This window comes from Pteronotus mesoamericanus, unplaced genomic scaffold (genome assembly GCF_021234165.1).
Source record: "Pteronotus mesoamericanus isolate MK-2021 breed Mesoamerican mustached bat unplaced genomic scaffold, CSHL_Meso_final scaffold_533, whole genome shotgun sequence".
Taxonomy (NCBI): Eukaryota; Metazoa; Chordata; class Mammalia; order Chiroptera; family Mormoopidae; genus Pteronotus; species Pteronotus mesoamericanus.
In genome coordinates this window covers 2533415-2597718 of record NW_026555320.1, presented here as the reverse complement: position 1 = coordinate 2597718, position 64304 = coordinate 2533415, and the positions used below count along the sequence as shown (strand labels likewise).

Below are 64304 nucleotides of genomic sequence, written 5' to 3'. Positions count from 1 at the left end.
TTCAAAGACATGTAGTATACATTGTTGATTGATTCACATTGACTGCAGCTTATCTAATGTACCTATTTTCTCCGTAAGGGATGCTGCAGCCTTCTCGGGCCAAGCTGCCTGGAATCTGGGGACGGGTGGATACATTCCAGGAGAGCAAGTCCACTCCATTCCCAGTGCTTTCCATGTCCTGTGCCGAGGGTGGCCTGGCCCCTTCAGGTGGTCCCTCTGGATCACCTTTCCTGCAGGGCCCTTGAGTCTCTCCCAGACAGCAGAGGGCCTGCCACCTCCGTGTCCATCCCGCAATCGATAACCTGCAAGATGTCACAAGGTGCCAGCCGACACCACTAGGAGGGTCCATCATTTGCTCCCAATGTGATAGGGGAAGAGACTTCCACAGACACCATTAAGCTCTTTCGTTCATTCAAAAAAAAAAATTAGTGTCAGTTTCTAGGCACTAGGGATCCAGCAGTGAATAAAACAAAGAGCTACCCTCACAGAGTGCATGTTTTATTCCGAAAGGAGAGATAAAGTCCAATAAACAAGCAAATGTGCCATGTCACGTCAGTAATTAAGTCTCAGTTCGGTGCTGTGGGCTTAGTATAAAAGGCTCCATTTTGGGCCTGTTGACTTGTTTTTAACTGTATATATTTTTATCCCTTTCGTATCTGTCTTTGCTGGCTTTTAATATGTGACTTTTTTTTTCCCCCAAAAATGTTTTATGCAACATACAGACAGGATAATAATAAAGAAAATACTTGTAGAAATATCACCATGTTAAAAAAAATTAAATATTGCCATTATTCTAGAAGCCCCTGAAGTGTCCTGTCCCATCAAAGCTCTTTCCTTCCCTAGAAGGAGCCACTCTCCTTATTCTGCTGTTACAGTTACCACCTGTGTGTGCAACGCTAACTGACGTTTTACTTTTGCCTTTAAAAAATGTCTCAGAAATAAAATCAAACTGTATGTATTTTTTGAGTCCTGCTGCTGTTACAGTAATTAAACAAAGGTTATCAGGCTGAGGTGGCTGCAATGCCCTGGCAATCTAGTGGAGCAAACAAAGCTAAGCCAGAGTTCATGCACTGGGATCCGAGAATAGGAAGCTTAGGAACAACCAATCAGGAGCAGCCAACCGGGCTTTCCTAAATAAGGCAGCGGCTGCACTAGAGCCAATTAAATGATTTCCTTGCTCAGCGTCTGTGTCTTCTCTATGAAAACCTCTCCCCCAGCTCCTGTCTTTTGGAGCACACCTCGCTGCTTTTGGTTTGGTGCTGGCTGACTCAAATGAATGAATGCTCAAACAAACTCTTGAAAAACATTTTTTTATAGATCTTATTTATTTATTTTTAGAGAGAGGGCGAGGGAGGGAGAAAGAGAGGGAGAGAAACATCATTGTGAGAGAGAAACGTTGATCGGTTGCCTCTCACACACGCCCCAACCTGGGACCGAACCCGTAACCCAGGCATGTGCCCTCACCAGGTATCAAACTGGTGACCTTTTGTTTGTAGGGCGTCGCCTAACCAACTGAGCCACACCAGTCAGTGCAAGTCTTGGGGAAAAAAAAATTTAACATGCCTCAGTTTACCTTTTAACGCTTCTGTTACTTAATAGCACGTAGGTGAGATTCATTCACGTTGTTCCACGCTGCAGTGATTTCTTCGTCCTCAATCCTGAATATTCCACTGAATGGAAATTACAATGTATTTAGCCACAGTACTTTCGTGGCTCCTGTAGGTTGGTCCCAGTTTTGCTTATTATGAATAATGGGGCTATGCATGTTTAGACATGTGTTTCTGTTCACCTTTATATGCCTTTTTGTTGGGAACGTAACAGAGTACACGTGCTCGGTCACTGAGTGTGCGCATGTTAGATACACCAGGTTCTGGAAGTGATCATACTTCTACCAGTGTATGAGCGTTTCAGTTGCCCCAATCCTCACCAGCACTTGGTAGCGTTATTCTTTTAAAATTTAGCCTTTCTTTGGGCAGGTGGAGATATCTCTATGATTTAAATTTATCCTTCCCCAATGACTGTTGAGGTTGTGCACCATTTTATAATGTTGACTGACAATTTGGATATTCCCATTTGTGAAGTACTGAGTCAAAGCTTTCCTTCGTTTAAAAAACTGGGTTCTTTTCTTTATTTTATTTTTTTGAGTTTTAAAAATATATTTTCCATATTTGTTCTTTTTCAGTTCCATGTGTGACAAATGTATGTGTCTTGCTTTCTACTTTAGAGATCTTTATAACAATAAATTTAAATAACATAAATACCTTTTACATAACTAAAGTAAAACCTAGAGCAAATGAATCTCTTCTTGAAATTATAGAACATTAAAATGGACTTAATTCAATATTCCTATAATTTTTAAAGAAAACCGCAAAAACTGGGTCTAGGTTACGTGATCAAGGCTGTTCTAGGTAAGTTCTACAAAGCAGTCAAGGAAAGGTAATTCCAATCTTACACAGTTTTTTTTTCATGTCCTAGACAATGAAGCCACACCGAAAGAGGTTTGCCGACCTCTGAACGAGAGCTAGGTATGTCAGTGTGGACACAGCGCACAGTCATAGTTTTGAGCGAAGAACTCAAGTTTCTGAAGGGTATACACAATGTGGTCCCAGTTATGTGAAGAACGGAACCGAACACCATCCTCCGTCCCCCTGAGGGAGCCCCTCCCTTGCCCTAAAACAGGAGGAGATTCTCAACAAAAGGAGGGAGGATGAGATCAAGGAAGGGCCGCGTGGAGGCATCAACCACAGGGGCATTTCTTAAGCTGGAAGTTGAGCCCGATTGTCCAATCTTTCTGGATTCATGTATGTTTTAAGTATTTTACAATCAATTAAAAGCACAGGTTAGTACGATGAGGGGAGGATTAGAGGGTCTTCGAGGGCTCCAGACTCTGTGCTGTGGGCTGGTGCCGGCACCCAGCCAGGCCATTCCTCAGGGCCCCGAGAGAGCCCATGGCTGCATGGCGGCCGTGGCCTGATACAGTGTTTCTGGCTCGGGCTTGGTGGCGTGCGTGCTGCCCACTCTCCAGGCCACCGTGAGTGTCCCCTGGCAGAGGGGGCTCAGGGAGCGAAGAACACTGGCCTCCAGAGAGTGAAAGCTTGTAACTGGGCCCCCTTGGAGCCCAGCTTCCTTATAGGTCCTGCCCTCTTACGGCTGGGGTTGTGGCTTCCTGTCCTGGGACCGGCCTGCCACAGAGAAGCTCACCTGGTCCAGAGACGTTCGTTAGACGCACTCTCACTGACACACGGAAAAGCCGGGGAGAGCCACCAGGAGGGATCTCTGGTCAGCGCCCAAGTGAACACTCACCGGCTGGGATTTGGGAGGCTAACCAGCCCGCTGCTGCCGCCACCAGCCCAGGGGCCCAGAGCACCCGCCTGAGGCTGCGTTTCTCACCCCACTGGCCTTGGTCCCAAAGTGCCATCATTGAGCTGCTCTGTTAAATGAGGACACGTGCCTCTGGGGCGGAGGCCAACCTTCCCTGGCAGCCGGAGGGCTCCTGGGGGCGGGGGGAGTCAGTGAAGCACTGCTTACTGTGAGGAAAGAGTAACTGCAGGGTGTAAACAAACAACGTTGTACTGAGGACCAAGGAACAGTGCTTAAAGGAGGACACTCTTGGAAGGCGGTCAGGTCTCTTTGAGGAGGATGTGGTCAGCCCACCAGAGAGCAGAGCTGCTCACTGGGGACCAGGGGACAGCCTTCTGAGTGCCTGACCAGGGGGCGTCTGGACAAGTGGCAGCTGGTGAAGATGCGACTCTCCCAGCCGCAGGCCGCTATGCGCAGGCAACGTGGTCTTGGGGAGAGAATCTGGGTGCCAGCACACAGCAGGTGGCTGGAGCTCACAGGCTGAGCAGGGCTCCCGCCTCCGTGTTGAGGGCGCTGTAGGAGAGGTTACTTATCACCAGATCCCGCTCCCCACGCTAGACCACCCAGGGCGGGTCCTCAGGCCCACGCCTCCCTTCCCCTGCCCCCACTGGAAATGGCTGGAGGGCCCCTTCCCCCTGCAACGTTCCCACAGCGCCCTCTACGGGGGAAGTTTACCATCGCACTCCCTATAAGGAGAAGGAGTTGGATTCCAGCTCAGCGCTCCTGGGGAAGGATGCATTCGGCAGAGCTGGGAGGCAACAAGCTGGTAACAGACACAAACTTCATACAGATGCAAGGCCTAACCACACTGAAGGGGCTGCGAAAGGGGCTGATCTAAATAACTCTATAAAACGGTGTTTTTCCTGGAGGGTGTGAGGCTAAAGATGAAAGGAACTGTAAATATGCTCCAATTGGTACGTTTGTTTTCCAGAGGGGTACAGGTTACCAATTCTGAAATGCTTCACAGATGTGCTGGGGTTGAACAAACAAGTAACCGGAAGATAGAAGGTGGGCCAGGTTCTTCACACTGTAGGAGAGGGAAGTTACAGGTGCCCAAGAAAGGAAGGCTAGAACCAATGCTGAAGACTGCATTAGAATTGCAGACATCAGTATGAAGCTCAGTATACTCGTATACATGGCTGGACACAGAAACAAGAAAATACGTCTGTCGCCATGATTTACGTAGATCACCGATGCATTCACTGCCTAGCTCTGTCTGCTCAGAGGGCCTCGTGCCAACACGCACACCCAGTGCTCAAATCTTGGTTTCTAAATACCATTCTCCAATAAAAGGAATGAAGGCTCCTTGGGGAAATGGCTGATTCTAGGCCTGGGGCAGAAAAATACAAGATGAGCCTGGAGCATCTTATACTGTTGGAAAATCATGAAATGCTTTAAAAAAAAAAAGAAAAAAAGAATGGGGGCGAGTCAAAGGGACATAGGAACCAACCTGAAAGAGCTTCCAATGGCCAAAGTGGGAACAATTTGAGTCACAAAATAAATAACATGGTATTGGATTATAACCCAAAGTATAAAAGAAATATACATGAATTCATGCTGATATCAATACCTGATTGAGTAAATAAATAAATAAATAGGGGAGGAAGCCAAATCTTCTTACAGAAGAATTCCAGATAACATACGTAGATATCCCCTCTCTAGGAGGTAAGACTTCGTTTAGCTCCTGCCACTCTCCTTCCGGGGGGGCTGGACTCATGAAGAACAGAGATACCACTTAACCACCAGTGATGCTGTGGGATGTCACCCACCCCTGATAGGATGTGACAAGAAGGATGCACTACCTCTGAGTTGTTCTCACCAAAAACCCACATCCGCAGTCTAATCATGAGACGAATGTCAGTGACCCAGATCGGGGGACATTCTACAGGAGGCTTGACCAGTACTCCTCAAGTTTGTGAAGGTCATGAACAAGGTCAGAGATCAGAGGGGCTTGGGGAGACACGTTTACTAAATGCAGTGTGGCATCCTGGATGGGATCGCGGAAGAGAAAGAACATTAACAGACAATTTGGTGGGGCGCAAGTGGAGCCTGGGGTCCAGTTAATAGTAACACACCACAGTCTACTATTCAGCTTTGATGTGTGTTCCGTGGCAGTGAAGATGGGGACCGTGGGGGAAGCTGGCTGAGGCATGTATGGGAAATCTCTGAATGGTGTTGGTAACGCTACTGTAATCTAAAACTATGGCAAAATTAAAAGTTTCTTTTAAAAAAGTGGGTGTCTTGGGGCAGAAAGTTTTCCTGCCTCAGTTTCCCCTATAAGGTAGAGGAAGACTCTTTGAGATTCCCTCAGGCCATGAGGAAGACTGTCTCCACGGTCCCTCAAGGCTGGCCTATGCATGCTGGGGTGCGGGGTTTGGATGTGGTGGTGGGGGGGTGAGGAGTTCAAGCTCTGCACATCTCGAGGGTACCTTAGTCTCACTCTGGGGGCTGGGCTGGGCTTCCCTCAGGCCCACAGCTTTCTCCACTGCCCAAAGGGGCCTTGCAGGACAAGTGGCTGCTGGGTCAGCAACACCCAGGTCACCGAGTCCCCTCGGGCTGGCAGCTCAAACATCCTGGGACTCTGAAGGCAGGCGGGGTAGGTCCTCAGCCTGTGAGTGTGGAAGGAGGTACTGTGGTTGTAAAAGCTATGGACCTGGCTGCTGGAAGCCTGGGGGCAGTGTGTTGAATGAGTGAAGCAAGGAGGCCACTAGATGGAGGTGGCTCTAATGCTTTGGTGGCCTATGTAAGCAAACCCAAACGTAAGCTTGTAAACGTCTCCAGTTCACTGAATCCAGTTGCTAAGGCCAACCCATCACAAACAGCCTCCGAGCCTGTAGGCTACAGGCAATCAAGAACGTCCTTCTTTGCTTCTGCATCTTCTCTGCATCAGCCTATCCCCCAGCTCCTGTAGGGGGAGCACTCCTAACCACTTCCTGCTTAGTGTTGCCCGATGGCAATCGATTTTTGCTCAAATAAACTCTTAAAAATTGTAGTGTGCCTCAGTTTATCTTTTAACACTTCCAGTCATGTTTCTGAGTAGCCTAGGATGTTTACATTATCTCTCTGTCTGCCCCTCACTGTCCCCGGAAGTCAGTTCCCGGAAGGAAGGGACTTGTGTTCCCTGGTATATATTTTTTCAGATAAACTTCCAATTTCTTCCTTGGCTGAGCCCAGCCCTCAAACGTCGCCTGGGTGAACAGATTGCGGGAGCCCCTTGGGCCGTGTCTGAGCCTCAGGGAAGGCTGCTTTGCACCACCCCGCACCCCGCCCTGCCTTAAGGGCCTGGCTGAGCTGGAGAGGCCTCGCAGATTTTTACTTTCCGGAGTTAAAGTCTTCCTGAGCTTGCCCACCGGCTCTGAACCCTGGCTGCCTCGGCCCCCACCCCCACCCTGAGGAGGGCATTGGAAATAGGACCTCGGCTCGCTTGCCCTTCCCAGGGGCATCCAGCTTCCCCAGGTAACGGCTCTCTCTGCCTTTCGGGAAAGGCTCTGATTTCTATGAGAGAGACAGATGCGGGAGGTAGGGGACGGGGATGGGGGTGGGGTGGGGGGTGTGGGAGGGGTGCGGCGGGAGAACAACATAGTTATTGAACATTTCCATAAAACTTCCCAACACCAATTCACTCAAGCCCCAGTCCCTTCTGGGTTGTAGCAGGGCCATGACAGAGGAGACACGTGTGTCCCCGCAGAGGCATCTGGGAACTTCAAGCACTTTCCTGCCCTGTGGGTGAGGCAGCCCTGGCTCTCCCTGGAAACCTCCATGACCCCTTGGCAAGTTGGGCAAAGTTTGCCGTCCTCTGACGGAGGCCGCAGGGTGGGGTGGGGTGGGGTGGGGAGGGGTGGGGAGGGGTGGGGAGGGGTGCGGGGAAGTTGGGGAAGAGCCCTGCACCTGGAGTGCTAGGTCACTTGGAACCTCCCAGGGACGCTCTGAGGAATCATGGAGTGGTGGGATCTTATTGACCAGCATTTTTCCTTCTTACCTCCTCCTACCATGCACACCGCCCCCACCCCCAGCCTCCTTTTCCCCCTTCCTTCCTGGCCGGCCTCTCCCCGTTCCCTACGCCTCCTTTCTCCCACCATTCCTTCACTCAGTCACTTATCACGTATGGAGGGGCTGCATCACACCAGCCAGGTGCAGCTTTTGGGCGGCGGCAGGCGGAGCAGAAAGGAAGACTGGAAGCAACAATTCTTGGGGTCAGACTCTGTGGATTATCTGGGCCATTTTTTCTTTTTCTTTAACATAAATGATCTAATCCTCACTACAACCCTGAGAGATTATTGCTCTCATTTTATTTTTTAAAATTATATTTTATTGACTCTGCTATTACAGTTGTCCTGGTTTCCCCCCCTTTGACCCGTCCACCCAGGGCCCCCCCCCTCAGGCCATCCCCCCACCATTGTACGTGTCCATGAGTCATGAGTCTAAGTTCTTTGGCTCCTACGTTTCCTATCCTATACTTTACATCCCCTTGGCTATTCCGTAACTACCTATTTGTACTTCTTAATCCCCTCACCTCTTCACCCATTCTTCCCCTCTCCCCTCCCATCTGGCAACTTTCTGGTAACTAACTTCTTTTCTCTTGCTTTTAAGATTCTCTCTTTATCTTTAACCTTTGGCCTTTTAAGAATGATGTGTCTTGGAATGAGCCTCTTTGCATCCATCATAATTGGGATTCTCTGTGCTTCCTGGACTTGCACATCTATTTCCTTCACCACGTTAGGGAGGTTTCCTTTCACTATTTTTTCAGATAGATTTCCAATTTTTGCTCTTTTTCTTTTCCTTCTGGCACCCCTATGAGGTGAATGTTGGACCTCTTAAAGGTGTCCCAGACGCTGTGTATACTATCCTCATTTTTTAAAAATTCTTTTTTCTTCTTCTTGTTCTGCATGGTTGTGTTTTGTCTCCTTATGTTCCAAATCATTGATTTGAGTCTCAGCCTCATCCATTCTAGTGTTGTTTCCCTCTAAATTGTTATTTCAAAGAGTGTATCATTCGTTTATGACTGGGCCTTTTTTATGCTGTTGAGGTCCTCACTTAGTTTCTCGAGCATCCTTATAAACAGTGTTTTGAACAGTGGTCAATTGCTTATCTCCATTTAGTTTAGCTCTTTTTCTGGAGTTTTGATCTGTTCTTTCATTTGGGCCTTGTTTTTTTTGTCTCCTCATTTTGGCAGCCTCCCTGTGTTTGTTTCTATGTATCACTTAGAGGTGCTTTGACTCTGTGGCTTGGTAGTGTGGCCTAATGCAGTAGGTGTCTTGTAGGGGCCAGTGACACAGACATCCCTATCACCCAAGCTGGGTACTCAAGGTGTGCCCTTTGTGTGGGCTGGGTACCTCCTCCCCTTGTAGTTGAGCCTTGGTTGCTGTTGGCCAGGCCAGTCAGCTGTAAGGACTGGCTGTGACCACTTACACCGACCTCTGCTCTTCGTAGAGAGTCAGCTGTGCAGGGGCAGAATGGTGGTTCTCCAATGTGGTGTGTAGCTGCCCACTGGGTGCACTGGCCCTGGGGTTTCCCAGGTGGTGTAGACCAAGGTCAGCCCCAACTTGTGTTTTGCCCGGGGCCACCCTGCCTGAGCTATAAAGCAACGTGAGATGGCTGCTACTTGTGCTGGGCTTGGAGATTCCCAGGTGAGGCCAAACTGTGACTCTAATTTGGCTGCTGCTAGAGCTCACTGAAGTCAGCTGTTGCTTGTTTGACAGGATTTAGGAGCCAAAACCAGCCATTCTTATGGAAAAGCAGCTTGGGTGGGCCTATAAGTTGTGTGGGGTAGAGCCTCTGTGGATCTCCAAGGTGGGTCACACAGTGTTAGCCAGGTTAATGGAGTCTCAGGTAGGGCACCAGCCTCTTGGCTCTGTGTGTTGGGGGGAAGGCTCAGCAAAGGGACAATGGCCTCTGCTCGCCCTGATGCCAGACACTTCAGTCTCTCCTGTACACCACTGGTGTCCTTCAAGCTGCCGCCCCGGTACTAGAGCTCAGAGGGAGTGAGTCTGAGTAGGTGTGTTTGTGTGCGGGTTCCCCAAGGGGAATTCTCTAGGGCTCCAGCAGCCTCCTCCACCAACTCAATCCCTCTGGTTTTTACAGCCAGAAGTCATGGGGACTTATCTTCCTGGCGTTGGGACGCTGCGCTGGGGGGCCTGCTGTGGTTCTGGGACTCCGCTCCTAAGACATCCCTCCTGAATTTTTAGCCATGTGAGCGTGGGGCCAGCCCGTTTCACGTCCATGCCCCTCCTCCCAGTCCGGATGGATGTGGTTTCTTTAATCCTGTAGTTGTTAGACTTCCATTCAACTCAATTTCTGACATTCCTGAGTGACAGTTGTTCTATATTTTAGCTGTGATTTTGATGTGGTTGTGCGAAGAGGTGAGCCATGTCTGCCTATGCTACCATCTTGACTGGAAGCCTATTACCCCCATTTTAGAGATGAGAAAACCGAGGTTCAGAGTGAAGACTTAGAAATACTGCTCCTACAGCCCAGGTGCACTGTTGGAAGCTGGAGGCTGTCGTTCCTCTTGTGACTGGTTTATGTCATCCTCAAGCTCCAGGTGACGGTCCCTGTCTGAGGTAAACTCCCCCAGCCCTGGCATCACCTCTCCAGGCAGTCAGAAGGCAGGGAACCTGGGAGCTGCTTCCCTGTTCCCACCTGGGGGCGGGGGTCTGCCAGTGCGGCCTGCAGGAGAGCAGCTTCCTGGCACAGACAGGCCCTTCCTCCCTGGTTCACGGAACCCAGACACCTGGGTCCACTCCCTTCTTCTCCTCTTGCCTTTCTGGGCCTCTTCTGGGGCTGCGACAGGTCTCCAAAGATTCAGAGGGACATTCCCCATGACATTTTTTCTTCTAAGTCTCTTCCCGAGACCTTTGCACAGACGGTGGCAGCCCTGGTCTTTCTTACCAGAGTCCTCCAGCTTTGATGTGGTCCACTGCCTCTCTCCCTCCTCCTCCTCCCGGGGAGAGGGGAGCCCAGGACATGGATGGGAGCCTCCCTCACACACTGACACAGAGGGAAGCTCTTCACACAATGGCCAGAGCACACACCCGGACTCCATCGGGAGGCCTTGGTCCCAGTGGCAATGGGGGCGCTGCTGACCTGACCGAGCCTTGGTTTCTACACCTAGCAAACGGTAGCCGCAGTTTGTGTGACAGCTGATAGACGTGGGAAGCAGAGGAGCTGGTCAGCTCGATAGGGTTCTGTGAAGGGCTGAGGGCCTTCTAGGCGGCAGGGCCCTCCTGCAAACTCTTTCCTCCAAGGAGGTCCCAGGCTCTCTCGGGGAGTCAAGTTGGGCCCTCAGAACCCCAACCTCCACCAGCCTCCGCCTGTGACCTCGGCATCCCCAGGGTTGACATTAAGCAAGTAGATGGCCCTCCTTTGCCACCAGTAGCTGTCTCGGGACCTGTGGGTGGACATCCTGCCCTGCCGCTTGCTTCCTTGTCCCAGGACCTCCATTGTTGCTCACTCTTGCTCCCCAGTGGGGAGCTCTGCTTCCCCTCCCAGGGGACAGGGTCTCGTCACCCTCCTGGCTGGCCTGGGCCCCGAGACAGCCAGAACACAGGGGAACAAGGCCTGGAGCCCAGCCAGCAGGCTTATCACCTCCTTCCGGACACCTGCCTCTGGTTCAGCCATGCTACGCCCCGAGCTTTCTGATCCTGGCTCCCCTGGTCCCTATAACTCCAGCTGCATCCTGGACTGAAGTCTGACCTGACCCAGAATCTAATCAACAAAAGAAAAGTAAGAAGGCTCGCTCCCCAGGAGGGCAGGGTGGGGGGTTGGCAGGGGCTCGGGAGACCAGAAGGCTGGCCAGGAGGAAGCTGGCCTCAGCAGCCAGGTCCACAGGGCGTGGTGACTCTTTCCAGGCCGGAGCTCCCTCTGCAGACCCCAGGGGGTGCGAGAGTTGGCCTCTTTGCCCCAAGGTGGCAGGTTCTTGCCCTGCCCCACGGGAGGTGGATGGGGATGGGGGTATGATATGAGATGGAATTACTTTGCATATCAGCACTGGCAGAGAACATTGGACTCCATTTTTCATTTGTTTCCTTGTTCCTCTCGTGGGCCCCTTTGATATCCCTGCTTCATCAATCACAGCTAATTTTGATTGGCAGCAATGTGATGGGGCCTCTGGGCCATAAGAGCTTGCTGCCAGTATGGGAGGAGGAGGGACATTGGCAGAACATTCTGGGGAAGAACATTCCGGGCCCTTCTGGACATTGCCTTCTGAATAGGGACATGCACTCCCCAGCAGGGACACCGCTACTCCCCCCTTTTCTAGGGGACAGTGGTGGGGGAGAGCAGCCTGGAGTCTTCACCTCCTGCCCGAACCTCCCCGCCTGTGAGACGGGCTCTGGGGATGCTGCACGGCCGTTGTTGTAGGGGCGGCTGTGGGCCCGGTGAGTCGGGTACACACAGCATCCAGAACAGGGCCTGGCGCTGTGCTCAGGTGCCGGCCTGTCAGCCAAATGCGTCTGTTCCTCCTCCTCTCCCTCCTGCCTCCCTTCCCACCGCGCCAGCCCCATGCCAGGCCTTTCTTTTCCCCCAGCCTGGGCTCCAGCTCAAACACCCATCCCACTGTGACTTGGGTACCACAGCTTCCATTCATTTACAAATACCCGCCCCTCACCTCTCCCCGCTTCTCTCTTTAAGCCATTGACAAGGGTCAAGCTTGAGAGAGGAGGTCATTTTTTTCCCCCAGAAAAGCTTTGCTCTGCGGGCTGCAGGGGGCCTCCCAGAGGAGCACCCCTGACACCCCCAAGCAAGGGCAGCGCTTGGGGGGTCCCGAGGGGCCGGTGCAGAGAGCTGCGGTCCCAGGCCTGCCTTCATGCTGGGGCCTTTTCCAAAGAAGCTTTTTACCAGCAGAGGACGTACATTCGGAGAAGTGGGTTAAGGTTTGCAGGATTAGATGAGTCATGGCAAAATGAGCACCTTTTTGTAATCACCACCCGAGTTGAGGAAAAAAAACACCACCACATTAACAGCACCCTGTAGCCAGGGTCTCCCCCACCCCCTGTCAATCACCTTCCTGTCCCTCAGCCCCAAAGTTACCACTCTCCCATCTTATGACATCCCAGGCCGATTTGGCCTGTTCTGGAGCTTTCTATGAATGCATTGAGGTGGGAGGTGTTCCTTTGTGTCTGTCCTCTTTTACTCAGGATTATACCTGTGAGATGATGCAGCCGTGGCGTAACAGGTGGTAGCACTTGGTTTGTTCTCATTGGTCAGTTTAGCACTTGGTTCATTCTCATTGGTTAGTTTGCTTCCTTATCACAGCACCCACCTACCACAAAGAGACATTTGGGCTGTTTATGGGTAATGCTCCTATGAACACTCCTGTTTATGCTTCTGGTGCACACGTGCTTCTGTAGGGTATATACTGAATGAGGCGTTGCTTGGTCCTGGGCAGGGCTGTGTGGGAGCCAGCTCATCTTGACTCATGAGAACCGGCTGTTAGATGGCCTAGAATTTGAACGATTTTGCCCCACTCTGACCTTCTTCCCTTTGCATTCCTGTGGCTCTTGAGGTGACTTACACCTACCTATTGCATGTGTATGGTAGGGATACTCTATAATGTGATATTGCTCCTCTCTTCCTAAACCCAAGTTTAGTGATGTGTATTCATGCTGGTAACATGGAAACGACCATGGGAGAGGTTTCCGGTTTGCAGGCTGGCACGCAATCCGCTGAGCCACACCAGCCATGGCTAATCAGGGGGAGGTTTTTATACCATGGGAATTGGCTGGGGTGGGGAGCTGGGGGCATTTCCACTGGCAGATGTGTCCATGCTTTCCAGGTCTCCTGTCCTTTAAGTTTCAGCCCCATGGCCACCTGGAAGGAAGCCTGGGCCTGGCTGTCCCTGGAGCAGGTGCCTAGTTTGAGGAAGCTCTTGAGCCTTCTCTTATAGGACTAATTGTCACATAGTTTGCGTCACTCCTCAGGTCAAATTTCAATATTCTTTGGTGACTGACATTCGTGGGCAACACAGTGGCCTGTAAAATAATAAATACTGTCCAAAATGCACACAAACCCTACTGTGGCTTGTGAACCTGCCCATTGTTCTCTATGCAACCATTTCCTGCTCTTTCTCTCATGGAGAGACCATGGTGAATGTGGTCAATAGTCAACTATGAATGAGGCTGAGTTGTGAAATTCGAGGAGGCAGGCTCTGCAGAAGACATGGACTTTACAGAGAAAAGCTTCAGCCTCCTTCTGAGTTCATGAACCAAGGAAGGAACAACAGTGCAGATGAGCTGAGGGCTTGCACGGGGCATGGTCTACACTCTGCCACTGCAGGCCTGGGGTGGGAGTGGGGGCAGAAAGGTCATGGTGGGGCTTCAAGAGGTTGTTAGGGGAGCTGTGGAGTCCCAGACTCCCCGAATGTGAGAACATTCATGGACACGATATGGAATATTTCACGAGCCAGTGGAGTTAGACACGATGTTTTTTTGTAACTAGGCATCAGCCTTATCCCAGGGAGAAAATGGACCCATGGTACAAAAATAATTTTAAACAAAGTTCCAGACCTCTATCTTTGATGTCTTCAGTACCGGTGACATTCTGGGTGGCAGCAAATCAGGGAGCTTCGTTGCTCACTGTTCACCTAGAAGTCTAAGGCTCTCTCAGTCTGACGGTCTCCATAAAGAGACATCTGGTCTACCTACTTCTAGCTTGTTTCATCCAGTCTTCCCCATCTCAGTCAATGCAAATCCATCCTTCTAGCTTTTCAGGCCAAGTGTGTTGGTGACATCCTCTACTCCTGACCATTACATCCTGTATCCATTGGTACTGTAAACAAATCCCCAGGGCTCCACCTGTAAGACACGTCTAGACTCCAACCCGTCTCCCACTTCCCCTCTGCCACACCCCAGACTAAGCTGTTTCATCTCTCTCCTGGATCATTGCTGAACCTCTACAATGGTCTCTCTTCTCCTCCCTTGCCCCTTTCTCTCAATCTATTAGCTCCCTCCAATGGCTCCTACTCCCCCAGAATAAAGTCAGAAGTTCTTCCAGTTACCCACAAGGCCCACAACTCCTAGTTCCTGTATCTCCCCCTCAGACGTTTGGTTCCAGCCAAGCCCACCTTGTACAGGTTGCGGGAAGAGGCCAAGGTGAAGGAGTAGGGGGGCTTTTCCTTCCTTCTCCAGAGTCACCACAGGTGGGAGGCAGACTCCCTCCCCCATTACAAGGTCTTGGGTACAGGTCTTCCATGCCTTTTCCTGGTCACCTTCCTCTCCCCTGTGGTGGTAACGCCCTGCTGCCTTGCCTGTTGTCCTTGGGGGAGGGACCAAGTCTGACTCCTGTTGATGACCCCAGCACTGGACAAGGGCCTGGCCCAGAGTAAATGCTCCATGAGGGTGTTTTCAACTGAAACGACTCCCCTCCATGGCAAGGAGTCAGAGACCTGACTCTGTGTAGCCCCACCAGGGCAGGTCTGGGTAGGCTACATGCCCCCTTTGGGTTTGGAGGCACCATTTGTAAAATGGCATCAAAGGAAGCATTCAGCTTTGAGACTGATTTTTTTTGGTCAAATTATTTCATAGGAGTGACCTCAAGCCAGAATATTTCCAAATATCCTCGAAATTGCTCACTTCCCTGATACTTTCCTTCATTTCCAAATAGCCACCAGGTTCTGTTTCATCTGCCAGGCAACGGGCTTTGCTCACTAGTTCCTCATTCTCTGAGTCATCTTCTGCTTTTAAACCCCCTCTCGGCCCTCTGGCAGCCATGTTGCCTCCTGCCACTGCTTCCTCATCAAGCTGCACCTTCCCTGGTGACCAGGGATGATGGCTAAGAACCAGCTGGGCCTGGACTCATCCTTTGGTCCCTGGCATTCTGTGTGGTCCCTGTCATTGCCTACTGATGGGCAAAGTCCATCACCTGTCCTTAGTCACCAACACAGTAACCTTCAGCTCTTGGGGAAGTGACCAAGTGGCCATGTGGGCTCTGGGAAGGTTCCCCCTGCAGCCCAGAGAACGTTAGAGGTGGGAGAGAGAACAGCTGTGGAGCAGGGGAAGGACTGAGAGTCGGTGGCAGCAGACTGGGAGACAGATTAGGAGGTGCCGAGAGGAGCTGCTGAGGATGCTGGGAGGGGAAGTTTGAGGGACTGTGGGGCTGAGGGAAGAGGGCAGGAGTAGTGAGGGAGACAGGGGACAGGGGACGGGAGACGGGAGACATAGAGACAGGTTGGGGCAGAGAGAGACACACATGGGGAAAAGGGAGCTGACAGGTGAAATGATTTCCCCAGATCTGGGAGGTGGGTAAGTGACAGAGCTGGCTTCAAGCTCCCACGTCTGCGATTTTATTTACTCCCATCCCTGCCACTGCCTTTGGGGGCCCTGGCCTATCTAGTGACTAAAGGAAAGGACAAAGGGTTCCCCTGGAATGGGGGCGTGGCCTTGGGGTGGGCAGAACTGAGACAAGGGAAGAGGAGCCCAGTGCAGGTGGAGGAAACTGGAGGGAAATGGCCACTGGAAGATTACGTAAAGGACTCCTTTAAGCCAAGAAGAAAAACACTGACCAAGCACTTAAAAAAAGGGCAAATGACACTAGCAGCTCCATGAACAAAGAGGATATCCAAATGCCCTCCCTAGTCCCCCAAATGAGAGGGTGCTCAACTCCATTAGTCATCAGGGAAAGCTCAAATTAAAACCATAACGCCATAGCACTACCCCCTCACAGGATGGCTGAAACAAGGCGCAGAATTTCCAGCATTGGCACGGGCGTGGAGGAGTCGGACCTTCCACTCGTGCTGATGGGGGGCTGGGTTGTTACAGTTAACTTTGGAAAACTGTTTGGCAGGGTTTCTACAGCAGCACCTACGAGCTGTGCGTGTGCCCAACAGGAATGAGCACGTATGCTTACGACAGCACTATTGTGACAGTTGCCCATTAGAGATCGCCCACATGCCTACTGCTAATAGGAGAAGATAATATTTGGTATATTCACATAAACAAAGACCATATAGCAATGAAAACATAAGAGCTATTTTTTTTATGGACCAACATGGGAGAATCTCCTAAACAAAATGTGAACCACAGAAATCAGATACATTCTATATCATTCTGTTTATGAAAACCTTAAACACTCAAAACGTAAGTTGTGTTAGATGTTAGGATAGTGGTTACCTTTTGTGGTAGTGACCGGAAGGAGACATGGGAAGGGCTTCGGGAGGCTGGTGATAGTCTGTTTCTTGAATTGGGAGCTGTTTTCTAGAGAGGTGTTCAGGTTTTTGAAATCCATCACACTGTATGTACACTTAGGATTTGTACATCTGTTATATTATGTAAGTTTCATTTCAATAAAAAGTTTACTTTTAAAAGCTGAGTATTACCGAACTGGGACAAAAACACGCACATATATACACAGGTTTTTTTAAAAAAAGAAATATAAGGTTGATTTGGCATTCAAAAATAAATCTGCAATTCCTCACAAAAGAGAAAAATCAAGTGATTAGCTCAATATAGATGCCGAAATTAATTGATGTTAAAAACTAGAATCAAGGGAAATGTCTTAATTTACAAATATTTAGTGGGGGAAAGGTCGAAAGCTTCCCCCCTGGATTCCGTTACCTCCATATCTAGTCACCGTTGTACCCAAAGTCTCTTCCAGGGCAACATGATGGGACAAGAAGCGACCGAGCCCTCCTTACTGTGTTCGTGGACATGCCCCTGTAATTAGAATGACTTAAAATTAATAAGTGAGTTGAACAAGGCTGCCAGATATAAAGATACTACACAAAACAGCGTATTTCCAATACTGGAAATTATTAGAAAATGAAAAAAAAAGAATGATCTGAAAAACATGTTGAATGAAAGAAATCAGATAAAAAAAGTATAGTATAATTGCATAAAGTTCAAATACAGGCAAAATAGAGTGTTAGACATCAGGAGAGCAGTTCATTTGGGGGATGGGGAGCGGGTCCTGGTTTGAGCGGAGGTACGAGGGGGGCTTCTGGGCATTGACAGTGTTTTCTTTTTTGGCCTGGGTGGTAGTTACCTGAGTGTTTGGAATAATTTGTTACATTATACATTTGTCATTTTACACTGCTCTGTAGGAGTCATTTAAACGATTTTGGGAAAGAGGTTATTTGGAGTTAGGCGATCCATAATGGTCTGTTGTCTGTGGCAGATCAAAAGAGCCATGTGGTCAGCCCTTGGCAGGGCAGCAGGGCTGAGGGGCGGAAGAGAAGGTGCGGGAGGGAGAACAAGAAGAAAGTGATCTCTTCTCGCAGGAGTTCACCCAAACAACGCGGGGCACCCCCGCCCCGGCCCCCGCACACTCATACACACACTCTCATCTGCGTTCTCAAATATGTTGCCTTGGCCGACCAGGACGCTTACTCAGACTCATGATTCAGAGCCTTGGGAGAAACTTGGGCTCTTTTATCTTTCCCTCCCTTTCTTCTCTTCCTTTCTTTTGTTTTTTAAAATAGACACTATCTTAACGGAATAGTAATTCCCCTCACTAAACACAGCCTTTAATAAAATAAAACAGTAACCAGGCTAGATAGAGTGTAGGGTGGTTGGTCTGTAGGCCTGGCTTGCTGGGAGAGCCTTAGTTTATTCCAGAGGAGGAAGGAGGAGGAGATGCGACAGGGACAGAGCGTAGGGACAAGGGAGGAGGGGCGAGGAGAGGGGCCTTGGAACCACTGTTAGCTCTGTGGTCTTGAAAAGAGTCCCTGAGAGACGGACCTCCGGGGGGCAGACAGGCGGCGAGGAGAGTGGTCAGGGCCCAGGGCCACCTCATGGCCATGGGTTAGAAAGGAATGAGTGGGCACAAGAGGCAGGATGGAGGAAGACAGGACGGTCGGGCACCAGGTAGCACATCATGAGCGAAGGAGAAGGGCAACTGGAAAGGACACACAGGTATTGACCTGTATACAGAGCAACTGAGAGCCCGAGCCCACCCCTGCCCCACGGGGGTGAGGAGAGGGCCCTGCGGAGGGGCAGGTGTTCAGAGAGGGAAGAAGAGCACATGAAGGAGGGGCAGGAGGGACAAGCAGAGAGAAGCTCTTTGATTGCTGAGTTTCCTTTGCAAATGGGGCAACATTGGGCAACGGCACTATTGGGTTCAGAGCCATTGCCCCCACGCCCTCGGCTTCCTCCTCATCCCACACCAACACCACCCGCTCCGGGGACTTCAAGTCTCTCTTCTAGAGGGTCGGCCAACCTTTTGGAGTCTCATCCCAAATGGATTTCTCTGGAAATTAATACCCCCTGGAGAAAGATTTTCCTCAGGGTCAAGATCTGCTCGGTGGATCAAGAAGAGGGGCATCTGCTCCCCATCTCTGCCCTGCCCTCCCCTTGAACAGGAACACACGGTGGGGGGTGGTTAGGGATGAGCAGGACACTCTGGAGAGAACCCTGGGCCTTCGCCCTCTGTTCCTCGCCTGCTGTGCGGCCCTGGGAGGGTGTAATTTCAGCAATAGGACACACTTCAGGGGTAAAGGGCTCAGCGCACGTGCAAGCCCCTCCCAGAGGCACCTGAGCTCATGCTGCCTTTACTTTTGATTTTGGCTGAAGGAGAGCAGAAGGAGGAAAGGGCAGGAGAGAAGCCAGAACCGGGAGGGAGAGGGAAGGGAGGAAGTGGAAGCGGAGCGGTTGTGTCCCTGGAGAAGACTCGCACCTGGAAGGTGCTAGAGACAGAGGTCTTGGGCTGCTAAGAACCCCTCTGGAGTCACCTACAAGCCTTTGACTGAAAGCTAGTCCACTAAGATGAGTATGTCCCTGGCCTTAAAAGAGGGGTGTGTTAGGGTTTGGGGGGGCTGACCCTTCGCCTCTAGAGTTCTCGCAGCTCGTCACTGGAATTTCCCTGTGTGTGCTCTCCTTGTCTTTGGAGGGTGACGTGGCTGTAGGGAGAAAAGGGGCTTTTTGGTAGGAGCAGGTCCTAGTGTCCCTGCCAGAGAGGGCTGGGGGCTGGGGGCTGGGGGCGCTGGAGGATCTCCAGCCTCTCCCATCAGCTCCCTGCTGCTGTCCTCACACTGACCCTTCCCAGGCCACCAGACAGGGCAGGGCACGGGCCACTCCTCAGCTGTCCCTGTGCTTTCATGCCGGCTCACCCTTCTCTGTTCTGTTAGCTGAGGGCTTGGATTCTGTTCAGCTCTGATGAGCCTGCTTCTCCCTAAGGTCGGGATAGGAGCAGACTGTCTGGCCTATTGAGAGGTCTCTGCAAGGCACAGACACATGCCCCCACCGTCCCCCAGACACTGTGCTTGAGCCCAGAGCTTCAGCCACCCTCGTGTGCCAGCCCTGGGAGGACGAGAAGGGAGCCATCAATTACAGTTGTAACCAAAGTATTTTGAGGGGTCTTGGCCTCTCACCCCCCAAGCCCTCAGTGAGGCTGCTCCCTGGGCCTGGCTCTCGACTGGGCCTGGAGGGTCCCGAGATGGGCCAGCTGTGGTCTGTTTCCTCCTGCAGCTCAGAGTCAGGGGTAGGGTGTGGGCAGAGGGGTCAGCGATCACAAAGGCTGTGCCAGGGTCTGAGCAGGCTCCCGTGGAGGGGGGGATCCATGACAATTGTAGGCACATGCAAGTAAGAGGGAGGGAGGGAGCTCTGGATGGTGTGGCTCAGTGGATTGAGCACTGGCCTGTGAACCAAAAGTCACTGGTTTGATTCCCAGTCAGGGCACATGCCTGGGTTGCAGGCCAGGTCCCCATTGCAGGGTGAGCAAGAGGCAACCACACATGGATGTTTCTCCCCCTCTCTTTCTCCCTCCCTTCCCTTATTGTCTAAAAATAAAGAAATAAAATCTTTTTTTTTTTTTTTTTTAAAAAGAGGGTGGGAGGGAGAGACAGAGAGAAGGAGAAAGAAGCCACAGGGGAAGAAAGAGAGAGACAGATGAGAGAAGGAGTTGGCAGGAAGCAGGGATTAGAGACAGAGACATGGAGAGGGGGTGAGAGAGCAGGACAGGGTAGGACGGAAGACTCTAGAAAATGTGGGCAGATGGGGGCAGCCATTGCTGTGTGAGAGGGAGGTGCCGGTGGGAAAAATAGCTCTGCCGTAGTCTCTAGTCTCTGCTCCAGGGTGGGCGGCAACGGCTGGCATTGCTGCCTCTGTCGGGGTGGTGGGGACTCAGCGCAGCGGATGCTCCCGCTGCACCCAGAGCCCTCGGATGCCGCCTCCTGCTCCCTGTCATACTCCCATGCCCCCTGAGCACCCCTGCCGCGGGGCTCAGGAACATCGGAAAACAAGGACAAAGTCTGAGCTGAGCACCGAGCCAGCATCTCAAATGTCAGGTTTTAACTCCATCCCCTGCATGAGGGGGGCTTTATTTGTGTCCTTGTTCACACACAAGGAAACTGAGGCTTAAACAGGCAGAGAGACTGTCAGGGGTCCCAGTGGCTGTTTAACGTGGAGCAGGTTCAAATCCAACTGTCCAACCACATAGCTCCCCTGTGCCCTCCAGCCTGCCAAGTTGTCCAGAGAATACATGAATAGAAGGACAGAGAGGGAAAGCCCATCCAGATCACAGGCTGGGGGCCGGGCGCTCCTGGCCCGGGGAGAGCGGCGGGGGCAGGGGCCGCGGCTCTGGGGAGGTGGCGCACAGGCATTGTCCTGGCCGTGGAGGAAGACGGTGGCTTCTTGCCCCTCTGAGGGCCCAGCTCAAGTGCCTTCTCTGCAAAGACCACCTGACCTCCCCCCGCATGGAGCAGGGAGCAGACGGGGAGGCCTCCAGGCAGGTCCTGAAGGCCGCAGAGCAGGCCCCTCCCTGCCAAAGTGCAGCCCCCTGGTAGGGGCAGCCAAAGGGGGCCAGGGTCAAGCGTCTCTGCCTGGAGACTTCCCTGGACAGGGACCTCATTCCTTCTGGGAAGATATTTGCATAGCTGGCCCTGTGCCAGATGCTGCCGCCCTTCGGCTGCCCTTGGCTGGCACCTTCCTGGAAGTCTCCCTGAGCCATGCCTGCTGCACATTGTTATCTCAGTGGATGTGGGGATTCGATGCCCATGGGGATCAGATTTCTGCCTGGGGGATGGGGTGCTACCCTGGCAGGAGAAGGGAAGTCTCACAGACGGGGACGCCTGGGTTGTGATTAGGAGGGGTAGGTGAGGAGGAGGAAGGGATGTCCAAGGAGACAGAAGCTCTTTGTCTCTGTGGATTCTTTGTATATTGGGCAACATTTGGCAACAAGCTCTGTTAATAAAGCCACCGTTTTCCTGCCTGTCATCCTTCAGCTGAGCTATATCCGGTTGGCACCCGCCCACAGGAACACCCAAAGGCTCTCCAGGACCTTTGGCTCTGGGTGAGGGAGCCCATTCAGCGCGAACGTGAGGGCCCTGCTCTGGAAATCATGGCCACCACACGCTGAGGAGCAGGGCGCTCTCTGCCCCTCTTTTCCTCGTTCTTGTTCGCTCTCTGCTCTGTCTTCAGGGTGGCCAGCAAAGGAATGATCAGGAACAATAGGGGATCTCCCGTTGGGGTTGGGGGTCAGTGGCAGGTCTAGAAATCTGTGCATCCACCACGGACCCCACTGTGTGACTGTGGACAAGCTGCTTTGTCTTGGTCCCCTTCCCTGGAAGGCAGGTCTAATGAGGCACTCAGTGGTGAGTCCGTGAGAACCAACGCTGGGCCGATGTGGGAGAGGCCTGGAGAGAGCCTGGTCCACGGAGGGGCTCAGTGCTTGTCGAGACCAAGAGCGAAGGCCACCCCTGGGCCTCAGCCTGCCCTGAGCGCTCGGCGAGTCCAGGGCCCTGTGGAAAGGGGGCCCAGGGTAGGGCTCATGGGAGACTCAGGCCTCTTTGTCTCTGCGTCTGACTCACTGTGTGACCACAGGAAGCCCTCAGTTTACCCGTTTTTAGAGCAGAAACAGCGACTTTCTCAATGCACAGAGCTGTTAGAGTCACAGGAGACAAGAGCCCTGACAGCTCTCTCTGGAGTTAAAAGTGCCATCCCAGTGTTAGGGATTATTACCTTGTCTCTCTCCTGGGACGTCCCCACCCATCACCCCACACTAATACAGACACTGCTTCCAAACCATGACAAACGCAGGCAGTGGTGTGCCGTCAGCGGGCTCTCCGGAGGCAAAAACACCCCGATTCATAGCGTCTGCTAATTTCCGTGGTGTAAATACTCCCGCCATGACTGATTTCGGGTTATCAATGGCTTAACGATCCACCACTTAAATGGTGAACAGGTGGCTCTCTAGCCAGCCAGTCGCCTCACACCACTGGCAGGGGCAGGAAGCAAGGCCCGGGGTCCCCCATCGGCCATGCCAGAGCCCTGCCTGAGTGGCTGTCTTGGGAGCTCCTTTCCTCCATCATTCCATCTGGAGCCGGTTCTACCCAGATGCCGCACTTCCTTCCCAATTGTCCTTCTGGGGTTGGAAGCGAGAGGCCCCCATAGAGGGCAGGGGGTGGGGTTTACTGCCCGTCACTTGGGAGGGCTCAGCTTGGGACAGTCCTTGAGGTGATACAGGTGATGCAGGAATTTCAGGGGTAGAGAGGGACCAGGGGAAGAGAGTTAGCGCCCCTCACCTGCCTGTTAACCAGCTCCTGCCAATGACACGGTTGTTGGTACCAGAGCTGCCTTCTCTGTACTCCCTACAGTCACGCCATGCCGCTGTCTCAGCATTTGGAAACCTGTATCCTACCTCCCTGCAGGTGGCTCAAGATCTGGTCCGGGCCCTGTGCGCACCCAGGCTCTGCGCGGCCCGGCGCAGCCTGCCTGGCCTCACCGACTTCTCAGACCTGACACGCTGTGTGCAGGACTCTCTGCCCGCCTCCTGTCCCTGCTCTGCCTCGCTTACTCATTCATTCAACCAATATTGATTATCAAGTGCCCACCACATGCACAGGGCTAGCTGGCCAGAGGACTTGAGGATGACTCTGAGGCTCTTCATTGGAGGGTTTGGTGGAAAGGGGCGGGAGTATGAGAGAAGGGGCAGGGACAGAGGAAGTGGATGAGTTCCTCCGCTTTAGATGCAGTGGATTCAGGCGCCGCAGGATCCGCGGGAGGGGCTGTCCAGAGGCAGGCAGGCAGACACCTGGTGTGGCGCTCAGGTCAGGGGAGGTGGCGTCGGTCCTTCCAAGGGTTCCAGGCTGGAAGGCTCAGAGTGACCTATCGTTGTCCCTCACGCCCAGGCCGGTAGTCACTGGTCACTGAGTCCATGCTCCCAGGCCTTTGCTTGGTGGCTTCCTTTACCTGAATGTTCTCCCTGTACCACCCTTACCCCTTCCTTCAGGTACCCAGGTCAGAGGCTCTCCTTCAAACTCCTCTGGAGCCTTCCTGATGAGAACTGGTTGCTCTTTCCTCCTCTGGGTCCCACCTGCCTTGCTTTTCCCAGGTGGCCTGTGTGATAAAAGTGCTTGACTGTGCCCCTGCCCCTCGTCCCCATTGTTCCATGAGCTCCTGATGGCAAGGATGGTCCCCTCTTCTCTGTGTCCCTCATGGCATGTACCAGTTCTGGCATGAATGAATGAATGAATGAATGAATGAGTATCAATAACAGATTGATTGAACTTCATTTTCTGGGCAGACCTACATCAGCTTCCTCTGCAGATGGCCTTGGAGGGTTGTCCTGCGTGTGTCCAGCTGAGCACAGCCCCGGCCTGGAGTCTGGTTGTTCCGTGCAGACACAACGGGAAACAGTCTGCCCTGCTGCCAGGCCATCCTGCCTCCAGGGCACACCTGGAGTTCAGCCCCAGGTCTCTGCGTTCCTGCCAGTGCTGTGCCAGATATAAGAAAGTCTAGAAATCTCTGACTTCCCAACCCATCCTTTTCCTACTTTGCCCCTGGAGATAGAGACATGGGTTGTGATATTTCTTAATTCTTTTACAATCATGGAATGACAATGCTGAGCTGCTAATTTAGGACCAAAGGTGCTTCAGCGCCCTTGAGCGTTAGTCAATTTTGTATTTCCTCACTGTTTTTGAAAGAGCTTATTGCAGTGATGGATGAAAGCCTCTTTTAATGTTGCGATACCACATTTCTAAACAGTGAGGGACCCTGGCCCGGTGACCTGGACCCCAGCTGGTGATTCCAGCACCAAGCCCCGGGCCCTGCCCTGTGCCCAGCGAGTGAGCAGGATCCCTGGCCAGACCCCGTCCCATGCTGGGGCATGCTCCCTGCCCAGGGCGGGGGCCCGGGAGCTTCCGGGAGAGCCCCAAAGACTTGGGTGGGGTCTGCGTCTCCACGGCCGAGGGCCTGCTGAGTGCCCCCCCGCCCCCAGCAGTGCTGCTTCCTGAGGTGCTGTTGCCCAGCTGCCCCAGGAACTGCAGAGGCAGGACCAGATCTCAGGATCGCATACTGGCCAGGCTGACCGGTCAAGCGGGCGTGTTCGGGCGGCCCACGATTTCCCTCACTGTTAGGACCTTACATCCTGACTTCACATTTCTTGGAGCTAAGTCCGTGTCAGTACATACAGGGTGGCCTGTCCTCGCTGAGGCCCCCGGCGTGTCCCACTGCATGCACGGCACCACACGCCATGTGGCACCTCCTGGAGATGGGCGTTTCCTTTGCTTCCAGTTGGTTAATGAAACGCTGCTTTGCCCTAGAGACCCTGGTATGTGAGCTGTTGTGCATCATGGGAGTGCGTTTACAAGACATATTCTTGGAAGCAGAATTCTAACTTAGAATTTAAAAACAGCTTCCCAAAATAGGGGAAGGGCTGGTCTGCTTGTGTATTGAGGACTAAATAGGACATTTATCAAAATGAAGCTCCCATTTCCCACCTCATTCTGCCAGAAAACAAAACAAAGGAGTGGAACATCCTTTTTGACAGAAAGGGAGAGGGAGACAGCCATCGGGCCTGGGGGCCGTTCCCTCTGAGACTGTGTCTCTGTTTTCTGGGAGCTGCACTGTGGTCTCAGTGGGGCCGGGAAGGACCCCAAGGCCTCCCGGGGCAGCCTCGGGGCAGCCGCTGGCAGCTGCCTACCACAGGGCAGGCGAGGGGGGTGGTCTTCTCTGGAGCTCGGGGCTGCCCTGGGAGCCGAGGGGGAGGCGGCCCCACCTGCCCTGGCCAGCTCCCCGCCACTGGACTCACCACCTGCTAAAGGGCAGGTCAGAGCCACAGTCAAGATGATTCACAAACCTTCGCCTGGGACCCCTGCTCCGTGTCCCACCCCCCAGAAGGCTCTGAGACCAGGGGGAGGACAATGCCCAGGGGCTGCGACTCTCCAGGGGCTTCCAGGCTGATGGGAGGGAAAGATCGTCTTAATGGGAGGCAGCTGCGGGCTGGGTTTCCTCTCTCTCCAGGTGCCAAGCCCCACCCAGTCACCATTCCTTCCCCTTTCCCTCTCTGTCGCCACTGCCCTCCACTCCGATGCCCATCCAGGGTTCTTTGGCCTCCAGGAACTAGTTGGTGGGGGGTGGGGGTGGCCACAGGGGCGCCTATTGGGCCACAGGGCGGGGCAAACCCGGTGAGGTCAGCAAGCTCTGGATAAAGGGGAGAGGAGCAGGCGCAGGTGGCAGAGCCTTCGTTGGCTGGAGTCGCCTGGGGACCTCAGACATGAAGCTCCTCTTCCCTGCCCTGCTGTTCCTCCTGGCCCTTGGTGAGTGCAGGTACCTGGGGGTGCACCCCACAGAGAGGGCGTCCTGGTGCCTGCGCCCCCGGGGCAGGGCGTCACCACGCCCCCGGCGCCGGAGGGTGATGCAGCCCCTGCACTCTGCCGGTTGGCACAGAGCGCCTGCAGTCAGTCGCCTGCCACTGCCGGTCCCGCCCACCCGCCTTGGGAGGAGTTGGGGGGCTGCGCTTCTAAGCTGGTCCCGCGAGCCTAGAGCTGCTCCGTGCTTCCCAAGTGGCCTTCGCAGACTCTGTCCCATGTTGTCCTGCCGGGACCTTTGGCACCCGTGGTACCGTTACAAGCAGTTTGTTACAAGCAGTTTACGTGGGAGGCAGTGAGACTCCCCGAGCGGGAGGGAGACTTGCCAAGACACAAGGCGACCTGGAGCTCAAGATCCCAGCTGCTGCCAGGGCTGTGCCGACGACGTGGGCAAGACAGAGCCTTTCTGAGCCTCAGTTTCCTCATTTAAAAGAATCGTCCAAACACACCTCCCACCGGGGAGGGGAGGGTGGTGGCGCAGACCTCCTGATGAGCCTTTTTCCCGGAGGAGGGGAGAGGAATCGATTTCTGGTTTCAAATGTGCCCAGAGTAGAAGGGACTCAACAATGGTTAGTTTTGTACCCAAATATCTGAAGTAATTTCTGGGGTGCCCCGTGGGCACTCACCAGTGGTGGACACTGGTGATGTAAGTGCAGGAGCGCAGGGCGTCCTCGGAGAAGGGCAGGGTCCCGGGGGGCAGCAGGAAGGGCTGTCACAGGCAGCACTGAGGCAGTGAGGCTGGGGGTCCCCTCGGCGCAGTGGCACCCCAGCCCAGGGCAGCCCCTCCTGTCTGCAGGAAGGGGGAGGTTAGAGAGCAGCACTGAGCTAACGCCCCCAAACCTAGGGAGCAGGGGGCCGTCCCTGTCTGTCCCTGCCTTCTGGTGTCCTTCCCCATGTTCCTCTCCGTGGGTGCTGGTCATCCCTCTCTCCTCTAAGGCAGGAGCGGGCCTGGCCAGGACCGACTCCCCTCTGCTCCCTGACGTGTGGCCTGCTGGGTGCACAGCACAGGGTGGGAGCCACCTGGGAGGGGCCGAGGACAAGGAGGTGGCCATGGGCCAAGGGCCAGGGCTCTGGCTCAGCGCTGCCTCCACTTTCACTGGCATCTGCGGTCGCCTGTACCTCCAGCACCTTGGGGCGGACTGAGCAGGGCGTGGCCCCTGAGCAGAGAGGCAGAGGGCTGAGTGTGCTACCCCAAAGCTCATCCGGAGGGAAAGAGGGCTTAGGCAACCAAGGGTTTTCAGTTTTTGTAACAACTTTACTGGTGTGAATTTTACATCTCATGAAATCTACACGTTGCAATGATTGCTAGCAGTTTTTCCAGGGAGTGCAACCATCCCTGTAAGTAGGATTTAGCACGTTTCCATCCGCACTGTGGTTCCTCCTGACCATCCGCACTTAGTGCTCATTCTCACCCCAGCCTCCGGCAACTGCTCATCTGCTTTCTGTTTCTGTAGCTTTGCCTCATATGGACATTTCATATGAGGGGAACCATACAATACTGGTCTGTGTCTAGAGCATAAACGAAGCTCATCGATAATGTTGCGCACATCAGACGTTCCTTCCTTTTTATCGCCAAAGGCTGTTCCATGGTATGGGTGTGCCGTTCACCAGTCCTCGGACATCCAGGTTGTTTCCACTTTTTGGCCATTCTCAATAGCGCTGCGAGGAATATTTGCGCAGGAGTATTTATGTGGACGTATGTTTTTATCTCTTAGGGACATATATCTACAAGTGGAATTGCTGGGCCATACGCTAACCCTGTGTGTAACATTTTTCCAAGGTGCAGGCCACTTTACATTCTCAGCAGTGGATGAGGGTTCCCAGTTCTGCACATTTTTGCCAGCATTTCCTATCCTCTATTCCAGTTGTAAGCATACCAGCAGATGTGACATGATTATCTCATCATGCTTTTAATTTGCGTTTTCCTAATGACTAAAAATGTTGAGCATCTTTTCATGTGCTTACTAGCCATTCATGTATCTTCTTTGGAGAAATGTCCATTCATATCGTTTGCCCATTTTTGTTTGGGTTGTCTGTCTTCCTGATACTGAGTTGTCAAGAGTTCTTTGTAATTATTTCCTCCCAGCCTGCTGCATGGGCTTTTATTTTCTTTACTGTCTTTTGAAGCGCAAAAGTTTTGAATTTTGATACGTCTGATTTATTAATTTTTTAATTTGTGGACTGTCCTTTTGGGATCATGCTAATTAATCTTTGCCTAACCCAAGGTTGCAAAGTTTTTCTTTTGTGTTTTCTTCTAAAAGTATAATTGTTTTATCTCTTACAGTGAATTCTGCGACCCACTTTGAGTTAATTTTTATGGATGGCGTGAGGCGGGGCCCTGAGCTCATCTTTTGTATGTGGGTGTCTAATTGTGCAAGCACCCTTGGTTAACAGACTACCCTTTCTGCCACTTCCCTTGCACCTTCATAAAAAATGAGTTGTCTGTAAATATAAGAATCTGTGTCTGGACTCTTAAATCTGTTTCATTGAACTGTATTTGTCTATCTTTTTGCTGCAACCAAACTGTTTTGATAACTGTAGCTTTATAGTATGTTTTGAAAGTAGGAGGTAAAACTCCTACAACTTTGCTCTTTTTCAAAATTGTTTTTGGCTTTCCTATACACATTATACAAATATTAATTATAAATTATATATTTTTTGGGCTATTTGCTGTAAGTTTACTTATTCTATATAAATTTTAGAACCTGCTTATCGATTTCTGCCAAAAAAAAAAAAAATAAGCCTGCTGGAATTTTGATAGGGATTGTGCTGATTGTCTATAACAGTTTAGGAGGAATTACCATCTTAACAATATTGAGTCTTATAAAGCATGAACATAAATGTCTCCCCATTTATTTAGATAATTATTTCCTTTAGCCAAGTTTTACAATTTTCCTTGTACAAGCCTTGCATTTTTCTATTAAATATTTTCCCAAGGATTATTCTTTTTGATGTTATTATGAATAGAATTGTATTTTTAATTTTATTTTTGGATCACGCAATGCTTGCATGCAAAAATATAATGAGTTTTTGTATATTGATCTTGTATCCCATGGCCTTGTTGCACTTATTATCTCTAATAGCATTTCGTGGATGCCTTAGGATTTTCTATATAGAGGATCCTGGCGTCTGCAAAGAAAGACTGTTTTATTTCTTCTTTTCCTGTCTGAATGTCTTCTTTTGCCTTGTCTTATTGTTGTGGCTAGGACCTCCCATACTATGTTGAATAGAAGAAGTGAGAGTAGATGCTCTTGCATGGCTCCTGATATTAGGGGGGAGAACATTAGTCTTTACCATTTTAATATAATGTTCACTGTAGATCCGTCATAGATGCCCTTTACCAGGCATCCGTGTGGTCTGTAAGAGCTGTGGGCATATCAGGTTCAGCCTGCTCCCTAACTGCATAGCTTCTAGCAACACAGGCAGGCTTGGCAGGAGAATCAGTCTTTCCAATACAGAGGTGAGCAGTGGCAACGCAAGCACCTGTTTGGTACACATCACTTACTGCAGCTACTGACAAGGAGCCAGGTATATTTTCCTTAGGTCCCTTGGTATCCCCTGGAGATGCTTGTTGACACAACCCTCCAGGGGGACCTGGGTTTTAGGTTGGACGTTGCCACTGCTGCGCAGCCAGCCACTCAGCCTCGTCAAGAGCCAGTCTCTCCATGAGGAGCAATAGTCCCTTCTCTGCCTGCCTTCCAAGTTCAAGTGGGACAAGGCGGGTGGAAGAACTCCATAAACCGATGCAAGGGATCATCATCATCTTTCTAGCGGCGGGAAGGGTGTCAGTCGCAAAAAGGAAAAGACCCCAGAGGTTCTGAATGTCTCCCTTAATTTATTGAGAAGCGGCCAGGACAGGGAGCTTTCTAGACCACCCTCCGCCTGCAGAGAGAGGCCTGACTTAGCCATGGGCTGGAGTGGGGAGGGGATGAGCAGAGAGAGAGGAAGGAGTCTGGAAAGCGTTGCTGGAGGCTCAGGCAGTCTCTTCCATGAGCAATGGTTAGAAGTCTCACTCCTTGGCCTTTCTCCCAGGGCTGAGTCTGGCTGCCCCTAAGAGAGGGAGAGGGGTTCGATGGTGCGCCATATCTCAGCCAGAGGCAAGGAAATGCTACAAACTGCAACAGAACCTGAGGAAAGTGGGTGGCCCCTCTATCTCCTGCACAAGGAAGAAATCCTACACTGAATGTATCCAGGCCATTGCAGTAAGTCAGTGCCATGTGCTGGGTAAGACCAAATAGAGTGGAAGGGAAGGGAAGGGGAGGGGAGGGGAGGGGAGGGGAGGGGAGGGGAGGGGAGGGAATAAAATGTTAAAAATGTGCTCTCCCCTCCTCCCTCTGTTTTTCTTCCTGGGCGCTTGCCAGTTGGGGAGAGTCAGATGCAATGTAAGACTGGTCGTTATTTTGAATGCACAAGTTAGCATTCTAGAGTGGGGAGACTGTGGGTAGGGGGAAACTGGGACCCCAACTTCAATTGTTGATAACAACTGTGCAAAAAGGACACAGCAGCAGTTGTACCAGATGAATATGTAACACTGGCAAATGTCAAGGTTACCCTGCAAGGTAAAGCCTCCAGAAGGTCATGACCTCTGAGCCCAGAGGAATGGGCTCAGCCGGTCACAGTCACCACATCCGGCTGTGGAGCCCTGCCCGGGCACTAGACATGGGAAAGACATTTGTCCAAGGCATTTTCAGAGAGAGACAAGAGAATTGTGACTTTTGGATGATTTCAGATTCCTTTTGTTTGTTGGAATATGAGATCTACTGAAATAATTTTTACTGATTCACCCAACAAATACGTCCTCTGTGCCACGGCTGTGTGCACTGGGCTCCAGCACAGAGCAGGTAATCTGTGTAAAAGTTTTCAGTAAGAACTAGGTTAGCAGAGTAGTAATTAGGGGGAAAAGTCTAGTTTGAGCAACGTTTTAGCATATATTTTGTAACTATGGCCAGTGGACAAGTAGTATCAACATTTTTTTGCTGGTTTAAAATGCAGATTTCTGAGCCCTATTCTGACCTATTCAACCCAAATACCTGTGAATGAGGTCACAAAATCTGCCTTTTTCTCCAGCATCTGATTTGAAATCAGTTTTACCTATCACACATCAAAATAAAGTTGGGATAAATGAAATGGTTAATAATAAAACATGTATTATTAAAAAACTAAAGGAGAGATTAATTAGCAGAACTATAGCAGAAAGAGAAATCTCTTAGCTTTTAAGCAATAAACTAAATGATGAAGTAAACTGACAAATTTTAAAATATAAAAATATTAATTCATAGCCAGTAGAAACAATTAAACAAAAATTTAGAAAGCTTCAGAGTGAATATGTGCCAGCTCTGATAAGTGATTACAATTCACATTCTGTGAAGAATGAATTCAAATGGGCAAGAAAATGTAGGATCACACGAGAAAAAATGATATGAATGGAGTATTCATAAGCAGAATTCATAATTAATAGAAGTACTTACAAGATGTTTTCCTTGATAATCAGAGAAAAACAAACCTAAGCAATTTGTTAGCACTTGCATTTTCTTTCTTTCTTTTAAAAAAAGATGTATATAATTTTAGAGAGGGGAAAGGAAGGAGAAAAAGAGGGAGAGAAACATCAATGTGCGAGAGATACATTGGTTGGTTGCTTCTCACACGCCCCAGACGGAAACCAAACCTACAACCGAGGTGTGCGCCCTGACTGGGAACTGAACCCATGACTCCTCACCTTACTGGGTAATGCCAGCCCACTGAGCCACACCAGTCAGGGCAGTACTTGCATTTTCTAAAGTAATAACTTATTAAAGTGGAAGCCTGTTCTGCTGGTGATTCTATGGCAAAATGATCCTCACGGCTGGTGGCGTTCTAAGCGGGCATCACGAATCTTCTGGAGAGCAGGCTGGCAACAGCAGCCAGAGCCGTGGAGATAAACAGGCTCCTCGTCTGGGTGGCTCCACCCTCAGATGCCCATCACATGGCAGCAGGTCATCAGAAAGGGAAAGAAGCGAGCTAAGAGGACGAAGCTAGTCCTGAAAACACAGTTTTAATACCAAAAACGTCGGAAGTAACCCAAGGGCTGAACCTTTAGGGGAATTGTTTAATAAATTATAGAACAACCACATTATAATAAAATAGTACAAAGCCAATAAAATCAATAAGGGCTCTACAGAAAACATACAGTTTTAGCCCTGGCTGGTGTGGCTCAGTGGACTGAGCGCCAGGCTGTGAGGCAAAGGGTCACTTGTTGGATTCCCTGTCAGGGCACAGGCCTGGGTTGTGGGCCAGGTCCTCAGAAGGGGGGATGCGAGAGGCAACCGCACACACTGATGTTCCTCTCCTTCTCTTTCTCCCTCTCTTCCCCTCTCTCTAAATAAATAAATAGATAGATAGATAAATAAAATCTAAAAAAAAAGAGAAAATACACAGTTTTAGGTAAATAAAGCAGTTGATAAAATATTATCTATGCCAAATTGCAAATACAAGAAATACGTGAGCATATGAGAAATAATAAGCCAAAGAGGATAAACATGATTTGTTTTGATGATTGTAAGGTATCTTAATAATTAAATTTCCTATTCAATAAAAAGTAACTTGAATATAGAGCAAAAGCAGGGAAGAATGCGTCTAGAACAAAAACTTGAAATATAAGCCACTCTGAAGGGAGTGTTCATCAGAATTTCACAGGGTGGGAGGGACAAAAGTAAGTTTACAGTTGTTTGTATGGAAAGTAATTCAATAATTAGTAAGTAACAATACAAGAATAAATTCTGTGTTTCATGCACTCACAGCTGTAAACCTACTTTTGCCCCCCTCCCCGCCCCATAGCTGGGTAGGCACGTGAAAAAGAGTGTGCCAACTTCAAGACTTACAGCAGTTGGTCTGGTGCCCGTTGTCCCAAAAGAGGGACCCTTGGATCGTGCCACCTGTCACAGGATGTGAGTGGACGTGGTCAAAAGCTGACTCTTTTGAAGATCCTTCCAGCCACAGAATCTTTAGACTCCCTGAAATCCACTTGCCTGGGTTAGGGAGGGTTTTCTCCTAAAGCCGGCCTGGCCTCTGCTTTCAGGCAAACAGGGCAGATGCTGTGACCCTTGATGGCGGTCTGGTGTATGAGGCAGGACAGGACCCATACAGACTGCGACCTGTGGCAGCAGAGGTCTATGGGACGGAAGAGGGTGAGTTCTCCCTAGGGCCCAGGGCTGGAGCGGCTGTGGCCTTGGCCCTGGGCTCTGTGGACTTAGAGCAGATGAGCTGCAGAGGTGGGGTCTCAGGTGGCATCGCGCGTGAAGGGAACGGAGTCCCTGGGCAGCTTGAGCCAGAGGCCGACCCATGGGCCACCGGCAGACACCATGTGCTCCCCGGGGAATCAGGACAGGCCTAGGTAGCTCTGCCCCCAAAGAACCTGCAGCATGCAGGTCCCCTTGGGTCCAGGCTAAGAGCGCCTCTTTCTCTCTGCCCCTTTGCAGCGCCGCAGACGCACTATTATGCTGTGGCCGTAGTGAAGAAGGGCAGCAACCTTCAACTGAACCAGCTGCAAGGCGTGAAGTCCTGCCACACCGGCCTCAACAGGTCCGCTGGGTGGAATATGCCTATGGGCACCCTTCGTCCGTACCTGGGCTGGGCAGGGCCACCCGCACCCCTTCAGGAAGGTGAGCTGGCTGGGGGATTGCAGCTGACCTCAGGCAGGGGTCTGTCTCTACTCCGGTTCACACACAGCCACTTTGGAAGCCCCAAGGTGGCGGTGAGGTTAGCCTGGCAGGTTCCCTGTACCAGCTGCCCCTGGGAGCTGGCCTCTGAGCTCTCAGGGTCATCATAGAGGCGACACGTCGGGCAGGGGTGGGGGAAGGGGCTGTCCCCAGGGTGGGGGGTCCACCCTGGGAGGCGTGGCTGGCTGTGGCCGGGGCTGCCTCACGCTCGGTCCGTTCTCTGCGTCCCGCAGCTGTGGCCAACTTCTTCTCCGCTAGCTGTGTTCCCTGTGCGGATGGCAAGCAGTACCCCAACCTGTGTCGCCTATGTGTGGGGACAGGGGAAGATAAATGTGCCTGCTCCTCCAAGGAACCGTACTTTGGCTACTCCGGTGCCTTCAAGTGAGTGAGATGGCCCTCTTCTTTCCAGCCACCTGGGTGCCACAGGTCCTCAGGCCAGGAGACCTTCTCTCTGGCCCCCAGTAGAGCTCAGCGTGCTCCTAGAGGCCACAGTGGAGGCCCAGCCCTCCCCTGCTGTGCAGACAGAGCCTGCAGGGGGGTGGGGGTGGGGGTGGGGGGTGTGCCGACTCTGCCGAGCGCACGTTACCCCCACCTCTACACAAGCCCGATGAGTGGTCCCTCGGCAGTGGCCCCCTTGGTCTCCCCAGAGAACCCCGAATCTGGCCCTGGGTTCTGCCTGCTGACTTCTGTCCTCTCGCTGACCACACATATGGGCTGAAGGAGCCTTGTCATAGGCAGCCAGTCCCAGGCTCCCCGCTGGGCAGGGTGGCGGGGTGTCCGGGCTGACGTTGGTCTGCCCTACCTAGGCCTCCTCCCCGAGCTGGTGACAGCAAGCCCTGCCCGAGTGACCACACTGTGCCCTCTCAACCCCCATGCAGAGGCTGACGCTGCCCCCCCCCCCGCCCCCATTTGCCTCCCAGGCCCAGGCAGCTTTGCAGAGGGGGACCTCCCAGGCTCCCTGTCAGCCAGGTTGCATTTGCCTCCTCAGTCCTGGGGGAAGGAACCAAACTCTCTTTTATGTAGAGAGAGAAAGTTTTGTCCTCTCAGCTCTCAAAGCGAATTGTGGGGACCCCTGGTCAGCAGTGGAGCCCTCCTTCTTCAGAGCCTGCCTGGAGCTGGCCGCCACCGCCTTCCCAGCTGGGCTGTCCCAGAGTCTCCGGGCCCTGCCCTGCGAGACGGAGTCGCCCACGGGAGACAAGCCCCTGTTTCCTGGGGAGGCGGCTCCGGGCTGACCCTCCTGTGCCTCCACTTCCCAGGTGTCTGAAGGACGGAGTTGGAGACGTGGCTTTTGTCAAGGACAGTACAGTGTTTGGTAAGAGCAAAGAGAAGCGCTGCGGGACAGCCTCCTTTTATTTTATTTTCTCATAATTCTGAATATTGAGCTGATTAGATTCCTGGTGACACACTATGTCTCCAGGTTCCATACAGGGCACGGCTCTGCTCTTCCCTTCCCCTTGCAGACCTTATGCCAAGGTGTTGGACGTGTGTCCTCGAGATGCACGTGGCCTTGTAAATGTCCCGTGCCGGTTTGGGCCCCCGGGCTCTGAGCTCCTGGGAGCTGCACTGAGCGCCAGGAACCTCGCACCCGAGCATGAGCGGCCGGCCGTGCTGCTGCCTGGGCTTCCCACCCAGCGCTGTGCGTTAGGGATTTCTCTGCCTGGCGTACAAATGCCTCGTTCTGTGGTGCCGACCGTGGCGGGCTGCTCCATGGAACGAGCCCACCCGATTTCCCTTATCCACCACCCTCGGGATGGATGACTGGGTCCTCCTGTCCTTCCCTTCACTGCGGACAGCTCTGTGACTCCGGCTTTCGCCTGAGTCCTCTTACCATGTTGCTGGAGAATGTCCCTGAGGGACCGCACACTGAAGCACAGTAGCTGGGTACGCACAGGGATAGGCCTACTGTATTCTATTTTCATTCTTTCTAGACATGTGGGTAAGGCAGTACCCCTGGCTAATCCCTGGGTTTGTCTCCGCCATGAGATACTTTTCTAGGTAGGGTTGCCATGGAAACAGATGGGGTTTGACTTAACTTCCTTGGCCCACCAGCACCAGGCTAGCCCCTATGATCCTGCCAGAGCATCGCTGGGCTGGACGCCAAGGCTTTCTGGGCACTGTCTTTACTTTTCTGAGTGTTCTAGACTATTCCACTGTCTGTCTTTCTCATGCCCCAGTTTTGTCGATTGGGCAAAACGTCTCCTCGAGCTCACATTCCATGGGGGGAGGGGGTCTCCTGCTCCTGGTTGCTGCCTGGAGTAGGCTTATCTGGGCCCCCAACCCTCTCCTCTCTCCTTTTCCCAGAGAACCTGCCAAATAAGTCTGAGAGAGACCAGTACGAGCTGCTCTGCCCAGATAATACCCGAAAGCCAGTGGATGAGTTCAAGGAGTGCCACCTGGCCCGGGTCCCCTCTCACGCTGTCGTGGCCCGAAGTGTGGGTGGCAAGGAGGACGCGATCTGGAGGCTTCTCAGCAAGGCTCAGGTATCCGCACCCACAGTCCTCCCACCTGCTTGGACTTGGTGCTGGAGCCCCCTTCCTCCCTCCACTTCCTGCCTCTCAGCAGCCCCACTGCACAGCTGTGTCCAAATTCAGCCGAGCGCTTGCCTGGGCAGGCCTCTGACAGCGGAGGCTCCGAAGCCCCTCTGGCATTGCTGACGGCCGTGTCTCCCGCTGGGAGAAGCGAGAGGGGCCGTGCCTGCTCGCAGGGCCCTCGGGCACTCAGACGCCCGCGACGCTTTGAAGGATGAGCTGCCGCTGAGCTACTCACAGAAATGGCCACGTCCCCACGTCCCTCACCCGGGGAAGTGAGCCGAGGTCCCCGCTCTCCGAATGAACCCTACGTTCCAGATACTCTCTTCTGGACGCTGTGGGTTATTTTTTCCTTCTTTACCGCTGACATCATCAATTCTCTGTTTCCTTAATTAGGAGAAGTTTGGGAAAGGCAAGTCGTCGGGATTCCAGCTCTTCAGCTCTCCTCCTGGGCAGAAGGACCTGCTGTTCAAAGATGAGACCCTCAGGTTTTTGAGGATCCCTGCGAAGGTAGACGCTGGGCTGTACCTTGGTTACAAGTACCTCACCATCATCAATAACCTGAAGGAATGTGAGTGAGGGTCAGTGGCGAATGCAGGGGTGGGCCACCGCTGCGCCCCCTGGGGAGGGCGCTTCTCATCCCTTCGGGCGTGGGCAGCATGGCCTGCCCCAGAGTGGTCACCTCCCCATGTCCCAGCCACTGGGCATCTTTGCCATGGTTACATTTGCCGCTGGTGCAAGTGCCTCCTGTGGGCCAAGGAAGGGCATTTTAACATGCAGCAGTGTCTCCAAATGGATGGGTCAGCCACGTCATTAACGCTGCCACATGTCCCTGTGTACATCGGGCTCCCCAGCCCTGACAGAAAAATCAGTTTTCCTCCTGTGGAGTGAGAAACAGGAGCGTGGGCCAAGAGAGCCAGGGCCTTCCTGGGGCGCGGCCAGAGGCCTGGCGGCGCCCTGCCCTGTGCCTGGGCCCTGGTCTCGCCTCAGGGCACCGCCTTGCGCGGCCACGGGCTTCCCGCTGCTGGGGGACTTGGGGCGGAGTCTGGGGCACCCAGGGGCTGCACTGTAGTTGCTGGCAGGGGCTGCCGGCTTCAGCGGAGGTCAGAGCTGGGCTCAGGGTGCCCCAAGCCATCTCTTGGGGGCTGGCGCTGTCTCTGCGTTCTGGAGCTTTTATCCTGTGGGACCGAGATATTAGGCGAGTCATTATACTACCGAGGGAAAGGTGGCTTAGAAGCCAGGAGAAGGATGGGATGGAGAAACAAAGGGGGCGACCCTGGCTAAAGAAGGGGCTGGGCGTTGACAGTGGAGGGAGGGGCGAGAGGGCGCTCAGGGTGGAGCCGGACGCCAGGGAGGTCGGCAGCAGCGCCGGTGACCGGGTCAAGGCGCAGCCCCGCGCTGACAGCTGTGTCCCTGCGCAGCGGTAGCGGAGGTGGAGGCCCGGCGCACGCGGGTCGTGTGGTGCGCGGTGGGCCCGGCGGAGCTGCGCAAGTGCCAGCAGTGGAACACAGAGAGCAATGGCAGAGTGACCTGTGCAACAGCCACCACCACCGAGGACTGCATCACCCTGGTCATGGTAGGGCCTCCCGGCGGGGCGCCTGTGCCGCGTGGGCGGGGCAGCGGGCTCCGTAGGAGACCCCAGGTTGCGGGCATCTGCTCAGAAGGGATGGGGCTCTAAGAGGCGCTTTCGGGGTGGGTTGGGCGGGGTGGGCCCCAGGAAGGGCTCCCCCGGGCCGCGCACCGTGTGCCAACAGGCACAAAGTTCTGTTAAAAGAGTTGTTTCTCATGGGCCTGCCACTGCTTTGATTGTAAGAACAGCTCACAATTATTGCAGGTAATTCGGAAACTAGAAATGCTGGGTGTAAAATAGGTAATACGAACCAGTAGTGACCTCAGACACAAAGACCCCGTAGTGAAGTCCGGGTAGCGTCCCACCCAAGGGTCTCTGGGGGCATTGATGCGTAGGCTGGCCGCAGCTCTGGCTCACACCCCTTCGGCGGGGTTTGAGTCCTTTTCATGTGACAGTGCATCATAGCCACTCCCCCACGAGAATACATGGTCTTTGAAAACACTTGAAAGAATGATTTCAGGGTATCTTTTATGTGAGTGAGGCTTGGCTGTGACCCTATTCCTTTTTGTCCCCTTCATTTGTTATTATCAACAACCCTGTGATGTGCATCCTTGAATACACATCTCCAGTTATTTTTAATATCGTTGTAAAAAAAAATATTAATGGGCCAGAGGGGGAGATTGGGATCTTGATGAATCCCTGTTTCGGTGCTGGAGTGTGGGCTCATTCATCCTGACGGCCAGCCAATCATATCAGACATCTCTGCTTGTTTGTCGACCAACTTTTGCTAGTCCCTAGAGGGTAGTCAGCTGGTTCCATCTGTCCCCTGCGCGCGGGAGGCCTGTTCAGGAGGGGGTCCCCACGCATGCCGACTGCAGGAAGGGTTCTCTTCAGAGGACAGGGGGTTCGTGCGGCCTGAGCCTGGTTTTTTCTAACGGAAGTGAGAGTGTCAAAGGCACGTGGGGCTGGCTTAGGATTAACAGAGGTCATCGTGTGTCCTTTGGGCGCTCAGTTCAAACACTCCCTGCCTCTTTCTGCTCCTTCCCCGGGGCAGCTGACAGCCATGCTCACAGAGAGCTGTCGAGACAGGCGGGACACAGACAGCTCCCGTGACGCCAAGAGTTGCTTTGCCTTTGCAGAAAGGAGAGGCTGATGCCGTGAGTTTGGACGGCGGATTAATCTACGTCGCGGGCAAGTGTGGCTTGGTGCCTGTCCTGGCGGAGAGCAGAAGTAAGTGCGGGGCACGTCCTCCCTGGTTTATTCCTTTTGGGCCAGCAGGTGACGGTATGGAGGGGTCGCCCCCGTGGTGGGTCCAGGTGGAGACAGAAGGGTGGATATACTCAAACAGGAGAGTCAGGGGGAAGAGCAAGCAAACCAAAGGGGCTGTGCTACCCACAGATCCCCTGTGCTGAATTCTGGCACAGCACACGATGTTTTCCTCTTCTTAATTTTGTTTTCTAGTTTAATGTATTTTAATAGCAGCTGACAGGAATGGCACAGAAGGCAGATGATATTAAAAACATGCACTTGCATGTAGGACAACTCAGAAAAGTATCTTAAATGGATGGAATCTACTGTATGATAAAAATGCTACAAACACCATGTAGCTGATGTCAATAAGACATTTACTTTTTTTTTTTTAAGTCTAAATGCTGGCACTGTCCACAGACATTTAACAGATTTATTTATAATTGTTATAGAGTTGGAGCGCTGAAACTTGTTCACCGAAACATTTTGACTTGCATTAATGCTTTATGTCACCGCATTTATATTTAAAAAAGTCATACACAAATGAAAATGGAAAAACTGCCAGTAACTGATTTCTGGCCCCTATTTTCCACTTGCAATATTATACTTAGGTAACTTTAGACCCCATGGGAAAAAAAATCTAACGTTCAGAACTATAAATAACAGGAAGGAGAGAATTTTTTTAAAAGAAGGAAATGTTTCCCATCAGAGTGGATTTTTAAGCATGTCCTGCATGTATGAGACATGCCAGCTGGATGGATGTCTTTTGGCCTAACTGCTGCACATCTGGCGCAGATAGCACACAAATTGGTGTCTTCAGAAAGCCCGGCCACACGGTCCTCGCTTGCCTCCTGCAAAGCCCCAGTAGCTGCGCTCTGGCAGCGCAGACATGTTTTGAAGTCCTGAGTGATTTCTCGCACCTGGTGCTGGAAGGGAAGTTTGTGAATCAGAAGTTCAGTGGACTTCTGAAAGCATCTAATTTCACGGAGTGCCACGGTACGAGGGCTGTAACGATGAGGTGCCTTTGCCGCTCCAGCGGAGGGCGCAGAAGTTTCATCCTTGGTTTATGTGGGCCGTGAGACAAGAAAGGTTGAAAGTCGCTGGTACAGAGACCTCTTTACTTACGCCCCTCTCCTTCAGCAGGAGCTTGGCGGTGCGGCGGTGGCTGCCAACACAATTGTCCCTCCTCTTAATTTTTAAAAAGGTTCTAGTAAAGTAGAATATACATACAGGAAAGGGCTCATAAGTGTCCAACTCAATGACAATTCACACACGGGTGTGTTCCCAGGCACTAGCACTCAGATCAAGACACAGCAGGTTTCCCAAGTCCCTTCACATCCTCACGCCACCAGCCCCCTTACTGCAGCAAGGGCAGCGACTCCTGGCTTCCACGGGCACGGACCGGTTCTTCCCGTTTTTGAACTTCATGTAAAAGGAGATGCACACATGTGCTGTTCTGTGTCTCTTAATGTTATCTTTGTGCTACTGTTCTGGATAGTGCGTACTGGTGCTGTAGAATATTCAGCCTTGTTGTGCCGCACTCTGTTGTGTGACTGTGCTGCTGTTACTTATGCATTCGGCTGTGGACAGGCATCTGAGTCATTTCCAGCTGGTGGCTGCCGTGAATAGTGCTGCTGTGAACATCTGCGCCTGTGTCTTTTGGATGGAGGCACGTCTGCTGCTGGAGCTGCTGGGACGGCGTCTTTGAATGTGATTCTGCATTGCTGAGATGGAAAAGTGTGTGACTTCTCAATAAATCTGAATGTTTAACGACCTTTTGCTTGTTTTTATTCCTTCAGAACCCGAAGAAGGCAGTAGCTTGGATTGTGTGAATAGACCAGCGGAAGGTGAGTTGGAATTGGTCATTTTCAGGGTCAAAGGTAAGTTCTTGTTGCTGGAGGAAGAGGGGGCAAGAACTTTAAAAACCTCACAGGAAGGGATGCAGCCAACATCCTTTTGAAGGTACAGATAATTCATAGGTAATTATAACTGCCGTTTACATCAACCTTCACTGTTGGCCACGTCCTGGCCACGTGGAAGGAGAGGTGCTATGTCCCCACCTCCCATGGATGAGGGAGGAAACAGTGGCTCGAAGCGTCTGCTGAAGTGCCCCGATCTCACTCACAGGCAGAGATGGTGCCGCTGTCACCCCGTGCTCCGATCCGGCCCCGCCTGCAGCTCAGGGCTGGTGCTCGCTCAGCTTTAGAAGCAGCGGGGGGCCGTCAGGGGCACCCTGGCAGGAGGCGGCAGCCACCCCGTTGAGCCTCCCGCAGTGCAGGACTCAGCATGGGGCCATCCTTGGAGACACCCCTGCACCCAGACAGCACTTAGCTTGGTGGCCGCGTGGCTCTGGCCCAATGCACGTTGCCATTGGTGATTCATGCGCTATTGGAGTCACACTAGATATTCAGTGTTTGTTGCTTTGATAGCTCACATCTAAGGGTGCATTTGCTGGTTTATAACTCAGGGACAGTGTGTTACTGGTCAAGGACAGTCCCCAGAAATCACTTAAAGGATCAGCTTTTCTTACTATCTCATTGCCCAGCCTCAATTAATGTCACCTGAACACAGGACAGCGGCGTGAGCCTTTTGGTCTACCTAACAGTGCGTCACCTGGGTCGGGGCGGGGGCAGTGCTGTCATTGCTGATGATGCTTCTTGACCTACTTTGGCCTGAGGTGCCGACAGATGCCCTAGAGTCCATATGCCAGCCACCCCCCCCCCCGCCCCCGCCAAGATTAAGTCTTGCTCTTCTGTCATCCAAGGGTATCGTGCGGTGGCGGTTGTCAGGAAGTCAAATGCTGGCCTCACATGGAATTCCCTGAAGGGCACGAAGTCCTGCCACACCGCAGTGGGCAAGACCGCCGGCTGGAACATCCCCATGGGCCTGCTCTTCAACAAGACAGGCTCCTGCAACTTCGGTGAGGAGTCCTGAGGGAGGAGGGGGGGCTGTCCCGGGGGGTGGGAGCCTCAGGGAAGGGAGGGCTACCCTCCGATCTGAGGCACGGAATGGTGTTCTGCACAGCCGTGCATGCCCCATGCACCCCACTCCGAGGTAAAACGAGGCCTCTCAGTCAGTTGCTCTGTACCCCAAGAGTGGGTACAGGCTCTGAGAAGCACAAATGGTATTTTTTACCTCCTGGTGCTCCATATCTAAATTCCTCCCAGGAACTGGCTTCCTAATTTGGGAAAAGGTGCCTGCCTGCCTCACGTGACTTCTGTCACTGAATAGAGCCGACTTCTTAGTCCGCACCACAGAGGAATCAGAACAAGACCTCAGGCTCCCACCCCAGCCTGCTTGGGGGCCTGCTCTCCGTGCCTCCCCCCGTGCTCACACCCCACACCTAAGCCATGCCCCAGCTGCCGTGGGCTGGGCGACGTGGAGGTGCACGTCACAGCTTGTGACAGTGACTGTTCTCTCTTTGCTGGGCAACGGAATGAGCCTGCTCCAAGCTGCGTCCCCTGCTGGCTAAAGGCTGCGTGTGTTAGCTCCGGGAGGGAGAGCTGACTGCCTGCACCCCTTCTCTCCAGGTGAATTCTTCAGTCAAAGCTGTGCCCCTGGCTCAGACGTGAACTCCAATCTCTGTGCGCTGTGTATTGGCGATGACCAAGGCCAGAACAAGTGCGCCCCCAACAGCAGAGAGAGGTACTACAGCTACACCGGAGCTTTCAGGTGAGTGCGATGGTCAGGCTCCAGCAGGACAGGGCCTTGTGCCCCCTCGGCCAACACCTTGGCACTGCGTTTCCAAGGGGCCAGATGTGGCCTGTCCCAGCCGAGCCAGCGGTTAGCTTGGGGGTGTGCTAAGGGGCCGCACCAAGGAGGGTCCCCCCGCCACGCTCACCACCCCAGAAGGTGGAGGCGGGCCCTGGGGCTGTCTGACCTCCGCTCTGCCTTGCTCCTCCTGGGGGCCTGCAGCCGGAGTCTGCCTCAGTGGGCCTCGGTGTCCTCACCCCCAAATCAAACGGATAGAGCAGCTAGTATTGTGAGTCCTGTCTGCAATTTAGTTTTATGGGGGAAGAATTTTTCTTTTTTCCATTGTCACCATCTTCTCCCCGCTCTGTTATCATGTTCCACACTCCACTATTCTCTTTGATTTTGGCCTTAGGAATGACAAAGAAAACAAGCAGGTTTGCAGTGTTATTCTCCACCGGTGAAGTGAAAAATAACAAAAAATTGGTTTTCAGAATTATTTGCAGTGGTTATGCACAGCCCGCGTTCTGTCCCCCCTTTCGCTGGTACCTTGCTTCGCAGCAGCACTTCCCGGTGTTAGTAGGGGTTGGAAGGAAAGGGTCCCTCCCATCCCTTTTTCTTCTTCCTCCAAGAATATATTTCGCCACCAGATGGCATCATGGACCTGAGAGTGACGCAGGTCGAACTGAGGTCTTTGACATTTTTAATAGGAACTCGGTAGCCGTCTCCCCAGAGATGAGATGATATAAAACTCGCTGTTACCATACTAGACTCTGAGTGACTCAAAAAATATTTTGTGAATGTACAAACCTATCGTTAAGGGACTAAGGATTTGCAAATGGAAAAATTGTGATGTGATTTCACTCAGAAATATTGAATTGACGCATCTCTGATAAAAACCCAAAGGGATCATCCCTGGCTGGTGTGGCTTCGTGGACTGAGTGCCAGGCTGTGAACTAAAGGGTTGCCGGTTCGATTCCCAGCCTGGGGCACGTGCCTGTGTTGCGGGCCAGGCCCCTAGAAGGGTACCTGTGGGAGGCAACCGCACACTGACGTTTCTTTCCCTCTCTTCCTCCTTTCCTTCCCCTCTCTAAAAGTAAAGAAATACAATCTTAAAGAGAAAATAACCTGAAAGAATCATTCAGGCTTCCCCTCCACCCCCAAACCTATGGCGAGGTATTATTTCACAGAAAACACCTGGGCGTCCGTATTCCTCGTTATACTAAGGGAAAATGCTTCACCTTTTGTTCAAATTGAAAGCGGCAACCAGAAGTCCTGTTTCCCTCTCTCTATATTTCTAACATCCTTATAGGGCAGGTTTTTAATTTTTAACTCTCAGCTGTTTTCTGATGACCTCCCCTCAGGGAAAAGAAGGTCTCGCCTCTCCTGTGCTTGTGCCTCTTCCATCCGCAGCCCTGATCTTCATTCCCTTGTAGCTCCCAGCGAGGGTATGCCATCTTCAGTGCTCACCTTCTTATGAATATGTAAATATTATTCTCATATTAAATGTATGTTCTGATAAGATACCTCCTTTATTGTACAAAGTGCCTGTACGCTCTGTACAAAGTTAACAGATGCCCCACGGTGAAATTGCCCCACCAGTCAGTTGTCCAGCGGTGAGACCCATTCTTGCCAAGACGTGGCATCCGACGCAGACCCAACAGCTCCGGTGCTCCTCTCGTAAATATGGACAAACCGCCAGAGAGCACTGGCTCCTTGGGGAGATATCAGAAGACACGGAGACCAGAGCGATGGCACGGAGAGGACACAGGGACCATACACGAGAGAGAATAAAACTTTTTTATTTATGCTGCAATTAATATCATTAAAGAGGTGAAAAGGGCGCAGCACTCATGAAACAAGAACAGGAAGATCCAAAAAGGAACAGTCAGACCACGAAGAGAGTTTTTAGGAAGTAAAAAATAATCACAAAGATTCTTTAAAATGATGTCACGATTAGGCTATTTAACTGAGCAGATTGCTCAGACACGGAAAGGTAAAGAAGGGCAAATCATACAAAAATGTAAGTAGCTAGAACATTATGTGATGATCCAGGAGAGCCTGTCATTTAAGAATTAAAGTTTAAAGAGAAATCGGAAAAATCCCGTATGGAGATGATTAAAGAGATGATGCGGTAAGGGCTGTGAGTGAAGCCCCAGGCTGCGGGTTTCCGCTCCCTTCCTTGGTTTCAGGGCAGGGTCGCTGCTGCCTGCAGTGCTCGGGTCTCTAGTCCGTAGTGCTGTTCAGGTTCAGTCTCCCTGGGGACAAACCCCTGGTCTCCTGCCGGGGGCGGGGGCTGCGTGGGATAGGAGGGCGCCTCAATGGCACCTGTGCAGGCTCAGCGCAGCGCCCCCGCCCCCCGTCCTCATTTCCCGTGGTCTTTCTAGTCGCTGAGCCTGGCTGGAGGTCTGCAGCGCTACAGCTTTTCGTTGCTCTGCTGGGCCAGTCACACTCGCCCCTTCGCCCTCTGACTTCCAGACGCTGCCGTTATTATTTTCTCTTTCTCTCCTGGTGCTGCTCGCTCTCATGAACTTAAAAAAAAACCCTCGTAAGTGTCACTTTATTGGGACTTTAGAAGGAGGGAGGCTACATGGATGTGTTCTATCTTCTATTGTAAACCCAAAGTTCCTGGAAATATTTATGTTTATCTATGGAAACCACATTGGCTTCCGTGTTCCAGATTTTGGGACGTATAGTACAAACATTTACGAAAACTCTAAAATAGTTTCTCTGCCCTGGACATGCGTTGACTTTCTGGAACATTTTAGGTGCCTGGCCGAGAATGCTGGAGACGTGGCGTTTGTGAAACCTGCCACTGTCTTGGCGAACACGGATGGTAAGTGAGGATGCTGCCTCTCCCCCTTCAGCATGGAGTCTTTGGTGTCATAGCACCTCCTCAGTATTCATGTTTGCAGCTGGGAAGATAGTATATGGGTTCCCAGACCCTTAAGTTAATTCTGAAATGTTTTACTTTGGTGTGCAACATGGTAATGTCTGTAGGTGTCACGCTGATCCTAAAAGAATCCTCCCTCTCCCTCCCCCGCCCCCCTCCCCCCCTGCCAACACACACCCCAGCAATACTCCAAAGCAAATGTCTCCCCGCTTGGTCCAGATAATCACATAAAGACACATCTTCCTATCCCAGCCTGTGGGAGACTGAATGGGGATGATACTGCAAAAAAACCCCAAAACCTATGCAAACAAAATTTCCCTCTTAAAAAGGAAGTAGGGAACCTTCGTTCAGCCCCGTGGGAGTCCCCAGTGGGGAAACTCCTTGGGAGTAAATGGGGACAAAAACCACAGGCAGAGGGAGATGGTGAAAGATAAACGACCAGCCAATGACGACTAATCCCTTTCTCAGGATCTCTAGATGAAAATTGCAAGGACCCAATTCAAGACTCCCAACTGCATGCCTCTCCTCAGTGCGGCTCAGCCTGCCCGTCCCTCCCCCTCAGCCGGGCCTGGCCATCCCCCCTGAGAAAGACCTGCCCCTTTCTGCCTCCCTCCTTCAAAGACATCAGCAGTCCCAGCTGCTCCTTCCTCCTCGCGTCTTTTGGGCGAGGGATCAAGGCCAGACATGTAAATTTGGAATGACCTCAATGTCACATGGACAAAGCCAAGAGAAGCGTGGGGTGCTTTTTTGAGGGGAGACAGCGGGAGAGAAGCAGAGACCTGAACAATGAATCTGCATTTGCACACAGACAGGCACACAATCCCATTGAGAATTTATGAGCCATTCATCTAAGTGATCTCCAGGGATCAGAGGTCAACTTTAATTGTAAACTTCTGTAGGATTTTACAACTGTACTTGATTGGAAATGACTAAATATATTTGAGAAACCCAGAGACCGTCCTTCCATTCTCTGGCTACACTAAGAGTGCTTGAATGTGAAAGGAAAGAGGAAACAATTTCTTCCTGAACGTAAACCAGCTGTTCCTTTTCTGGAACTCCCTGAAAAAATATGGCACAGGTGGAGCATTTTCTTTTTAAAAGCTAGACTATTTAACAGCTTTATTGGGACACAGTTCACGTACGATAAATCCACCCAGAGTGTTCAGTTCAGTGGCCTTCAGCGCAACCCCCGCCCCCGTCCAATCCTAGAATGCTCGCGTACCCGCATAAAGAAACCCCATATCCAGACAAACCCTCCGCCCAGCCACCACTAGTAGTGTTGGCTTCAGTCTGGAACCCTACTCTCCGTGGCCTCTGTGACTGGCTTCCTGCACTGAGCACCATGTTTTCAGGGTTCATTCGTACAGCAGCCTGTGTCGGTACTTCACTTCGTTTTATGGCTGAATCCTCGTTCATTGTGTGGCTACGGCGTTAATGTTTAATGTGTTTGAAGCTTGTATAGCTTGCGCAGGACAGTGATTTCTTCTCCCTCCTTCACATCCCCGTGTCCCCAGGGTGTGCATTTCAAGAGGCCAGTGGATGGTGACACCCAGAATGACCTTTGGGCTGATGCCACCTTCTTCTCTCCCCAGGAAGGGGCACTGAAACGTGGGCTAAGAATCTGAAGCTGCAGGACTTTGAGCTGTTGTGCCTGGATGGCACCCGGAAGCCCGTGACTGAGGCGGACACCTGCTACCTGGCCAGGGCCCCGAGTCACGGTGTGGTGTCTCGGAAAGATAAGGTGCAGTACCTGGAGCAGGTGCTGCTGGACCAACAGGTATGGACCACAGGGCCTCCTGCCCTTTCTGACCTGCGTGCGCTTCTGTCAGGTGGGGCAGCCGCAGAGCCGGGCAACCAGCCCGTCCCGAGACATTCTTTCCAGTCCCTGTGCTTGAAGTTGGAGGTGACGGCATTTGCGTCCTACTGTAGGGCTGCCCAGAGACGCAGTGAGGACAGCAGAGGCTTCTGTCCTGGGATTTCTGGGACTGGCCTGACCTCTCAGGCCCCTGAACTTGTGCTCACTGCCCTGCTCAGACCCGGTTACTCTCTTTGTCCCTTCTTTTGTTCTTTGAGCAAATGAGGGCGACCCCTGAGCCTTTCTCCCGTAACTAGGTAGAGCAGCTTTTTTAGCGCCCCCGGGTCTGGGCCGACTGAGCAGCGTTCTAGGCAAGGCTGCCGTGTTTGTCATCTCTAAAGACACCAAACCCAGAACTTCTGTAGTGTCACGGCTGCCTGTAACCGTAACACTACAGGGAGAAGTGGTGTGGAGGAAATCCTACCCTGTCCTTCAAGCCTGTGATTCTCTATCAAAACTTCTTGTTTTGTATTAAAATATCATGTCTCTGGGTGTGCTCTACCCAGGCTTAGGGGCCCTGGAATGGTACCGCTAGGCACGCTAAGTGGCGTTTGTGGAGCCCTCACAGCGGCGCCCACACTGGGGCTGGTGACGGGTCTGCTGCCACGGAGGTGCCTGGCGTCCCCGCTGAGCCTGCGGGAGCTCTGGGCATGGAGGAGGGGCTGTGGCCGAGGGGGTTCAGTGACCTGCCCAAGGGCCCTGATCGGTGGCAGAGAGGATTTCCAACACAGACCGCCTCTCCGGGAGAACCGGCCGGTTAGAAAGCCGCGGGTGATCCACTTTTGGGGCAGGTCTCAACAATCCTCAACTGTCACTTAGTCACCCCTAACGAGTTCTAAGGAAAGAGGCCATGGGTTGAGGAGGAAGGAGAGATGGCAGGAGGCGAGATGAGAGGTTGAGGGCCTGGGGGCTGCGCAGGGTGGGTCTGTGCCTGGGCCCCAGGCAGCAGGAGGACATGGGACAGGGGACACTTGGCCACGGCAGTGGGGCGGCTCTGGAGCTCAGCTCCTTTCAGCCCGTGTTTGTCCCAGGGTTGATCCTGGGGGTGGAGGGAGGGGGATGTCCTCGGCCACCCTGATCCACGCACGGCCTGCTTCCCTTGGTCCTCACTTGCTGTTGGCCCCTTTGATACAGAGCAAGTTTGGAAGAAATGGCAGCGACTGTCCAGGCAGGTTTTGCTTGTTTCAGTCTGAAACCAAAAACCTTCTGTTCAACGACAACACCGAGTGTCTGGCCAAACTCCAGGGCAAAACGACATATGAAAAATATCTGGGATCGGACTATGTCTCGGTGGTTGCGAATCTGCAGCAATGCTCCACCTCGCGTAAGTGGGCCGTAGGCAGCCTCTCTGAGAAGCCACCCCGCACAAGTCAGGGTTGGAGGGCCGGGCGGCATTCGAGGAATGAAGACGGGTATTGAAATGTTAAGGCAATATATTACCTCTACACCTCAGGAAAGGACAGTCTCATTGTTGAGGTGAAAGAATTAGAGAATAAAATAAAGCAGTAGATAATATGCTAAATTTTACAATTCTGATAGTGACTGTTACAGAGTTTTTAGAAACCAGCCAATGATGGTTTCTAAACCAATCATTTTATTCAGTAAAATAAAATGTGTGTGTATATATGTATACATTTATATACATGCATATACACACACGTGCATACCTATAGACACATACGTATTAAGAAATGACAAATTCTGATTTCTGGACAGTTTCCATAAATACCAAAACTAAAGAGAATACAAATGCTCAAAAAGCATTTTAGCTAGAAAAAATATACTGGCAGTAATTCAATCCTTTGAAAACATTTGGAAGACTGCGGGAGCGTTGTAAGCTTTAGGTGATGAGGCCGAGACTCCAACATGCATGGCCTCCCCTGTCCCCGCCCCCCAGGAGCTCCCCAGAGTCAGAGACATCAGAGGGAGGGGGCAGTGGTCCAGGGAAGGGTGAGGCCAAGAATCTATCAGTGGCTCTCCACTCAGGCAGCTTTGCCCTCTGGGGGACACATGGCCATGCCCGGAGGTATTTTTGATTCTCAGGGGCGCCAAAGGAAGCACAGACCCGCTCTCACAGCAAAGATTTGGCGGGTCACACGTGAGCTGCCGAGGCAGGGAAGCCCGCCTTCCATCAGCCGCGGTCTCGGGAGCTGCTCTGCAGGGGTTTCTAGGACCGCCCTGGTTGAAGCCCAGCTGTAGGCCGTTCTTGCCAGCAGCAGCTCACAGTGGCACAGGCTGGGCACCCCAGAGGCAGGGCCTGTCTGTCCCAGATGAACCTGGGCACTTAGCGCAGTGACTCATTTGCGAATGAATGGGCGAGGGATCCTGTGGACACTGTTGCAAACAGATGTCCATAAAGGTGACATGTCAATTGCTCACATTTCAGAAGCCAAGGACCATCAGTGTCCGTTGGAGATGAGATGGCGGTGGGGGGGTGGTAGTGGTGGGGAGTGGGTGGTTGTCACCCAGGCCAGAGCAGGGAGTCAGCCCCCTTGGGTGGAATGAGCATTGACCGGCGGGAGTGGGGCAAGCACGGAGGAGGTCCCTGGTTTAGTATCACCCTTGACGGATGTATTGATGAGAGGAGAGACCCATTTCTGTCTTCTGCTTCCGTGTGTCCACAGCGCTTCTGGAAGCCTGCGCCTTCCTGAGGAAGTGAAGCCGAGAAGCTGCCCCAGCACCACCCGCTCCCCCCTGCCCAGAGCCTCAGCCCTCGCTGCCCCAGCCCCTTCCCCAGGCCCGCTGGGGCCTGCCTCTCCCTTCCCGAGGGGCAGCTTGCCAGTCTCACTGTCTTCACAATTCCCTGCTCTCCTCTCAACAAGAAATAAAATCAGAAATATCGGTGATTTTCATTTCTTATTCAGCATCACTCACCTTTTCTAGAATTTCATACTGAAATCTTGTGTCTGACCAATTCCTGCACAGGTGGGCCTTTCCTGCCAAGCTTTTCAGCTCCCAATGGCCCTCTTATGTGCCATTTTGGAGGTGATGCCAGGTGGTCTGGAATCTAAGGACAGGCCAGAAACTATTCACCCCACGGACGTGTGGTTGGACATTGGCAAAGCTGTCTCCGTGTGTGTGCATGTGTGCACTGTGGGAGCATGTGGCAACGTGTGCACATGCATGTGCGTGCGTGCACTGTGGGAGCATGTGCACGTGAGTGTGTGTCTAGGACGGGGAAGGGAATAGGGAACAGAAATCAAGAGACCAGTGAAAGAAGTTGTGTCAAGAAGACTGGTGAGCATTTGGTCCTTTAAGTGAACAGCAGCTGGTGTAGTAAATGTACAAGTACAGGCATCACAGGAGAATGTGGAACATGTCTATCCCCTGGCCTTGCTGCCCCCATCCTCTGCCTCACCTCTAGTCACTCGTTTCCCCCTCCTTTTCTCAGCCAACCTATTCGAACATGACCTAAGCCGCCACCGTCGCTTTCAGCAGGTGGGGTGGGTGGTTGGGTTGCTCTTGCATTCTCCCTGCCCCCCGTCCCCCCCCAATTTGATTCTAACTGTTCTCTCTCCTTCGTGGACCCGGACACACTCCTTCTTGAAACCCTGTTCCCTCAGCTTCCATGCCTCCTGCTCTCTCATTTCCTTTCTCTGCCTTTTGGGGGTTCTTTAAGTGTGTCCCCCATGGTTTTATTCTTCAGAATGTTTCCAATCCCTGTCTCGATGCCACAGCGAGGAATTAGGGAAGAACCAAGCAGCTGGGTTTCAGCTGCATGTGCACGGACTCCCCTCACAGAGGGGTGGGGTCCGGTGCCGAGCAGGGTCCTGCTCTCCCGGGTCAGTCCCTGGGCAGTAGCCCTCAGGTACTCGCCCAGGGCAGTGTTCGTGGCCAGGGAGGCCTACGGAGAGAGGAGAGCCGCCCAGGAAGGAAGGGGTGGTAAAGATCAACGGCGGGGTGCAGCTGGGATATGCGGTGGCGGGGGACGTCCAGCGGAGTGAGGCCTGTGAATCCATGCAGTTCTGGGAAAGACCCCGAGCCTTGCGCAGTGCAGGAGGTGGGTGCCGGGGGGGGGGTTATCATTTGAATTTTAAAAGTTTCACCCTGGCAAGTTGGAGGGCACCCAGACTCTTGGGGAAGGCAGGGGTAGATAAAAGCATGTTCTTTCAGCTTCAGCTCTCCCGAGGCAACGCTCAAAGCTCTCTAGTCTCTGGAAGGAGCCAACGTGTGGACGTGGTCTCAGCCAGAGAGACGGCCTCTGCAAGGCTGCGGAGATTCTGTGTGTCTCCCAACTTAGTATGGGGCTGGGGGCACGAAACCCCAAACCCCACCCACAGGAAGTCCCTCAGACAGCCACCATCAAGACTTCCTGCAAAGGTTGGAAATGGGTTCGTGGAGCCCCGCAGGCCTGAGTACCCCTTCCTCGGTCCACCCTGTGGCCAGGCCGTGCGGTTCCAACCCGCGACCCGCCACCAGACCTCTGGTCCCGCCTTCTTTCCTTCTCACGCTGAATCCAGTGTGGGCTCGGCTCTCCCGCCCTCAAACCCCAAGTTCTGTCCCTTCCCGTCTGCAAGGAGAGCTCACGCCTTGCACTCCACTCAGTCCCGTCTCGAGTCTCCTTCTCCCCTCCCCAGCAGGGCCATAAGGATGTCACATATTATTCTACATATGTTACTGTGGACTCTGCCTTCCTCCCTGAAATTCCCTCTGCCCCGAGCCTGGTCTCCGGGGAAGAGCCTGCCTCTCTCCCTTTGTCCATTTGTCCTGGAGGAGAATGACCTCCAGCAGATTCAGGAATGTCATCTGACCTTCTTGTTGTCCGACCGTTGCCCTCAGAAACCCGAAATGAGATGCTTTCTTGGCCTAGGGTTCTGCCCTACGCGCCTTGTTTGAACTGTTGAATTTTCTAGAGCTTGGTTGTGCTACTTGAACTGTAAAGTACAAAAACAAACAAAAACAACCCCCTTTCCCCCGCAAAAGTCTTCATGTTCTGTTTCCTCCTCACTAAGTTGGGAGAGAGCCTCAGGGGGTCATACCCCAATATTTCAAATTATTAAACTTAAGATATATCTTCTTCTCCACCCTCCACCACCAGAGAAAGGGAGAAAAGGAAGACAAAGCAAAGAGAATGTGACCTACACGGGGAGAACACTCTTGTCCCAGAAGGCTCGGCTCCGGGGGCACAGGAATCAGCAGAAGCAGACGCACTGCACAGGCCGGGGCCAGAGAGACGCGGGCAGGGCGTCTTCCCCACCGCGGCCCTTCTCGCCGCGGTCTGCCTCTGGGTGTGCCAACTCGGCCCTGCTTTCCAGAGCTAAGGTGAAAGCTAGAGATGGCAGAGGGGCGTGCCCTCCTCTCCGAACCTGACCTTGTCAAAGGAAGTAACACCTTCCTCATCTTCCCTGAAGCGGAATTTGCCTTCTACGCATGTCAAGAGTCTTTGGCCAAACCGAACTGCCGAGAATCCCACAGGAAAAGACTGGCACCCGTGTGCCCACGCGGGATGGGGCAGTGTGGGGGCACAGGGGGATACATTAGAAGAAGCGGCTGCCAAGCCTTTCACGGCGCCTGGTCCGGGAGCCGTCAGAGGATGGCCTTGCCAGCCCATTAGGGCCTTTGGGCAAAGACCGAGGAAGGTGGCCCTGTCCTGGGGTTCGCCTCTTCCAGGGACGGCGCCCTGGTGAGCAGCCCCTGTGTGCGCCCTCCTCTGGATGCAGCAGGAGGGCTTGACCTGCGCAGCTGCTCTGGCCGCCACAGAAGCAGAACACTGACCGGGGAGGGATGGTGGGGGGCCCCGACCCCTCCCTTCCCCTCCCAGCGACGTCCGCACTACTTCACAGTTTGGCCTGCCGTGATGCTACTTCCCCCGACAGAGAACCATAGGGTGGCTTCCAAGGTTGGGGTCCCTGTGGGGGTATCATTCAGGTTTCATCTCCGATGCCTGACCTTGTTGGACCATCAGTGACTCTCCCTGGCCCAGCAGTGACCCCATTCCCCCTACTCCAGGCCACATCTTTAGGACTGTTTCGGGTACATGTCCTTATCATTTTTATATCTGACTAGTGGGGACTCTAAGTGGAACAGCGGGTGTAATTTCTAGATTTCTAGAAATCTGAAATCTTGTATGTGTGTGTAGGGTTGAGAAAACGAGTTAATGTGTCGATGTTTTGGGGACCTAGAGTGGCTGTGAAAGAGGGAAGGAAGATGAAACAGGTAGTTGGGCAGAACCTGCGGGGTGAGTCAGAACAGGAAGTATGACTGCAGACGCATAATTTGGCTACAATTTTTTTTTTTTTGGTAATACAGGTCTACTAATGAGAAGAATGAAATTCTTTTTGGGGAGAATAAAATTCTGCTTAATTAGGGTTCAAAATTAGTATTCTTTATTGTTAAAATTGATTGCAAATGTTCATCAGTTAATAAAGGAACATCAGTTAAAATGTTCATCACCGCTGATCTGTGGTGAAATTTTACATATTGTTAGTGCATTCTGGAAAATGTCTTTTCTTCTAGGGTGCTGCCAAATACTGCTATCAATCTGCAAGCATACGACTTTATGTGGATATTTATCTCTTGGAAGAAATGTATTGAACAGTGTTAGAATCTTCTCTCGGTGTCTGCCTGTGAGCGTGGCATGTCATTAGATTGTCCACTGCTTCCAACTGAAGGTTAGATGGATGTTCTTCCATTGCACAGATTGACTTTGAAATATGGGAGTCTCTTTTGTTCTTGCACTGCGGTCTGAAAAACACGTGGGCCAGTAGTTTGAGCCCAGAAAGTATATCTAATACAAATTTGTACAAAAATGGAGACCTTATTTATCTTAACTTTTATTATTTGGGAAATGTGGCTTGACACCTCGTGTGATTCAAATGTTAGCTGTAGGGTCACTTTACTGCGGGATGTGTTTCATTTTTAAGTGTGATTCTACTTTCTAGGTTGAATTTATTGAGAAACATGATCAATTTTGCAGAGCCGTCCAGTGTTTGAAAGGTAGATAAGGGTAGCCCTTGTTCAAAAAAAAAAAAAAATTCAATCCTGGCTGTGGCCTCAAAATATCACAGTAAAATGGCTTACCGCTGCTCAGCCTTCAAACTGCTGTATGGTAGGATGAATCAGGATATTAAAGTTTTATTTCTGAAAAAAAATTCACAGAACAGAGGATGGTTAAGTTTGTAAGAGCAAAAGAAGTTTATGTTGATACTACCGGTTTAATCCACATCCTGTATTAAAATGTCTTCCACAAAGTACCATTAATGAATAATCCCAGACTTTAAACACCTTCTGTTTTCAAAAAGCTTTGTAAATTTGTCCAACTAAACTTTTTTTGTGTGTGTGTGTAACACATTTTAACCATCATCAGTTGTAATACATCTTAGCAGATTTCACTTCAGATTGTTCTGAATTAGTATTTTCTCAATTTTCTTTGAAAATATTTTGCCTGTAGTTATTCCATGCAAACTGTTAATGGAGGCTAATTCTTCACTCACTTCAAACTCACCGCTGACTCCTCAAATAAACAACAATGGACGACATCTGTAGCATCTGTCAATCTATCAAAAGCCAAGGAAAAACCACTGAAAAGCACTTGCTTCGTTTTTAAAAAATTTACTGTTGGTATTGTTTTCAATGTCTTCAACTCTTCTATCAACTGTCATCAATGAAAAGCCAACTGACTTAAATGAGCTTGCCGTATTTTGTTGTGTATAATGCACTCCCGTGTATAATATGTGCCTGCATTTTTGGCCCAAGCTTTCAGGGAAAAAAATCTTTCATTTAAAATTTTTAATTCAATTATTTATTTATATACTTGTTTTTTGTATTATAAAGGAATTTTATAACTTTTTGTATTATAAGAGAATTTTAAAGGAGTTACACTTTTAATGCATAAGCATAAATAAAATAATTAAAAACATTTCTATAGGTACAGAACTAGTACTACCCATGTAAAATGCACACCCTTATTTTTCCCTCAAAAATTTGGGCACAAAAGTGCGCATTATACATGGTAAAATATGGGTGTTTTCTCTGGACACTTTTTTTTTAATTGCTTCAATCAAACATAATTCAATTAACTCAACATAATTAAATGGCTTTTCCTGCTTGGCTAACCAATGAGCCATTCAGAAACTTACATTGCTTGCAGCCTGGTGCTGTGCAAAATGAGTTAGTTGCAGAAGTACTTACGTTATGAGAATGAGCTATTTATATAACCTTTAAAACTGTGAAAAACAACGCTATGTTTTGCCTGTGGGTACCTGTGGTAAAAACAAAATAATGTGGTGGAGAGGGAGGAAGCAGATCCAAGAGGCCCTGGGTAGGTGCTTCTGCTCAGAGATACAGCAAGTGGGTCCCTCCTAAAGTAGCTCCTGGGCGAGGCCTTGGCCCTGGTCAGGGAGGGGCCAGCCCTCACCATCCCCAGGCATTGGGTGGGATCTAAGGTTGAGAGTGCTCTCCCCTGGAGGTGCGTTGCTATCTTTGCCAGCAGAAAATAAACAGGGTCTGTTGGTCTTTACTGATGGGATTAGAGAAGAACAAAGTTGCCTGCATACCAGGTGCCAGGGTTGAAAGGCCGAGTTGCCCCAGCATTGAAACTACATCTGAAACTGCCCTGCAAAATGGAGTCCCCACCTGGTTAAGCTTACAGCGGTCCCCTGGCGTTCTCCAAGGTCCCCCTGGACTCTGCAGGGACCCCATCAGCCATTCGAACGGCGATGCCCTTCTTCGCATTCCAGGTGCTGCTGGAATCTCTCTGCACGTGCAGTGTTGTTTCTGGTTAGTGTGTCAGGTCGTGGCCGTTCCATTGGCTTCCACCTGCCCTTGCCTCTCATGACTGCGCTCGCTCCGCGGGTCAGGGGATCGCTGTGGGGATTCTGTCTGCGGCTCAGTGTGTCTATTCTGGAACCGGGGGAATTAGCCAGTAGATGGGTTCAGGGGCCCTCTGGGTCCTCGGTGAGACAGACCTGGCTAACCCGCCACTGCCCCCCACCTCCAGCCCACCACGAGGGCAGGGCCTTCCCCCAGCTGTCTGAGGCTCAGGGAGGAGGCCAGCTAGCTCGTGTAGGCTCTCACAGGAAGAGACAGACACCCCTTCCCTGAGCAGCGGCCTCTGGGGAAGTGACCCATCCCCCAGCTCACAGCGAAAGGCCAACATCAGGGCAACATCAAGGGCTTTAGAGTTTGAAATTCGGATCAAAGATTTTCTTCTGTTTGACGTGTCAGAGCTCGCTCTTTGGGGGAGTTTGTTTTTCTCAGTGTCTATAAATGGACTGCAGAGGGGAGCAGCGATCACAGGCCTGTCCTCCCCCAGTCCTGTGGATGGCTGTAAAGAACCCGGGAGCAGTGATATACAGGAACCCGCCGTGCCCGGCAGCCGTGCGGGGAAGTACTGGGTGCAGTCAATGGGCAGGCGAGGAAAGAGCGCTGATGTCCAAGAGGGGCACGCCGGGATTATGACGTGGCGGCCCAGAGGTTTAACCTCAGTTTCTACCTTTCTAAAAATGAGGCTGATGAGACCCAGTTTTCCCCGTCAGACTGTTATGTGGTGCAGATACGAGGTCTGTGAAGGCACTTTGTAAAGGATAAAGGCCTATTGAAGTCCAGGCTTGGCGTGGGAGCCTTCGACCAGGAAAGGGCGAGCAGTTCCTAGGCCGGGCGATGCCCCGGGCTCAGGGGCTACATCACACTTGAAAAAAAGGGAAAAGACAAGACTATTTACTGGGTAACGGAATTCAAATTTAACTGAGCATCTTGTCTTTTTTTTCAACTTCAAATGTTACTGCTTTTTCATTCACTATATTAATTGTGTTTCCTGTTTTCAAATGTTTCATTTGTGCCCACAAACAAGTAGAATTGAGGTGAGTAGAAAATTGTTTATGAGATTTCAAAATTGTTCTCTCAAATGTCCCAAATCAGAATACCTTGACTTAGCAGGAAAATTTTTGCATTAGGAAATAATGTATAGTCAAAGCAGAAACACTGTCAGTTTTTCTTGAATACAGTAGCCCTTCCCTTTGCACAGTTGTTAGTTTTCTATTGCAATCATTTGCAGAGAAGCATGTGTTATTTTTAGCCTTAGGTTAACCATCTTCTTATTCTGACACGGGAGGAAGACCTCACTGAATTATTAACGTCCTCACTGCTTTTGCCTGTGGGCCGTTGGAGTTGGATTGCCCAGCACAAAGCTTTGATGCTCAGTAACCATTTCACCCTCAGTCACTGTAAGAGTTCGTAGATCCTTGTTCTCTGTACATTCAATGTTTTCATTGTGAAAATTACAATAGGATCTGTCCTTTGAGCTCATCGCTGCTTCTGTAAACCTCTGCAAACAATGTTATTTCCTCTGAGATTCTGTCCCGCCCCTGGGAGGAGAAGTGGAGGGAGAGTCCAGACCCACATGTATAAATTGGTGAAAAAACCTCTGTCCCTTTTCCTTCTCTTCTTGAACAACAAAACCCCCTTTGCCTATCTGCTGGGACGCTTTCTCCCCTGGTCTCCTTTGTGACATGCCATGGTGTTTGTATATGCTATTTAATGGCATCCTGGAGGGGTCTTGTCTTAGTCTGCTTGGGCTGCCATACAGAATATCACGGACTGAGTGGCATAAACCACAGAATTTATTCCTCACAGTACTGGAGGCTGCGGGTCCGAGATTGGGGTGGGGGGCAGTGGGGTCGGGTTCTGGGCAGCGTGCCCCTCCGGGCTTGCAGGCGGCTGCCTCCTCACAGGGCGGGCAGAGGGGATGAGGGAGCTCTCCGGTGTCTCTTCCCAGGAGGCAAAAATCCCATGGTGAGGGCCCCCCCTCATGACCTCATCTAACCCCAATGACCTCCCAAAGTCCTTAGGCCCCAGTCGCATCCCACGGTGGCGCTAGGGCTTCAACATATAAATTGCGGGGTGGGTGGGCGCCGTTCATCCATAGCCCCCATCAAGACGTAAAGGAGCGAGCACTTGCTATCGATTGTGTTCCTGTGGGGTCTCCCCAGGGCTCACCTCCTCTGCCTCCCTCCCCAGTGAAGGAGGGGAGATGCTGTGGTCCACGGACATGCTGTGTGTCCTCTGTCATCTCTGCTTGGGACATGCAGCAGAAACACAGGCCCTGGATTCCCCGGGCTAACGCTTGTTGTGATGTTTTATAGTTACAGGCTGGTGAAGCCTGAGGTATGTATTATGCTAAAAAGCACAAAACATGTATCGCATTAACTATTTCTTAACCTAATTGTACACTAACTATTGTTAAATGGTAGAAAGAAGTACTAGAAACATGGGAGGCGCACAGGCTGGGGACAGGCCGTGGGCCTGGGGGGTGCCGGGAGCACGTTGCTCCGCCTGGCTTTATCTGCAGCCCCCAGCCGCCCAGTTCTTTCTGCAAGAAAATGTGCCTAAACGGTTGTTTCTGTGTGAATGGGTTTCTTCTCATTTGAAATGCGGTCCAATGGGTTTTAGAAGTACATATTCGTTTCATGGGTTCTCTTGCCCAGTATTTGGAAGCCGGGCACGCTGGACACAGCACAGGCTCTGGAGCAAAAGTCACCGGGGCTGGTGTCCCAGCCCAGCCACTCTGTGTCATCTTAGGCAGGTTTCTGAGCCTCTGTTTCCTCCCCAGAGAAATGAGACCAATTCCACCCACACCACGGACGAGAAGTGAGGCGTGGAGGAGCTCACGCAGTAAAGAGCCCAGCACAGCACCTGAGACAAACAATGTTTGATACGTGTCTGCCTCCCCTCCCCCCTTTCTTCCTGTCGCAACTCCAAATACACAGGTGTAGAACAATTACACAAAATAATGCAGCGAGCCCAGCAGCAACGTTTATTGATCCTGCTGTGCGGAGGCTGGTTTACATATGCGTGGAGTGTTCGCGCTCTTCCCACGGTGTATCGTGCGCAGGGCCTACGGGAGGTCGAGGCGGAGTGTCACCGCACCGGCGGCAAAGGCGGCACAGGTGCTTCCGAAATTCCTCGTCCAGAAGCACATAGAGGAGTGGGTTGACGCAGCAGTGGATGCTGGCGATGACTCTCGTCACCTGAACGCTTCTGTCCACGTTGTAGCTGCTCCTGCAGTCACTCAGGGAGAAGGATTTCTTGAAAGTAGACAGGAAAAGTGTAATATTGTAGGGTCCCCACATCAGAAGGAAAACAACCATTATGGCGGAAACAAGCTTGACAAGGTCACACTTCCTGTCCCTGGACCTCTGTGTTTTTCTCATTCGCATGAAGAGCGCAAAGCAAACTATCAAAACCAACAGTGGGAGGAGAAGTACCACAAGGTTCGCCTTTAAGGTCAGGGAAAGCTCCCAGGAAGAGCCCTCACCGGGCAGGAAATGAGGCCTGCTCAAGAAGCACCTGTATTGCTGGGTTCCCGCGTGAGAGCTGTGAAACAGGAGTTCAGGCAGAGTGACCAGAACGCCCGTCCCCCACGCCAGGACACTCACAATGATGCCACAGGACACCTTCTTGGCAGCAGATGCAAACTTTCTCCCGTGGAAAAGCACCAGGTAGCTCTGCAGAGTCAGAAGGGCATTGAAAAATGCTTCGCCGTGTAGGCCCACGGAGGACATTGTCACGAGAATTGTACACATGGGATGGCCCAGAATCCCGCCGTGGGAGGCAGCGTGAGCCCAGAACGGTAAGGTAAGCAAGAAACACAAATTAGAAACTCCCAAGTTTAGGAGATAGATATTTTCCACGTACTGGAGCCTTTTGTATTTCACCAGGATAAGCACAGCCAAGGAGTTGTCCAGGAGACCAACCAGGAACACGGTGGTGTAGAGCTGAGGCACCAGCTGGGCCAGGAGGACGTTGGCGTCATACTGGGGACATTGTTCTGTGTCACTGTTATTCAGGTCGCCCTCGATGAGGACGTCATAATCATCTCCGTCTGGTGCCAATGTGTAATTAGCCATCTTCAGGCTGCCCTGCAGGGATATAAAAAAAACTTATTATTTACTCCTCACCCAGGATGTATTTACTGATTTTAAAGAGAGATGTAGGGAGAGGGGTTGAAAGAGACATTTATATGAGAGAGAAACACTGACCGGTTTCCTTCGGCACGTGACCTGACCAGGGATCGAACTCGCAACTGTTCAGTGCACAGGATGATGCTCTTTCCAACTGAGCCACCCAGCCAGGGCAGAGTGAGAAATTATTTTCCTGCATATAGCTGCATGGTCCTGGAGGGAACAACGAAGAGATGAGCGCCCATGCAGCCATGCTTTCCCTCCTCCTGGGCTTTGCTTTTAACCTGAGGAGGTCTACGGTTCAAAAGCGTGAAAATAAACATCTCTTCAACACGCCCCTCCCTCCCGAGTGTGGTTGCTCTACTGCATCCAGTCATCACGCACCAGATGCTCAGGAGTGAGCTAACACCACAGGCAAGCGTCAGTAAGCAGGGCACTTCTTCAAAGAATGGCACTCTCGGTAGGAACAAGCCTTGTCCGCTTGGAGATATGTAAGCAACACACCGCAAAAGAGAACCTACAACCCGTTTCACAAAATTGGTGTCAGTTCTAATTTCTACATGTTTAAAGAGTTGGCTCACCCTGAGACAGCTTCCTGTGACAGGCTGAGAGGTCTGAGTTCTTCTCTCGAAAGGGTATGAACAAATGTTTGCAAAAGCGAAACAACCCTAAGGTCCCACGGACGCCGACTGCGGGTTAAGGACAGAGATCACTTACCACTTGACCGAGCTGCTGCGGGAAGGGCCAGGGACGGTGGAAAGACGGGCTTCCTTCCGAGCCGACAGTCCTGACCCTTAGGGGCAAGAGAAACCACTGTTTGTCCCCCCTCTTGCCCAGCAGTGAGAGGTCTCAGGGATGAACTGAAATGAAGCCGCTTGAAAGCTCCCCCAGACCCCCAGAGTGTTTCTGAAGCATCTCAGGGCAACCAGGAAGTTGTTTTCTCCTCCGCCTGCCCCTGTACCCCGCCTCTGATTTCCCAGAGCCTTTACTGTGTCCTTCTGGCTGCCCCAGATAAGGGAACTAAGTTATGCTGCTCCTTGCTGATACGGAGAGAGGATAGGGAGGCGCTTCTGACGTGGATCACTGAGCAGGGGCAGCCAGCAGCAGAGGACAGTGTCACCGTAATGCCTGCAGACCCCAGGGGCCTGACGGTCACCTGCAGCCTTTCATCAACATTGGCAGGAGCCCCTCCCTGAATCCATATGGGCTTCTGGAACTTGTAGGGAGAACCCCAGTGACTGGCATGTGCTTGGGCTTTTAATCATTTTTCAGAGACACGTGTGCTTAGGCTGAGGGACGGGGTGTTGAGAGAGGATTTCATGGCAATGGCAGCCACAGAGTGATGTCCTCTGCAGGGGGCAGGGGAGGTGCAGAAATGGGGCCCCGCTGCAGGGGCTGCTGGGAGCATGTACAGGGGACACAAAGGAGTTAGGCGATCTGGTTGGAGCTGACTGTGCTCCCAGAGGGAGAAGCCAGTGCAGGGAGATCCCGTGGTCAGGACACGGGGGCGTCATCAGGTCGGGGCTGCAGAGCCTGCAAGGGGAACCAAGCTGAGCCCCAGACAAGGCTGGGGGTGGGGCGAGGTTGGCAGCCAGAGAGAGGAGACTGAGATGGGAGTCCGGATCTGGAGCGGTGGGAGAGTAGGGGTGTCGGGGGAGAAAGGGGAAGGAACGGGGACGGTTCAGAGAAAAAATGAACTGAGAAGAGGAACTTGAGAGAGCTGAAAAATGTGTATAAACTCCCATATCAAGTCTTCGTACCTGTGGCTGGCTTCAGGTGGGGACCAGTCCAGCGGATTGGTTTAGCATTCACGTTGCTGGTTAAACGACATCCTGTTAATGCCAAAGAGGTGTTCGAAGTAGCGTTTGATACAGAACGTGGACCTGTTAAAACAGAACTGGAAATAAGGGAACTATTAAGAGAAAGGAAAAATAAACATAGGAAGGGCCCAGACAAACATAGGATTGAGCATCACATTTAACTCAAAGGGAAACAAACGCATGGCCTTACTCTGCACCCAGGGGCTGGTCCTGGTGGGAACCGGGGCGGGGACCGGTTCCCAGCAAGTGCTCCCCCTCCCCCCAGGATGGGCTTCTGTGAGTGAGTGAGGGTCACTGTGGCCTGGGACGCTCTGTCCACTGGTAGCAGCTTCGGCCCTAGGACCAGCAGGGACTGCTCTTTCCTCCTGGGGCTCCGCCTCCTGCAGCCCGGCTACCTGGAGCCACGCCAGCCCCCAGCCATGCTCCCTCCGCCCCTGAACCGGGAGTGAGTCGGTGCCCGCGGAGGCTCTTGATGCTCTGTCACCTCATGCCTGCTGGCCAGTCCCGGACAAGAGGGTGAGAGTCACGTCCAAAGCGGAGACTTGAAAAACCCCATGAATATCCACCCTGTACATGGTGCAGTTAAGTGGAGGGAAGTGCCAGGCAGAAATCAAGAGGAATTTAAGTTTCTGAAAGAAAAACACTGTTTTCTAAATTCAGGATCGCCCTAACTTCCGGATATTAGCATGGCTTTCGCTTTCAGTATTACTTCATTTTGGCTGGATCCCTAGAATCCTGCTTGTCCGCATGCTGGCTGCGAGACTGTTTTTTGTTTTTTGTTTGTTTTTTACATTGATGTATAACTGACCTTTAACACCGTGTCAGTTTAACCTATGATCTGATGCATTTACGCAGTGATAGGACGGCCATTGTAATGCTAACACCTCTGTCGTTTCACAGCATTATTTGTTCTCAGGGTGGGAACAGTAAACATCTATCCCTTAGCAAGTTTTGCGTTTATAATACTGTCTTGTTGTTTGTAACTATTGTACTTTGTATGAACCTCCAAGGCCATGGGTTCCTGGAAACTTCTAAAGTGGTAGGAATGACCGAGAGGTCTGAAGTTGAGGCAGGAAGAAAGTCTTATTTAGCATTTGAGCATCCAGAGCCACCAAAGGGTTGTTGCCATCCCTGAAATGTCACCACATTTCTTGGCTTTGGCCTGTGGCTCACAGACCTTATCTCTGAGCATCTCAGTTCCTTCTGGTCACCGTAGTTCAATTCCAGTTTCAGTCCCAGATGCTATTGTGTCACACGTAGATCGCATTTCCTGGTACACGCAGATCCCCACGTATTGGGTTCATTTATTGAACAAGTATTTACAGAGTGCCTACTGTGTGCCCAGCACTGTTCCAGGTACCAAACAATATAGGCAGACATCCAGGCCTTCTGTGGCTTACATTACACAGACAAAAGCAAAATAAGCCAGCACATCGTCGGGTAGTAGGAGGGGAGCCCTCTGGAGACAAAGCAGGGAAGGAAACCAGGGAGGGCCAGGGCGGTCCGGGGCTCACGCTGCCCACCAACAGGCAGAGATGCTGCCGACGAGGAGCGCTGAGGCAGCCCAGGAGCGGGTCCCCCGACCAAGGCTCATTTTCTCATTCTTTTCTTGTGATGAAGCTCTCAAATCAGGGAGGTTGGTTTCTGATAATCCTATTTTGCTCCCTAGGTAAGGAGCTTGATTCCTGATAAAACTTTTAATCAAACCGTGAGTTAATCAAATCTTTCAGGATTTCATTGTGCTTTGTGAAGCCTGCCAGTGGCCTCATGGAGATCCATTTCCTTGTGTGTGTGTGTAGCCTCTACGCCAGTTCCTCTTTACTGGGGATTATTTTCTCTACCGCAGCTTCCTGTGGCCTGACGGGGGCGCACTCCCTTTCTGAGGAGTTTTGCCTTTGTTTCAGCCAGAAGCACGAGGGGCAGCCACGGCCTGAGATGAGTTTTCTATTCTCCTTTTGGGATCTCCCCTTTTGAGGGTGTTGCAATGGAAGCTCCTACTTGTGTGAGGCACAGATTTTGATTCCCAGAGATTTTCCCCTCTGCTGCTTTGAGTCTAGGCAGAACCAACAGCTTCCTTATCGTCCTCCACCTGTGGTGAATTTCTTCCAGGCCACCTTCTCCCTTGAGGCAGCTTTCCGCCGGGACTGCTCAGTTCCAGCTCCCCCTCATATGGCCCGAGGCCTCGTTGTCTGCCCCAGGCTGGAGTCACCCTTAGTGGCCTTGAGTGGCTTTAT

The 64304-nt window shown here is 51.8% G+C and overlaps 2 protein-coding genes across 2 annotated transcripts; one reads left to right on the top strand and one right to left on the bottom strand.

Annotated features, from left to right (window-relative positions):
• Positions 1 to 25743: 25743 nt before the first annotated feature.
• LTF (lactotransferrin) lies at positions 25744 to 50192 on the top strand. Its single transcript, XM_054594535.1, has 17 exons — positions 25744 to 25822; positions 29906 to 30075; positions 32928 to 33036; positions 33328 to 33510; positions 33801 to 33948; positions 34824 to 34879; positions 35869 to 36047; positions 36492 to 36666; positions 37517 to 37671; positions 38805 to 38895; positions 40713 to 40760; positions 41678 to 41833; positions 42444 to 42585; positions 45372 to 45439; positions 47089 to 47273; positions 48486 to 48675; positions 49976 to 50192. Exons 1-17 carry the CDS (start codon positions 25780 to 25782, stop codon positions 50008 to 50010), a joined length of 2133 nt encoding a protein of 710 aa, XP_054450510.1. The 5' UTR covers positions 25744 to 25779; the 3' UTR covers positions 50011 to 50192.
• Positions 50193 to 59131: 8939 nt separating this feature from the next.
• CCRL2 (C-C motif chemokine receptor like 2) lies at positions 59132 to 62134 on the bottom strand. The gene is made up of 4 exons (XM_054594469.1): positions 62011 to 62134; positions 60968 to 61043; positions 60329 to 60463; positions 59132 to 60208 (listed from the first exon to the last, which is right to left on the bottom strand). The coding sequence occupies exon 4, from the start codon at positions 60194 to 60196 to the stop codon at positions 59132 to 59134; it is 1065 nt and encodes a 354-aa protein (XP_054450444.1). The 5' UTR covers positions 60197 to 60208; positions 60329 to 60463; positions 60968 to 61043; positions 62011 to 62134.
• Between the last annotated feature and the right edge of the window lie 2170 nt (positions 62135 to 64304).

Excerpts from the sequence above, each read along its gene's own strand:
- LTF (XM_054594535.1), top strand. The coding sequence starts at position 25,780 with ATGAAGCTCCTCTTCCCTGCCCTGCTGTTCCTCCTGGCCCTTG. Across the intron at positions 45,440-47,088 it reads TGTCTTGGCGAACACGGATG|GAAGGGGCACTGAAACGTGG; the intron begins GTAAGTGAGGAT and ends TTCTCTCCCCAG. Across the intron at positions 47,274-48,485 it reads AGGTGCTGCTGGACCAACAG|AGCAAGTTTGGAAGAAATGG; the intron begins GTATGGACCACA and ends CCTTTGATACAG.
- CCRL2 (XM_054594469.1), bottom strand. The coding sequence starts at position 60,196 with ATGGCTAATTACACATTGGCACCAGACGGAGATGATTATGACGTCCTC.